Here is a 72,089-nt window from a genome sequence, read left to right on the forward strand (position 1 = left end):
TGGTGTACATACACCCACAGTGCTGTTAGGAAGGGAGTTCCAGGACTTTGATGTATCAACAGTGAAGAACAGCGATATAGTTCCAAGTCAGAATGGTACGTGGCTCGGAGGGGACCTTGCAGGTAGTGATGTTCCCATGCATCTGCTGCCCTTATCCTTTTAGGTGGTGGAGGCCAAGGGTTTGGAAGTGGCTGTCGAAGTAGCCTTGGTGTGTTGCTGCAGAGCTTCTTGTCTATGGGGCTCACTGATTTGCTCACACTGCTTGAACAGAAGGTGGGCCATCATCAAGATTGGGCTTTGAGGACCATCAGAAGCTCCCCCCGACTATCTTCGCACATCCTCAGCCGCCAATGCAGGTATCCAGATCGGTTCAGCAATTTACAATGGAGGCAAGGGACAAGGTCATAATGACTCATTTACCGCCATCTTGGTATCCATTCTCAGAGTGAAATAAAAGCCACATTGCGATGCCTTAACTCTGTTATGTCCTTTCCATTTGTGGTCCCTGGCAAGCAGCTGCAATACAACTCGTGACCAGAGTAGATCATATCTTAACGAGGGTTCTCATCACATTGGCATGTTAATGAGGGCTGTAGACATTTTGGTTCAGCGCTGAGTGGGGAGAGGTTGTTAACAGCTCACAATTAAACTTGCATGGCACATAACCTATTGACAAATAAGCCTAATGATTTGAGCTTTTAATCATTTAACGAAAATACATAAGCTTCACCCGTGAGACTGAAAGTGTGGCGATGTGCTCTTCATAATTCATTTACAGGTGCTGCTACACAGTGTGACCTCGCCAGCAGCAGCTGGAATGGAGGCATGTTGCTGATCAGGATGACCTTTGGCCTGTGATGACTTTGGGGAGCATCATCTGGCTTCCTGAGACCTGGAAAATTAAAAAAAGCCACACTCTGAAAAACCAGCAAGAAAATCACAAGGAAATCGCAAACAGAAGAAACGTCAGGAAAGTCGGTTTTTTACCAGTTTCCCCTCTCATCTAAAAAAGGTGACTTCAGAAATTAAGCTGCCTTCATTTATATCCGACAGTGCAAGAGAAAATTGCAAGAGAAGAGGTATTTCCAACGCCTGCTCCCGCACTCGGCATTTCCAGTCAGTGATCTCCTGTTTTGGACTTTGTAATAATTAAAAGGACTCTAGTTTTAATTGAAATCAATGTTAGCTTTTATTTCAGCTAAATTTCTATTTAGTAAATGGTCTGCCTTTTTATGCCTTTAACCTTTCCTTGTATGTGTGTGAGTATGTGTTGCGAAGTTAATCCCTCTTCCCGAGATTAAGAATGTGCGTTAATAAACCTTGCTTCTTCGTTTTAACTTCAACAACTGCGTTGTTGTTGAGGTTGTTTACTCATCAGGGTTTAAGGGAGGGAAAAAATCAAGCATAGTCTGTTTATGGACAGGTAAAATGCAGAAAAAGGTTTCAAAAAAGAAATCAATTAACTACCTGTCAGTTACACGTTGACGATTGAGATGAGGCAATTCTTATCTCAGAGGCTGTTAACCTTTGGAATTCACTTCCCCACATAGAAGTGAAGGCTGGATCATTGAATATATTCAAAGCTGGGTTGGACAGACATTTAGTCTACATGGGAGTCAAGCGTTATGAGGGCAGGCAGGAAAGTGGTTTTAAACCCACAATCAGATCAGCCATGATCTTATTGAATAGCGTAGCACTCTTGAGGTTCCAAATTGCGGACACCTGCTTCAATTTTTTTTATGATCCTTATGGAATATAAAATAAATATAATTTTGTGTTTTCCTCATGTCTGATATTTTTATGTAGCCTTGCCTGAATTATTGTTCACTTTCCATGCAATGTTAAGCTGTCCATTTAGTATTGGTTTGTAATTGTGTTGAATGAAAGGATTGGATCGGCTCATGGAAATCATTTGAAATCTGTAAATGAATCAGTTTCCACATTACATCATTCTTGTCAGACCGAACGATTTGTGACATCTGTTATTCCTAATGTTTGATAAAATTATCATTGTTTTGGTTTGTGGAGTTTCAATTTACATCTCTCCCATACCTGGTTGGAAGTAGATTGGTACATGAAGAGTATTCGAGAGTAAATGGTTAATGCTGCTGCTCAGTGACTGGAATTAATGTTACTCAGCCTGGAACCAAGATATCTCTGCTTCTTATTCATTACAGCAAGTTAAGAAAAACAGAATTACTAAATTCTCTCATTAGCATTTCTTAGATCACAGAACATGTTTTAACAAATCCCCAAACTAAAAGTCAGTTCAATTCAACAATTCAAACCTTATTAATTCAGTCATTATATTCCCTGACTGTAGGAAGGAAGAAATATAACCATGGCTGGGACTGTAACCTGTCTTGTTTAACACTGACATTCAGGCTCACTGTTACGGAATGGGTGGTGGGGGGCACTTCAAAGGGGTCGTGTTGGACAGAGTAAAAAAGAAGTATGAACCAGATTTTCAGAAATGTCGGCAAATCTTTCACAGAAATCTCCCTCCGCCTCCCACCTTAATAACCACCATGATGCATGATTTCTCCATTATTAGGAAACCGGGCAGTTGCACAATGATTCAGTATAGAAAGACGCTTAAAATTTGAATCCATGAAAGGTGCAACTTGCAATGGTGAAAATCTGTTATGCTACTTTGTCAGCACTAGAATTTAACTAGCAACGTTCCACCTCATAGTTTGCATTTCTAATCTAGCTCAGTGTAGCTGATTCCAACATATAACCTTCACTGGATGGCCTTTCCTGCTTCTATTTCTTATGTTCTTATGTGTGAGATGAAAATCTCATAGCTTTGTACAGAGTGTTCAATCATATAATGATGTGAATTGAATTATTGTCGTGAGCAGATACTTGCAAAATACTTAGAAGATATTCCATGACATTAAATATTGGAACGAATCGTGTGTGCATGGTGTTCTCAGCTGACTGGAACTAAGAACAAGCAGAAACAATTAGTTCTCAGAGAGAATGACATTCGTTGCAGTCATTTAATAACTGGAATTAACTCATTTTACTCTGGCCAGTTTTATATAAAATAGAAATATATGTACATATAAATTGTCAGATATTTCACGTCGCTGAATTGAACTCGCCAATGTAATGAATGTTATTTCACTAAATATTCAGAAAAGCAAATAATATAAGATCTGCAGCCTGATAGCACTGGTGGCAAAGGAGAACAGCTTTCAGCTGCAGGTTTCATATAATTGCAGTCGTAAATTGTTATTTCAGCAAATGTCAATGCAATTCGTGTTGGATCTGTTTACATTCAGATATTGTCCCTGAACTATGGAGCAGGTCAGTTCGACTTAAGAATTATGAGAAATAAACAACAATGTAGCAGGAGGAGACGATTTGGCCCTTAGAGCCCGCTCCGCAATTCAATAAGCTCACAAATTAAACTGTCTGGTAGTGCACAAACTAATGACCAATTTGGTACAGGAAAGTTGCAGTGTTCAGAGACTGATCTTTGGTAGAATTGAATTGTCCTAATTGTCATTCCCAAATATAGATATCTAAATAAACTGTGATGTGTAATAAATATGGGCAGGAATAAGGCCTGTATCTGCTGTGTGCAACTGTCTGGCACTAATAGGATGATGTAATTTGAGAGCTTTCCCTGCAACTGAAACAACAGAAGTCATCGCTTGTCGCAGAAAATGCAAAATTTGATCGTCATTTGGAAATGTCACTGACTTCACATCTGCAGTCAGGACAAATCCAGATATATCATCGAATTCATCTGTAATGTAACTGCTGATCCAGTTGTATCACTCACCTGGTTTGTATTGTAACTACTCACCGAGATATATTAATCACTTCATTTGTATTGCAACGACCCATCCAGACATATCACTAAATTCACCAGGACTCTAACTACACATCCCTAAGAATTTTTGAAAAATGCTACCACATTACAGCGATCAGTTCCAAATGTTAGCCACGCGACCAGCTTGACAATTTGCTCTTCATGTTCTTCAAAGGCCTTTCTGACCAAAAGCCCAGCTCTTCCAATGCAACCAGTGCACTTCTGCAAGCCATCTTTAAATGATGTGCCGTTGAAATTGGGGGCCAGGTCTCAAACATACCTGAGATGCTGAGGGTTCAATTGCAGTCAGTTCCTCACAAGTAGGTGACACTTTCAGTTCTGCAGAGTATCTCAATATTGCGCTCACACAGTCAGAAACGGTTGCGTCCTGTCTGCTCACTTATCCAGTCCCTTTGGGCAAGTATGTCACTGTTGTCTGGAGATACCTGGCCGAGGACACAGAATGTGCTGTGAGTGCAATGGGAGAGCTGCTGTACATTACCATTTGGGATCAAGGGAACCTGTCCCATCAAAGAGAACGTGACACAGGATTCAATTCTCAATCCTTGGCTACAATATGTGGGCTGCAGCAGCTGGCAAGTCACCCCAAGTCAGAAAAGGCTGTGACTACATTTTACCCACCGTGGGTTCGTGCCTTCCTCATTCATCTAAGCTCGAGGGTGAATATGTCTCTGCTCAATGGTTGGCCAATCAGAACAGTGAGAATTTACAGTTGCTGTTCAACCATCTGAAAGTTTCAGTGTGAGTGTAAACTGTGTAGATGCACAAAAGTAACAGCTCACTCAAACAAATAATGAAGCCACGCTTAATAACATGGTGGAAAGCGGAGAATGGGAACTGATGCTGGATATCTGCAGGTCCCACAAGGGGGTTTGTCCTGCTGGTCAGGACAATGGGAAAATGTGCTGGCCCTATTCTGACGGACATTGTTAAACAGCTGTCAGGGGCGGGGGGTTATACCATGCAAGAATGCCAGACAGTCACCGTGCCTTCCTTCTTTGGAGAGCTGCTAAAATCTCCACTGCTTTCACAGCTGCAGCTCACAGACACTCTGGCGAACACGTTGTTCAACTGTTTTCTCTCTGCCTCTCCAGTTGCCCAGTTTCTGTGTGTCAGAGGCATGTACAATGTTAAAATTGGAACACATCAAAATTTTGAAAGATGATGTCTCAGTTTGTTGGGGAATATGCAGGACCAGAATGAGGTGCTAATATTTGAGATACTGACGTGCCTACCTAAGCACTCAATACATCTGAGGGAAAACACCATCCAACTCTTAGTAGAGGAACTTCTGGTCAGCATTTAACCTCTCTCCAAGGCGGAATGTGATTCAGTGCAGCTGAGGCATTCAGCATGTTGGGGATCTTGACAAAATGTGGAATCGGAGGTTCCAGATCCACCTTACTCTGGCATATCCATTCCAACATGGTGAGTTTGTTGTTGTACCTGGATGGAAAGAGTGAGGAGGTCAGCAGGGTTTGCAGTTTAACACCACAGTGACTCTTCCTACTTACTGGATCTGACAATGCTGCTTTTTTGATTGAAAAATATCAGAAGGAGGCCACCAGGATCTACATAGAATTCCTCAATGACCTTTTCTGGAAATTGTTTCACGACTTCCCAAACGGATCAGCTCATGCAGCACAGATTGTGAGACTGACTGCAGATTAACCACACAGGACAGCAACTTTCTCCAGTCCCTCTCCCTCTTAACAGCAAACTCATCAATCATTGGAGCAACTGTGATGCTGAGTTGACATCTTTGCGGAACCAGAGTCACAGTATCTGCTCACGGACAGCTAGTCCTGAGCGAAGGAGTCTGGATGCCTACTCCCTGCCTCCTCCTCCTCCTCTCTCTCTTCATTCTGCTCCCTCTGTGAACAGCTTCCCCTCGCTACTGCCTCTGCAGCATTTTCAAAGCGTGCTACACCCCAGGAGGTGCTGCAGATGCAGCCCCCATTACTGAAGCAGTCTCGCTCCTGACAGGCCTTTCAACATCTCTCACATCTTCCTCAAGATCCAGCACTACTTCCATCAAAATCCAAAAACGTTAGTAAAACTCCTTCAACAACAATCAAAACAGAATTTCTACTAACTCGTGAGCAGAAAAATAAATCAAGAGGAACTCACCTGGAAGTTGGATGGTTTTCCCTTTAACTAACGCTGACTAGCTGGATGTTGGGTGGATCCCTCGAGCACATGAACGCAGGTTCAGTTAAAAGAGAAACGTTAGCTGGACGTGTGAGGACAAAAATGGCAAGTTGTGCATCAAAATCAGCTTTAGAGGCTGTTTGACCTCATGATGTGCCCGCTCTGCATGTTTCCCGCAAACCCACACCAGCACACCGTCATCCAGAATTTCTGTAACCCTGGAACCAGCAGTGCTTCAGAGCCTAGTTTCACAGCTCTCTGTGTTTATTCACACTTCTCTGTAATTGTGTCAACACTGTGTGCTGAATTATATGGGCCCCACTGAGATGGGTTCAAAGGCGGGTGTGGGAATCCGATGGAAATCAGGGGGCGGAGCACCTGTCGCTTCCTCTTCGCAATGTCATTTTCTGGGGCGGGATAGGCCGAGGAAGGCCAATAGAGGCCTTTAGGTGGCCTACTGTCAGGTGCTTATGGGCCTCTTCCGCGCCACTGGGGTTTAACCATCGGTGGCAGGGTGCTTCTGCCATGTGCTCAGGTTACCCAATAAAATGAGGCGCCCTCCCTGCAGGCATGGAGGCCCCTCCTCCCTTGGCAATCTGTCGCCCATTGCGGACGCTTACTGGAAAATCATGCACCTTGCTGAACACCCTTTTTCCTGCCCTAAACGTTCACCCTCCACCATGCAGCCACTGCTGGGAGTTTCTGGACAGATCCCGGTGATCCTGCCTCACTCACCTGAGGTCCGAGTGTCCAGCGTTGAGTCCAAGGCCCAAGCCTTTGCAGTACTAGCAGTGGCCATTGCTCCAAGTAATGCTGCAAAAACTACAGAGATGGCAGTCCTGTGATTGGCCGGAAACTCTTGGAAGCTTAATCCCCATCTTTAAAGTGACACATATCCTGACGCCAAGCTTTTAATTGGCTTGATACAATCACAACGGTGGCCTTCAAATGGCCAAGCGCCGATTCCTCTGTCTTTTAATCACTCCACCAGGTGTCCGGCCATCTGCATAAAATTCAGCACCGTGATGTTGCCCTGGTCTGTCAGCTGTCTATGTTTAGAAACACTTCAGTTTATATCACAGTGTCCAACACTGTGAGGCCTCCCTTAGTCTGTCAGCTTTCTGTGTATATAAAAACTTCAGTGTCTATCACTGTTTCCAACAGCTTGAGGTCTTTGTTTGTCTGTTTGTGAATGGTATCATAGGGTTATGATGCTGGATTAGTAATTTACTGATCTCGACTCAAGATCTGCAGATTTAGATTCAAATTCCATCGCAATAGTTGAGGACTTTAATTTCAGTTCATCAGATATATCTGGAATGAAATATTTATCTGACTAAAAGCGATAATGAAACTATTAGATTGTTGTCAAAAAAAAACCCTGCTGTTTCATAATGTCCTTTCAGGAAGGAAATCTGCTGTCCTTACCCGGTCTGGCCTAGATGTGACTCCAGACCAGGGCAAGTGTCCAGGTCAGTCTCTTAACTGCCCTCGGAAATGGCCGATCAAGCCACTCAGTTATATTCAAGAAGGTGGCTCCCCAAAACCTTCTCAGGGGTTATTAGGGCTGGACAATAAATACTGGTCTCGACAGCAACACTCACATCCAATGATTGTATTAAACAAAGCACAGTGGGCTGGAAGCTGGTCTGTCCGGCTTTCTGTTGGTCATTCCATCTGTAAGGTTGGATATTGCTCACCCGCCTCTTTTCTATGACAGTATCATGGCCCGGTGCTGATGCTGCATTACTTGCTGTAACTGCACACTGCAGAAGACTGACAGACATCCTGAACAAACCATATATTCCTAGCAGCAATAAATTGTAGGCTGCTGGATAATCACTGTGAAAGACTCAGTCTGAAGCGAGATGTCCCTGTTCACCAGGAACAGGGTTCAGTGACAAAGTCCTGCAGGCATTCGGGACACAACTGGAGAGCTGTGGAGGCTTCATGAATCTGATAGGAGTCGGGAATCCTTGAGGCCGAACCTTACAATGGAATGACAGAGAGTGACAAGGGCAGACAATGTCCAGAGTGTGGTTTTCAGACAATGGCAGCAGTGCCGGTAAAACCTTCCTGACCTCAGTTGGGTGGTCAAGGTAGGGAATTCATCTGCACATCACACGTCCGAGGCAGCAGAGCACCCAGCTCTCACACTGCTCAATGTACGGCACACCCATTACTCAGCCAACAGAATTCCCTGACACTCAGGACTCACCCCTAACTTCTTTATACTAAACGTCACGCACACACACACTCCAATACTGACAGCAGCACACGTACCTCTACACAACTCTGCAAACCTACAGCTATTCAACCAAGGCAGGCACGTTACCCAGCCACACCGACACGCAGTTACTGACATCCCTCTTTCAGGAGAAGGTTACCCAAACTAACGGGTAAACCAGATGACGGACGGGGACACTTGCATCCCATCAGCGTCCTGGAGTAGATGCGACAATGACGCATCAGTACAAATGCCACAGATCTCTTCATCTCTATCTTTTTGTATGCTGCTCCGTATCCCTCTCTTCATCTATCGTTTTGCACCCTGCTCCATCTCTCTCTCTCTCTCTTTCCACTGCTCATACTCTGTCTCTCTATCAACCTTTCTCAACGTCCCACTGTCCCTCGTTCTCTCTCTGCCACCCACGCTCTCTCTGATTCTCTCTGTCTCGTTCAATTTCCTCTCACTCTCTGTCACTCACCCTGTTCGTCTCTCTCTTTCAGTCATTCTGTTTCTCTCTCCTCCCGCTCTCACTCCCTCTGTCACACCCTTACTGCCTTTCTATGTCTTTCTGACTGTCTGCCACTTTCTGTATCTCTGGATCTGTCTCTCTCTTTGTCTCTCTCCGCGTCTCACATTCTCTCTGCCTGTCTGTCTGTTTGCCTCTCTCTCGCTCTCCATGTCTCTCTCTCCCTCTTTATCTCCCTCCATGTCTCTCTCTGTCTGTGTGTCACTCTTTATCTCTTTCTGTGTCTCTCTCCACGTATCTCTCCGTCTCTCCATGATGCATTCTGAGAAGTTAAACCAGGACAGGACATATACAGTGAATGGCAGGGCCCTGGGGAGTGTTCTTGAGCAGAGAGACCTTAGGGTGCAAGTACATAGTTTCCTGAAAGTGGCAACACAAGTAGACAGGATGGTGAGGACGGTGCATGGCATGCTTGCCTTCATCGGCCGAGGAAAAATCTAATTTAACAATTAACTGGAACATTTTACACTCTGCATCAGATATTGTGCCAAATTTAACAATTAACCAGAATATTATCCCCTGTGTATTATTAATGACATCCAACTTAACAACTAACTGGAACATTTAACACTCTATATTAGTTATCATGTCTAATTTAACAGTTAATCAGATTATTTCCTGTGCATTGGGGATGAAATCTAATTTAACAATTAACTGGAACATTTTACACTCTGCATTAGATATTATGCCAAATTGAACAATTAACCAGAATATTATCCCCTGTGTATTATTAATGACATCCAATTTAACAATTAACTGGAACGTTTTGCAGTCTGTATTAGATATGATGCCTAATGTAACACTTAACCAGAATATTATTCCCTGTGAATTATTGATGACATCCAATTTTACAATTAACTGGAACGTTTTACACTCTGTATTAGTTGTCTTGTCCAATTTAAAAATTAATCAGAATATTTTCTACGGTGTCTCAGGGATGACATCAAATTTAACAATTAACTGCAACGTTTTACACATTCTATTAGTTGTCATGTATAATTTAACAATTAACAAGAATATCATCACCTATGTATTTGGAATGACATTAAACTTGACAATATATTAGAATTTTAAGCACTCTACACTCGTCATCATGTGTAATTTAGCCATGAATCAGAATATTACAACTTGTGTGTTCGGGATGATATCTAATTTAACAGATAACTGGAACATTTTACGCTTTATATTTGTTAATCATGCCTAATTTAACAGTTGACCACAATATTACACCTTGTGTATTCGGGATGGCGTCCAATCTAACAATTAACTGGAACAATTCATTCTCTCTATCAGTTAACTTTCCTCATTTTGCAAGTGACAAGGATAGTCACCCTCTGTCTCAGGGATGACATCGAATGTAACCATCGAATTTAACAATTAGCTGCGACGTTTTGCGCTCTAAATTAGTTATCATGCATAATTTAACACTTATCCAGAATATCACCCCATGTGCATTTGGGATGCCATTGAATTCAACAACTAGCTGGAAGGTTTTACACTCCATTAGTTATCTTGGCCAATTTAACAATTTACTAGAATATTATATCCTGTGTATTAATGATGGCACCTATTCGAACAAATAACTGGAATATTTTACACTCTATATGAGTTATAATGCCTAATTTAACAATTAATCAGAATATTATCCCCTGTGTATTAATGATAGCATCTAATCCAACAACTAACTGGAATATTTTGCACTCCATATGAGATATCATGCCTAATTTAACAATTATTCCGAATATTATAGCCTGTGTATTAGTGATGGCATTTAATCTAACAAGTAACTGGAACAAGTTAGGCTCTATATTAGTTGTCTTGCCCATTTGAGAATTAACCAGATTATATGCTGTGTAATAGTGACTGCATGTTGTTTAACAATTTGCTGGCATGTTTTACACTCTATATTAAACATGTCTATGTTGGAGGCTGTAGAGGGAAGATTTCCAGCGGAGATGAGGTCAGTGACAGTCCTGTGGATAGCAGCTTGATATTCCGTGGTGGGGTCATGGTCCGGGGGAAGTAGGAAGAAGTGTCTGAAAGTTGGCGCTGAGTCTCTGCAAGGTAGAGGTCGGTACACTGGATAAGAACAGCTCCACACTTATCTGCAGGTTTGGTGACAATGTCGGGGTTAGACCTGAGTGAACGAAGAGCAGCAAATTCAGAGCAGGAGCAGGTTAGAATGAGTGAGGGAGGCAGAGAAATTAAGATTACGATGTCTCGCTGACAGTTTTCAATGAAATATAAAGAGCAGGTAAGAGGCCAGAGGGAAGGGTCCAGGTAGAAGGAGCATGCTGAAGGCGGGTAAATGGGTCTGCTCTTAGGAGGGAGGATTCCTGGTCAAAGAAGTGAGCACGGAGGTGAAGGCAGTGGAAGAAGAACTCAATGTCAAGTGAAGCATGGAATTCATTGAGGTGGGGGCGTAAGGTGATGAAACTGAGTCCTTTGCTGAGTGCTGAAAGTTCAGCAAAAGAGACGGGAAGGTCAGAGGGTATAGTGAATACATGGCAAGGGGTCAGATCAGAAGGAGTGGGGTCAGAGAGAAGTGAAAGGAAAGGAGGATCTGCAGGGACATTAGTCCCCATCAGCTGCTGTAACTTGCATTCCTTAGCACATGAAAGGAAGAAGAAATTATTTTTGTTAAGGCATTGGATAAGACGAAGGATGAAATGCAACTGTGGAGTAGAACAGCTTTGAGATAAGGTGAGGCGGTGCTTCTGGAGAGAGAGGTCCAGTGTGTCCATGTGATGGTGCACGGCAGTGAGTGTGGATCTCAGGTGGCGGCAAGGATAGCTGTCCGAGGAATGTTGTATTTCCCAGAGATGCTGGTGGATTCAGAAATCGAAGGATGAAACCTCAGTTGGAATCCACGTGGAAGAAGTCGGAGCCGGAGACAGGCACTGAGGAAGGAGATGTGGCTGTGAAACATGTTTTGGCAGACACTTTATCAACAGCAGGACGGAAATAGAAAGCAATGAAGGTGAACAAGGTAAAAGAGACAAACGAAAATCCCGTTGGAGAGAAGAGCAGAACTTCTTCAAGGTCGGCATTCCTGGAAGAGATGTGGCAGTGAATTAAACACTAAAATAAAAGCAAAATACTGCAGATGCTGGAAATCTTAAATAATAACAAGAAATGCTGCAAATACTCAGCAGGTCTGACAGCATCTGTGGAGAGAAAAGAAGAGTTTACGTTTCAGGACAGTGACACTTCTTCAGAACTGGCAGATATTAGAAATGTTAGAGGTTTCAAGCAAGTAAAGAGGGGGTAGGGCAAGAGATAACAAAGGAGAAGGTGCTGATATGACAGGGTCAGAGAATAACTAACGATATTGTCATGGAACAAAGGCAAACGCTATGTTAACGAAAGTCAAAGCATGAGGACAGAGAATTGACTGCAAAGCAGAAAGTACTGAAAGCACAGACATTTAAAAAGCTAAAAAGTAGGTAAGCACAGGAAAGAAACTGAAAAATCTAAAATAAATAACCAAATAAAGAAGGAAAAAAGAAAAATAAAGAAAAATTAACTAAACACAAAAAGTGTGGTGGGTGATGAGGGGTGGACATGCTCTTTTTTTTAGAATTAGAACATTACAGCGCAGTACAGGCCCTTCGGCCCTCGATGTTGCACCGACCTGTGAAACCATCTGACCTACACTATTCCATTTTCATCCATATGTCTATCCAATGACCACTTAAATGCCCTTAAAGTTGGCGAGTCAACGACTGTTGCAGGCAGGGCGTTGCATGCCCCTACTACTCTCTGAGTAAAGAAACTACCTCTAACATCTGTCCTATATCTATCACCCCTCAATTTAAAGCTATGTCCCCTCGTGTTTGCCATCACCATCGGAGGAAAAAGACTCTCACTATCCACCCTATCTAACCCTCTGATTATCTTATATGTCTCTATTAAGTCACCTCTCCTCCTCCTTCTCTCCAACGAAAACAACCTCAAGTCCCTCAGCCTTTCCTCGTAAGACATTCCCTCCATACCAGGCAACATCCTAGTAAATCTCCTCTGCACCCTTTCCAAAGCTTCCACATCCTTCCTATTATGCAGTGACCAGAACTGCACGCAATACTCCAGGTGCGGTCTCACCAGAGTTCTGTACAGCTGCAGCATGTCCTCGTGGCTCCGAAACTCGATCCCCCTACTAATAAAAGCTAACACACCATATGCCTTCTTGACAGCCCTATTAACCTGGGTAGCAACTTTCAGGGATTTATGTACCTGGACACCAAGATCTCTCTGCTCATCTACACTACCAAGAATCTTCCCATTAGCCCAGTACTCTGCATTCCTGTTACTCCTTCCAAAGTGAATCACCTCACACTTTTCCGCATTAAACTCCATTTGCCATCTCTTAGCCCAGCTCTCCAGCCTATCTATGTCCCTCTGTACCCTACAACATCCTTAGGCACTATCCACAGCTCCACCGACCTTCGTGTCATCCGCAAATTTACTAACCCACCCTTCTACACCCTCTTCCAGGTCATTTATAAAAATGACAAACAGCAGTGGCCCCAAAACAGATCCTTGCGGTACACCACTAGTAACTAAACTCCAGGATGAACCTTTGCCATCAACCACCACCCTCTGTCTTCTTTCAGCTAGCCAATTTCTGATCCAAAGCTCTAAATCACCTTCAACCCATACTTCCGTATTTTCTGTAATAGACTACCGTGGTGGGGAACCTTATCAAACGCCTTACTGAAATGCATATACACCACACCCACTGCTTTACCCTCATCCACCTGTTTGGTCACCTTCTCGAATAACTCAACAAGGTTGGTGTGGCACGACCTACCCTTCACAAAACCGTGCTGACTATCGCTAATGAACTTATTCTTTTCAAGATGATTATAAATCCTGTCTCTTCTAACCTTTTCCAACATGTTAACCGCAACCGAAGTAAGGCTCACAGGTCTATAAATACCAGGGCTGTCGCTACTCCCCTTCTTGAACAAGGGGACAACATTTGCTATCCTCCAGTCTTCCGGCACTATTCCTGTCGACAATGACGACATAAAGATCAAGGAGAAAGGCTCTGTAATCTCCTCCCTGGCTTTCCAGATAATCCTCGGATAAATCCCATCTGGCCCCGGGGACTTATCTATTTTCACACTTTCCAAAATTGCTAACACCTCCTCCTTGTGACCCTCAATCCCATCTAGCCTAGCAGTCTGAATGTCAGTATGCTCCTCGACAACATTTTCTTTCTCTACTGTAAATGCTGATGAAAAATATTCATTTAACGCTTCCCCTATCTACTCTGATTCCACACACAACTTCCCACGACTATCCTTGATTGGACCTAATCTAACTCTGGACATTCTTTTATTCCTAATATACCTATAGAAAGCCTTAGGGTTTTCCCTGATCCTATCCACCAATGACTTCTCGTGTCCTCTCCTTGCTCTTCTTAGCTCTCCCTTTTGATCTTTCCTGGCGAGCTTGTAACTCTCAAGCGCCCTAACTGAGCCTTCACGTCTCATCCTAACATAAGCCTTCTTCTTCCTCTTGACAAGTGCTTCAACCTCTTTAGTAAACCACGGCTCCCTCGCTCGACAACTTCCTCCCTGCCTGACAGGTACATACTTATCAAGAACACGCAGTAGCTGCTCCTTGAATAAGCTCCACATTTCGATTGTGCCCATCTCTTGCAGTATCCTTCCCCATCCTACGCATCCTAAATCTTGCCTAATCGCACCATAATTTCCTTTCCCGCAGCTATAATTCTTGCCCTGCGGTATATACCTGTCCCTGCCCATCGCTAAGGTAAACCTAACCGAATTGTGATCACTATCACCAAAGTGCTCACCTACATCTAAATCTAACACCTGGCCGGGTTCATTACCCAGTACCAAATCCAATGTGGCTTCGCCCCTGGTTAGCCTGTCTACATACTGTGTCAGAAAACCCTCCAGCACACACTGGACAAAAACTGACCCATCTAAAGTACTCGAAATATTTCCAGTCAATATTTGGAAAGTTAAAGTCCCCCATAACAACTACCCTGTTACTCTCGCCCCTGTCGAGAATCATCTTCGCTATCCTTTCCTCTACATCTCTGGAACTATTCGGAGGTCTATAGAAGACTCCCAACAGGGTGACCTCTCCTCTCCTGTTTCTAACCTCAGCCCATACAACCTCAGTAGACGAGTCCTCAAACGTCCTTTCTGCCGCTGTAATACTCTCCTTTATTAACAATGCCACACCCCCCCCCCCCCCCACCCTCTTTAACCATCTTCTCTGTTCTTACTGAAACATCTAAATCCCGGAACCTGCACCATCCATTCCTGCCCCTGCTCGACCATGTCTCCGAAATGGCCACTACATGGAGATCCCAGGTACCAACCCATGCTGCAAGCTCACCCACCTTATTCTGGATGCTCCTGGCGTTGAAGTAGACACACTTTAAACCAAGTTCTTGCTTGCCAGTGCCCTCTTGCGTCCTTGTAACCTTATCCCTGACCTCACTACTCTCAACATCCTGTACACTGGAACTACAATTTAGGTTCCCATTCCCCTGCTGAATTTGTTTAAAGCCCCCCGAAGAGCACTAGCAAATCTCCCCCACAGGATATTGGTACCCTTCTGGTTCAGTCCAGAAATGATTGCACTCAATTTTCAGTCCCGCAGACTGTTGTGTGCTTACTCACTAAATGAGATGTTGTTCCATGAGCTTGTGTTGATGTTCGCTGGAACACTGCAGCCATCCCAGGACAGAGGTGTGAGCATGAAAGCAGGGGGTGGTGTGTTGAAATGGTCAGAAACCGGCAGCTCGGCGTCATGCTTACGGACAGAGCGGAGGTGATCACCATGTCGAGCTGGTCGTGTGAATGTGGGTCAACCAGCCTGGAATGCTGATCACCAGGCCGTGAAAGAAAAGTTTGAAAATGTGCCAACCAGCCCAGGATGTTGATTGGCATGCCGAGCTGGTACAGTGTGAATATGGGTCAACCAGCCCCGGATACTGATCAGCATGCCGAGCTGGTACAGTGTGAATATGGGTCAACCAGCCCCGGATACTGATCACCATGCCCAGCTGGTACAGTGTGAATATGGGTCAACCAGCCCCGGATACTGATCACCATGCCGAGCTGGTACAGTGTGAACATGGGTCAACCAGCCCAGGATACTGATCTCCATGCTGAGCTGGTGGATTATGAATTTGGCTCAACCAGCCCAGGGTACTGATCAACATGCCGAGGTGGTACAGTGTGATTATGGTTCAAGCAGCCCAGGATACTGATCACCATGCTGAGCTGGTACAGTGTGAATACGGGTAAAGCAGCCGAGCATCCTGATCACCATGCCGAGCTGGTACAGTGTGCATATAGGTCAACAATCCCAGGATACTGATCGCCATGACGAACTGCTACAGTGAGAACATGGGTCTCCCAGCCCAGGACACGAATCACCATGCCGAGCTGGTACTTTGTGAACAGGGGACACCCAGCCCAGGATACTGATTTCCATGTCCAGCCAGTTCCGTCCGAAATAGGTCAACCAACCCAGTTTACAGATCGCCATGCCGAGCTGGTACAGTGTGTACATGGGTCAACCAGCCCAGGATACTGATCACTATGCCGAGCTGGTACAGTGTGAATATGGGTTACCAGCCCAGGATACTGATCGCCATGCGGAGCTGGTATAGTGCGAATAAGCATCAATCAGCCCAACACATCGCATTGATTTATGAACAAAGTTACCTCACCACCTTTCCCTTTTGCCTTTTCGTTCCAGAATATCAGATGCCTTGAGTTTCGTGTTCCCAGTCTTGGTCATTCTGCAACCTTGTCTCTGTAGTTGCTATCAAATCATATTCATTTATTTCTATTTGTGCGGTCAAATCAGCTATCTTGTTATAAATGCTGCGTCCATTCAGATAAAGAACTTATCTTAGACTTTTTACCATTGTTACTCATTTTGGTTCTAATTTCTGCTGCAGTATTCTGCTTATATTTTCTGCCCCTTCCTGTCACACTTTGATTACTGTTCGCCTCTTCACTACCCTGCATCTCTGATCTCGCGTTTCCTTTTGATTTTTTATAAACTTCCCTTCAATTGTACCCTCCCCCCTCTAATTAGTTCAAAGTCCTATCTACAACCCTAGTTATACGATTCGGCCGGTCACTGGTCCCAGCTTGGTTCAAATGAGGGTCGTCCCAAAGGAACACCTCTCTCCTTCCTCAGCACTGATGCCAGTGCCCCATGAATCGGAATCCATTTCTCCCACACCAATCTTTGAGCCACGCATTTACCTCCCTAAGTGTTAAGTGTTGCAGATCACAGGGACATAGATCAGAGAGAGTAAAGGGGGCAGGTTTCATTTAATCACACCTGCTTCCATATTAACATAAAACTTAACTCTTTTACTCTCTCCAATCCTCATTTTCCCTGGTTGTGTATTTGTTAAAAGTAGTTAATCTCTATCATTAAATATTTAACGTCTTACATCGGTAGTGGCAAATTATTGGAGAGGATTCCGAGAGACAGGATTTATGATTATTTGGAAAAGCATAGTTAGATTAGTGACAGTCAGCTTGGCTTTGTGAGGGGCAGGTCATTGCTCACAAGCCTTATTGAATTCTTTGAAGATGTGACAAAACACGTTGATGAAGGAAGAGCAGTGGATGTGGTGTATATGGATTTTAGTAAGGCGTTTGATAAGGCTCCCCATGGTAGGCTCATTCAGAAAGTAAGGAGGCATGGGATTCGGGGAAAGTTGGCTGTCTGGATACAGAATTGGCTGGCCCATAGAAGACAGAGGGTGGTAGAAGATGGAAAGTATTCAGCCTGGAGCTCGGTGACCAGTGGTGTTCCGCAGAGATTTGCTCTGGGACCTCTGCTCTTTGTGATTTTTATAAATGACTTGGATGAGGAAGTGGAAGGCTGGGTTAGCAAGTTTGCCGATGATACGAAGATTACTGGAGTTTTGGATAGTGTAAAATGCTGTTGTAGGTTGCAACGGGACATTCACCAGGATGCAGAGCTGGGCTGAGAAGTGCAGATGGAGTTCAACCTGAAAAAGTGTGAAGTGATTCATTTTGGAAGGTCGAATTTGAATGCAGGCTTAAAGACAGGATTCTTGGTAGTGTGGAGGAACAGAGGGATCTTGGGGTCCATGTCCATAGATCAGTCAACGTTGCCACCCAAGTTGATAGGGTTGTTAAGAAAGAGTATGGTGTGTTGACTTTCATTAACAGGGGGATTGAGTTTAAGACCTGAGAGGTTATGCTGCAGCTCTATAAAGCCCTTGTTAGACCACACTTGGAATATTGTGTTCAGTTCTGGTCGCCTCATTATAGGAAGGATGTGGAAGCTTTAGACAGGGTGCAGAGGAGATTTAGCAGGATGCTGCCTGGACTGGAGGGCATGTTTAACGAAGAAAGGTTGAGCGAGCTAGGGTTTTTCTCATTGGAGCGAAGAAGGATGAGAGGTGACTTGATAGAGTGTTACAAGATGATGAGAGGCATAGATAGAGTGGATAGCCAGAGACTTATTTCCAGGGCGGAAAGGGCAATCACCAGGGGGCATAATTTTAAGGTGATTGGAGGAAGGTTTCGGGGAGATTTCAGAGGTAGGTTCCTTACACAGAGAATGATGGGTGCGTGGAATGCATAGCCAGCGGTGGTAGTAGAATCAGATACGTTAGAGGCATTTAAGCGACTCTTAGATAGGTACGTGGATGATCGTAGTATGAAGGGTATGTAGGCAGTTTGATCCTGGAGTAGGTTAAAGGTTCGGCACAACATCGTGGGCCGAAGGGCCTGTACCGTGCTGTACTGTTCTATGTTCTATGTTCAATGTTCTATTTCTGAAGAAATCGCATGAACATGCAAACCTAGTTCTGTGTCTCTCTCCACAGATGATACCTGACCTGTGAAGTGTTTCCAAGCATTATATGTTTTCAATTCTAATAATGTCGCCCTCTGCTGGTGGATACGGGTGTTTCGGTAAGCCTCCCAATCAGAAAACTCACAATCTGCTGGAGAGTAGTGCATGGTGTAGTCTTCCCCTGACTGAGTAACAATTGCACTCCAGTGATGACTAACTGAAATATTAATCATTAAAGTGCAAAAACACATTAATTTCTGATCAGATTCTCCGACTGACCCGCCATACGCTCGGGGAGTGTAGCACATGAAAACCACATTGTATTGTATCTCGGAATTGGTGCATATTTAGCACTTGAACCATAATATAGGAATTAATATTGACAAAGGCACACATTCCAATTAAAACATGAAACAAATGTTTTTTAATTTTATGTTATTTCCATTGCACATCAACACTTACACGATAAACTGCAGTAATTTGTCCACATCGAGTATATCGCGGTGCAGGAAACAGTTACAATAAATGCAGATAAAAGAGACAGACCATTTATTTGTGGCCTGACGTGTTCTAAACCTTCTTTAATAAGATATGAATATAAGAAGCAGTTACAGAACGAACTTCGTATAAACTCTTTTTGAATAAGCAATGATTTTAATCTCTGTGGCAATGTTGGCAATTACATGCGGAGTATTATATCTCAGTATTTGTACAGACAGAGAAATGATCCGAAATCAATTCTCTTTTGTATTTTAATTAAACGGAACACACACACTTTCAGACAAAATGTGGAGAAAAGCCAAATCTAGTTATTTCAACACCAAGTAATCTGGTGATTGATGAAGATAAAGTGATGTTTCAATCGTGAAGTGAAGCACATCCAGCATGTTCACACTGTTGGAAAAGTTCATGCCATTCTCTCAGAATATTTACACAGAATATTTTCCACCAGTCTGTGGTCCACCTTCAGACATCATTTGTAGGATTTGAGGCTGACTTTTAGCTGAAAGGACAACAGACACGACTTGAGAGGGTTACAACAATGCAAACCATCAAACAAACACATCAAATACAGTATATGATCTCCTAGGAATATTCCTGTTTCTTTAAGCCTCCTATTTCAAGATTAAGTACACAGAATGTTCTCTCTGATACTTTAGAATCACTGACTGTTGAAAACACCACTGATTATCACATTACTATCAGAACCAGCCGGGACTGTACACATGGAACAAATCATACAGCATTGCTCTTACTGGGTTGATGTCGACATAAAATGCTTAACCAGACAGTCACTGCCCATCGTTGGTGGAATGTCTGCTATTGTGTACCTATCACAGTGAACATCCTCATTGTCTTCAAGATTGGAGGGAACCAGTAAAGCTGGTTCAGTGCGGGTCTGAGAGCTGAAAACTGTGGGGAGAAGGATTATGTATTAATGATGGAACTGAAATCGAGTTCAGTTCGGGTCGTCTATCTAAGTGTCAATGAGGTGATGGGGACTGGAATTTGAATGTTTTTCAGCTCCATTCACCGTGTTGTTATTTTCCCGCTGGATGATAGCAGCTGAAGTGGATCTTCTGAGCCTGAATCAGGGTGTTCAGATTGAGCACTTGAAGGATTTCCAGTGGGAGTATTAATAAGAGAGATATTACAAAAGGAATAACATCAGGAAGTATTTTTTAAATTAAGTCAAGCATTAATTAGATAAATTTCATTTCATCACAACATGAATTTAAATCAACCAGCGGTCTATGAAAACACCGATTGGAATGAAAGTCAAAGTAGTGACAGAGAGCTGGTGACTGTGGGAGTTTAACTCACCGAGAGTGGAGAGATCACCGCTGGCACTTGTCAGTGTGAAGAGATCATCAGGACCACTGTCCAGCAACAAGTGACCATCCTGAGTGTCAATGGCTCCAGTCTGAACATCATCATAATCACCCGGAAGCAGTCCTGAGAGGAAATAATGATTTTCACAAAAATCACATGGTAAAACTGAATATTTAGAATGATATCATTAGACGTCAATCTACCCGGGCCTGCCAAGTTTGACTGTGATGTTCAGTTGTAGTGAGATTAGAGGCTGGAGAATGGTAGGACCATGTCGTGTCACGGTAGTTGAGTCTCCATAGACCCATGCTATTCTAATCGCAGCCATTAATCGATTGAAAGACAGGAGCACTGTAGGACATTGGATGGGAGGACTGACAACTGGTGTGTTTGTTAGATGGCAGCACTCAGAGCAAGGGTGGCGCTCAGGTTTTCTCATGCCACCCTGGAAGTGATCCTCCAGGCTGCAAGGTCAAGGAGGGAAGTGCTTTTCCCATTGGGATGGCTGAAGGAGGCCGGCTAGGCAGGCAGAGAGGGCCTGGCAGGAGACTGATGTGGAGGTGAGCAGACGTGAGGTGGTCCCATGTAGGAGGCTTCAGTGCAGGAACAGGATCAATGCCCGGATGTAGTATGGCAAGGTGAGTGCAGTGCCTAACATTAAGCTCACAGTCTTAAATGTCACAAAAGATGAAAATGTAATTGCAGGATGGGTGCCCCCACTCATTGGTTCAGATCCTCCTCCATCATAGTGCACAGCTCAGTGACCGCCTCCCTGGAGAGGCACAATCTTCAGTGACACTGCTGCTCTGTCATTTGCAGGAATCAGAGCCTCTGATGGTAAACCCTTTCTGGTGGGTAGCATCTTCTTCACTCAAGAAGCTGCTTGCGTGCGACTGTGCGCCCTATTCATCCACACTCTCTTCCAGCCTCATGATTCTTGTCACTCTCAAAGAGACCTCAAAACAGGAGTGGCTGACACCAATTGTAAATTGCTGCACTCACTGCTCAAGGTCTCCATTCTTTTTACTTTGTATAAGTATGTTGCCATTCGGAGTGGATGCTCATCCTGAATACCTCTGTTGTGATCGCCAAGATTGGTCAGCCTCCAGATTGCCAATATCGCGAGTCAGTATCGCTCTCCAGTACCACATGCTTTTCACAGCCAAAACTGACCTTCCCCTTGCTTACAGATGGTGAATCTGTGAAAACTGTTGTTTATTTAGATATACAGCACTGAAACAGGCCCTTCTGCCTATCAACCTGCAAGTCTTTTGGCTGTGGGAAGAAACCGGAGCACCCGGAGGAAATCCACGCAGACACAGGGAGAACTAGCAAACTCCACACAGGCAGTACCCAGAATTGAACCCGGAGTGCTGGAGTGTGAGGGTGCGGTGCTAACCACTGCGCCCCTGTGCCGCCCTTTTGACGCATCTTCACTAAATTGTTAATAGCGTGGTAAATTGCCATGCATTTCCTGTTTAAGAGGCTCAGTTACCTGCCCAGAGCCTTAAACTGCAGCCTCCACCCACCAGCTCTGCCGACTCAGGGAACATCACCGAACAGTGTAAAGACGTCGAGCTTCCTTTGCACCGCTATCCAGCAGCATTTTCCCTTGCAGTCTGTGGTCACTGTGTGAGAAAATTCTGGCCTCCCTTTTAAAGTCACATGTATCCCATTGAATCACCTATCCAACATGCACACAAATTTCGCATTTCACCGCCCAGACAACAGTGTCAGAAAACATCATGAACTGAAAGTTTCATTCCATTATACGACTGGGTTAAATCGACATGATTTTGAGAAATCCAAATTATTTCTCAATTTTTAAAACTAAAATCAGTCAGCAAATCTCCATGTCTTCAGCAGCATCATTTTACAGCGAGTGAGTTCTGATATATTTCATTGTTAATTTTAGATAGCAGATTGCGTTATGGATTAAAAAACGTGATGGCAACAAGTAAAACTGCACCCACCCTCAATACTGGAGGAGTTCCCTTCAGGAATTTCTGATCCAGGATCCGTGTAACCCAAACTGTGACTGGTGTAATATTCAATCTGATTGAGGGACTCAATGGAATCAGCAACTGTTAAACACAAACATGGATGGTTATTGGAGAGATTAATTGTGACGTTCGAGTAAATAACATAATACCGTCATCATCTGGAGACAATGTCCTGGGCTTTGTATCTGACACGATTGTGGAACATTCATCACAAAGACTGCAGTGGTTCAAGAGCAACTAGGGATGGAGCATAAATGTTGGCTCATACAGACAGCAGTTAAAACAATAAACAGTACAGCTGGTGGGTTAGATTTCAGACATCAGAGCAGAGACAATAGTGTAAAACATAGTCGGTCAGCACAGTTTCTACATCTAGATCCTGTCCACCCTGCCCCGTCTCTTTCCCTTTCAGAGTCTCAAACGGCCGGTGGTGGCTCCAAAACCGAACCCCACCCCAGATAATGGGGCAGGAAAGAGAGCAAGGAGGCTAATAACGGATTTGTTCTAAGAGTCATAGAGTCAAAAAGCACAGAAATAGGCCCTTTGGCCCACCGCATCCATGCCGACCATAATGCCAATCTATACTAATCCCACCTGCTTGCATTAATTCCATATCCCTTTATGCCTTGATCATTCAAGTGCCTGTCCAGATGCCTCTTAAATGTTGCTACTGTTACACCCTCCACCACCTCCGCAGGCAGTTCATTCCAGAAAGCCACTATTCTTTGAGTGAAAAATTTACCCATTTTATCTCCTTTCAACCTCCTCCCTCTCACCTTAAATCCATGCCCTCTGGTTTTTGTCACCATTAACATGGGAAACAGACTCTGGCTATCTACCTTATCTATGCCTCTCATAATTTTATATACCTCTGTCATGCCCCGTCACAGCCTCCTTCGCTCCAGGGAAAGCAGACCCAGCCTATCCAATCTCTCTTTATACCTCAAGCCCTCCAAACCAGGTAACATCCTTCTGAATATTTTCTGCACCCTCTCGAGCTTAATCACATCTTTCCTGTCGTGCAGCGAACAGAACTGCACACAGTACAAACCAATGATATGTACAACTGTAAAATTACATCGCAACTCTTGTACTCAATGCCTCGGTTAATGTCGGCAAGCATGCCATACGCCTTCTTCACCAGCCTGCCTACCAGTGTTGCCACTTTCAGGGAACTATGTACATGCACACCAAGGTCTCTCTGCTCAACAACACTCCCCAGGGCACTGCCATTACCTATATATGGCCTGCCCTGGTTTAACTTCCCAAAATGCACCTCTTTGCAATTGTCTGCATTAATTTCCATTTGCCAATCTTTTCCTTGCCCACTTCTCCAGTTGATCTATATCCTGCTGTAACCTTAGACAACCTTCTTCACTGTCCACTATACCACCAATTTTTGTGTCATCTGCAAACTTACTAATCTTCCCCCGGACATTCTCATCCAAGTCATGAATATATATAACGAACAACAGAGGGTCCAGCACCGATCCTTGCGGCACACCCCTGGTCACCAGCCTCCAATCTGATAAACAAATCACTGCCACTACCCTCTGCCTCCAATCACCAAGCCAATTTTGTATTCAATTGGCTACCTCACCCTGGACCCCATGTGTTTGAACCTTCCCGATCAACCTACCATGCAGGACCTTGTCAAAGGCCTTGCTAAAGTCCATGCAGACAACGTCCATCGCCCTGCCCTCGTCAATCTCTTGGTCACCTCCTCAAAAACCTCAATCAAATTCATGAGACATGATTTCCCACGCGCAAAGCCATTCTGACTGGCCCGAATGAGACCATGCCTTTCCAGATGCATATAAATCCTGTCTCTCAGAATCCCTTCCAATAACTTTCCCACCACTGATGTAAGGCTCACCAGCCTGCAGTTCGCTGGCATATTCCTGCTTCCGCTCTTAAATAAATGCACACATTAGCGATCCTCCTGTCTTCTGGTACCTCACCTGTGGCTAACGATGATACTAAAATTTCTGCCAGGGCCCCAGCAACATCCTGCCTTGCTTCCTATAGCATCCTAGGATACACCTGGTCAGACCCTGGAGATTTATCCACCTGAATGAGCTTTGAAACCTCCAAAACCTTCTCCTTTTTAATGTTGATGCGCTTCAGGATATCGGTGTTTCCTCTCTTGAACTCACTACCTTCCATGACCTTCTGCACGGTAAACACAGACGAAACGTATTCATTTAAGACCTTGTCCATTTTCCGTAGCTCCATACATCAATTGCCACATTGATCCTTAAGGGGACCCACTCTCTCCCGAGTTACCATTTTATTCTCAATATACTTGTCGAATCTTTTACGATTCTCCTTTATCTAATCAGCCAGGGAAATCATCTTTGTGTGTTTTGTTGTAACCTGAGTGATTTATATCAATGGTCAAATTGCCCTCCAAATATATCTCAGGACAGAACTTATATAGGTTTGGCAGTGTTGCTGCCCCAGTATCAAGGTGCAGAGTTTGCAGATTTCATGTTAAACTTCAGAATACAAATTGTTAGAATAAGTATTTTCTAGAAACCACCAAGTTCAGGTCAGGAGTTCCTGATGAGAACGTGTTTCTGACCCAGAAATCCAGTCACATAGAGAAATAAAATTTGAGTCAATGTGACTGTCTCCTCCTGAGAGCAGTGACTATTTATGGTCTAGTTTAAATGGAATAAAAACTTTGCATACGAATATATTGTGTGATTGGTGGATGGTATTGTGCACTGGAACTCCTGTCTCCTCATCCCCAAAGAAACTGAATCCTGGTCAGGTACCAGAATCCAGTTGAGTGAAATGTAATAACTGAGGCCCACAGGAATGCTCTAGGCCTGGGTCATGGCCTGGACTACTTAAAAAGATAAATTGCAGCCCAAATTACAAACAAACAAAAATCACGTTATTTAAGCAGTAACGACGAGTGGGAATCTTCCCAAACCCATTGCTCTTCTTAGTTTACACACAGATATAGGCACACTCGCACTGTGATAGGACTCCTTCACATGGGGATAGCGAGCGGATTTCTGACAGTGTTCAGTCAGTAAACTGACCATTAAAATGCGATGTTTAAGTGGAAGTGACATTTGTCTCGTGAAAATTCGGTATGAAATGAAAAGCACAGACCTGAACGTTGGACCTGATAGGAATCCTTGCCAGGTGGAACATTCCCAATCTCTTCATAAATTGCTTGGTACAAACCAGCCGGTGAGCCCTTGCCGCTAGTGACAGAACCTGCCAGATGGAGGGTCGGGAGATTAAAGTTTAGTTGCAACCCACGAGCGTTTAACAGTAAATTATCTGCGAACACATCCAAATCGCAGATATAGTGACAGTAAAGAGACAATGCCAGGTATTGTGAATGTGGAGTAGTTTTGTTGTGCGTATTTTTGTTTATGTCTATGTGTCTATTTTTCTACATACTCATATGTTCACCTGCAGCAGACTGGGGAGAAACGTGTTCACTGAGGAAAAGTTCAATCAAGTTTGTTAGAAACGATCTCCCTCTGACAAAGCCATGCTGACTATCCCTGATTAATGCCTGCCTCTCCATGTAGAGATTAATCCTGTTCCTCCGGATTTTTTCCAATAGTTTCCCTACTGCTGACGTTAGATTCACTGGCCAGCAATTACCTGGTATATCCCTGCTACTCCTCTTGAATAATGGTACCACATTCACTGTCCTTCAGTCCTCTGGTACATCTCCTGTGACCAGATAGGATTTGAAAATGTGTGCCAAATCCCCTGTTATCTCATCCCTTGTCTCACAAAGCTGCCGTTTCACATCTCAACTGGGTCTGGAGATTTATCCAGTTTGAGCCCACTAAAATAGCTAATACTTCCTACCTTTCAATGCTAATTTGTTCAAGGACATCAGAATCACCCTCCCTGATCTTCTCACCGACATCGTCCCTCTTCATGGAGAACACAGATGAAAAGTAATCTTTTAAAACCTAATCTACGTCCTCTGGCTCCACACACAGATGGCCACTTTGGTCCCTAATCGGCCCGACTCCTCCTATTTCCCTTAATATACTTAAAACACGCCTTTCGGTGTCCATTATCTTGCTTGGCAGTGTTTTGCATGTCCCCTATTCGCTCTCCTAATTCATTTTGTAAGTATCCCCTACACTTTCTATACTCCTGTTGGGCCTCCAGCGTTTTCAGCGCTCTGAATCTGCCATCAGCCTCCTTATCCGAATATCTATATCCCTTGACATCCACTATATCCCTGGACTTGTTGGTCCGACCCTTCAACTTTATGGGAACATTTTGGCCCAGAGCTCTCACTACTTCCTTTTTGAAGGTAACAGACCATGGGATCCAGGGCAATTTGGTAAAGTGGATCAAAAATTGGCTTAGTGGCAGGAGGCAGAGGGTGATGGTCGAAGGTTGCTATTGCGAGTGGAAGCCAGTGACCAGTGGTGTACTACTGGAATCGATGCTGGGACCCTTGCTAATACACTGTATCTCAATGATTTAGATGTAAATATAGGAGGTATGATCAGTAAGTTCTCAGATAACAGAAAAATTGGTGGTGTCGTTAACAGTGAGGAGGAACGCCTTATATTTCAGGACGAAATAGATGGGCTGGTAAGATGGGTGGGATAGTAGCATATAGAATTTAATCCTGAGTACTGTGAGATGATGCATTTTGGGAGGACGTACAAGGCAAGGGAATATACAATGGATGGTAGGACCCGAGGGAGTTCAGAGTGTCTCAGGGACCTTGGTGGACTTGTTGTTAAATCACAGAAGGCACAGGGAGATACGGTGGTTCGGAAGGACATATGGGATACTTGCCTTTATTAGCCGAGGCATAGCATATATGAGCAGGAAGGTTATGATCAAGCTGTATAAAACGCTAGTTAGGCCACAGCTGGAGTACTGTTTACAGTTCCGGGCAACACACTATAGGAAGGATGTGATTGCACGGGAGAGGGTGCAGAGGAGATTCACCAGGATGTTGTAAGGGCTGATGAAGGATCGTTCCCTCCGCGACACCCTGGTCCACTCCTCCATTACCCCCACCACCTCGTCCCCGTCCCAGGGCACCTTCCCTTGCAATCGCAGGAGGTGTAACACCTGCCCATTTACCTCCTCTCTCCTCACTATCCCAGGCCCCAAACACTCCTTTCAGGTGAAGCAGCGATTTACTTGTACTTCTTTCAATGTAGTATACTGTATTCGCTGCTCACAGTGTGGTCTCCTCTACATTGGGGAGACCAAGCGCAGACTGGGTGACCGCTTTGCGGAACATCTCCGCTCAGTCCGCAAGCAGGACCCTGAGCTTCCGGTTGCATGCCATTTCAACACTCCCCCCTGCTCTCATGCTCACATCTCTGTCCTGGGATTGCTGCAGTGTTCCAGTGAACATCAACGCAAGCTCGAGGAACAGCATCTCATCTACCGATTAGGCACACTACAGCCTGCCGGACTGAACATTGAGTTCAATAATTTCAGAGCATGACAGCCCCCCACTTTACTTTCATTTTTAGTCATTTTTAGTTATTTTTTCTTCCTTTTTTTTGCATTCCTTTTTACATTTTTTGCATTTATTTCATTTCATCTTAGTTTGTTCAGTTTGCTTACCCACTGTTTTTTTCAGGTTGTTTTTCTTCAGGTTTGCACTTGCTGATGTTCTATATTCAGTATATTCACACCTAATCTGTACTAATGCTTTGTCTTTCAAAACACCATTAACATATTGTTTGCCTTTGCTCCGTGACCTTTTGGTCAGCTATGTGGCCTGGTCCAATCTGCACCTTCTCCTTTGTTATCTCTTGCCCAACCCCCACCTCACTTGTTTATAATCTGTGACTTTTCTAATATTTGTCAGTTCCGAAGAAGGGTCACTGACCCGAAACGTTAACTCTGCTTCTCTTTCCACAGATGCTGCCAGACCTGCTGAGTGAATCCAGCATTTCTTGTTTTTGTTGTAAGGGCTGGATTATTTCAGCTATGTCGAGAGGCTGGATAGGCTAGGGTTGTTTTCTTCAGAGCAGAAAAGGCTGAGGGGGTCCTGACTGAGGGATACAAAATTATGAAGGGCATTGATAGGACAGATAGGAAGAAACGGTTTCCATTAGCGGAGGGTTCCGTTACCGGGGGGCATGGATTTAACATTAGGGGCAGAAAGTTTAGAGGGGATTTGAGGAAAAAAAATATTCACCCAGAGGATGGTTGGAGTCTGGAACACACTGCCTGAACAGATGGTTGAGGCAGGAACCCTCACAACATTTAAGGTGTTTAGATGAGCACGCAAAACACCATAGCGTAGAAGGCTAAGAGCCAAGTGCTGGAAAATGAGATCAGCATAGATAGGTGCTTGATTGTTGGCACAGACACCATGGGCTAGAGGGCCTGTTTATGTGCTGTATAACTCTATTACTCGATGACTCTATGACCTGATCTCATGCTTTTTATCATTTGTAAACTACTGCAAGTCTAGTGAGGTTACAAATCTTGATCTTATCCGCTTTAGGACTGTCTTGTTTCAGAACCTGTTCTGGTTCGGTCCTTGGCAGAGATACCAGGCCTATGCTGTCCTAGCTACAGAATCTTTCTTCATAAGAGAGAGAGAGTGCTATTTCTATAAAAACTCTATATTATTATGAATCATCATGAAAAAACATGAATAGGATGGGAATAGAGGAGTATGGTCCTCGTAAGCGCAGAAGGTTGTAATTTAGACAGGCATCAAGATCGGCCCAGGCTTGCAGGGCTGAATGACCTGTTCCTGTGCTTTACTGTTCTTTGTTCTTTGTTGTTCCAAAAGTGTTTTTTATTAAGAGTCCCATTACTTATAATAAATCAGGCGTGAGTAGGATGGGTGAAATATGACTGGAAGCGTTGTTTTGGATGCAGAAGGTCCTATACAAGTATCACCTGTCAAAATAACAGACAGACCCGGTTAGACAGCTCGTGATTGGATGCCCACAGCCAGAATCTGAAGGGATGGAAGTGCTGCCCAATGGATGAAGGAAGATTAACAGTCAATTAAATAGCTTGAATGCACAGCCCTAGAATGTCAATTAAACTTCCTGATCCATTGTTACAAGAAGTAAACTCTTCCAAAGTTTCATGTATTATGTGCTCTACTCTTCAGTGAATGTAGACACTTCAAATCACTCTCCCTTTTAAATGTCAGATTTTACTAATTCCGCAGCACATTGAATGGAGAAAGTCAGCAAAAAACAGAAAGAAATACAATGTATTTCCAAGAAGGCCACTTACAGTCCACAGAAAGCTGCAGTGGACATAGAGTTTAGCAAGTATATGTCACAATATCTGGGATTTTGTGTTGGATCCGCGGTAAGATATAAGCCTCACCTCTTCTGATTGACGTTTTCTGTATAATCACCATCAGTGAGATCAACACACAGATTAGCAGAACTCCGAAGAAGACCGCAACGAGGATGGAAGTAGTTTTATATCCCTGTTCTTAATGACAACAATACAGAAAGGTTTAACACAGACACAGTCTGGCTTGCATGATACAGTATTTACAGTACGTATTTAATAATTATATCCATTGCGTCTGGGCAATGAGTCGGGCTGAAGATTCCCCAGTATGTGTGTTGTACATTGCACAAGAGGAAAGTGTGAGCCAACCTAAATTACAGAGACAGTGCCCCCATGTTTCTGATGAGTACAGGGCAGTTCAGGTACAGCCAGAGACTGGGATTAGCGGAATTTCAAACAGACCATTTGAAATATGCGGTGAGGAAAAAAAATGTTCCGGTCAGTGAGAACGTGCTCATTGTATCTTCAGACAGTGACAACAATAGCAATTCAACGAATGCAAACCCTAACACTAGCTGGAATAGTAATAATGGTAAGTACCTGCAGATGTGGATGGGAAAGCATTTGGAGGCACATCGAGCCCTGTGGAATATATTGTACAAAACGTTCAGGAAGATGAAATTTCAGCACTTTCCATTTAAACGATAAATACTGTTCTTAATTTCCCGAATTAATGAGTCAATTTAGCCATACAAGGAACCCTAACCCCACTCTCCAAACCCTGCCACCCTCACCAGAACAAATCACACTGGCATCTTCCTTATGATCACAGTCAGATTGAGCCGGAGATGAGGAAGGACAGTCGGCCAGAGAAGATTCGCTTCCAGTGCACTTCACCTCATCCAGCCAGATAACACCATCACCCTGGGAAAAAGTAGCCCCTATTGGCGCCAATAGAGCGTGACCACAATCCAGCTGTCTGCAGACAACATTGGCATCGGCCATGTTCCAGGAGTCATCACACACCGTGCCCCAGCTGTTATTGCACAATATCTCCACTCTCCCGGAGCAGTTGGTGTTACCTCCAAACAGGCGCAACCATTGTCCCGAATCTGTCAAAGAGAATCAATTATTATTATTGATGTAGTATAAGACAGGAGTACAAGTCAGATAGTTGGTATAATAAAGAGGAAGTAGCACCTGGTGAAAGCCCACGTTTACAATCATATTCTCGAATGCAGTCCTTTGCTCTGTGGGGCTGCTCCTTAGTTATTTTTGCTTCTGTTGAGAAGAGAAACATGCTGACTGTATCAGACACAAATGTTTTAAATGACACTGGCACATTGAGAGGTTTGTTGTGTTACCTGAACAAACAATGCCAGCATCCTCCCTGTGTTCACAGTTGTGTTTACCCCACGGTTTTGTTTGACAGTGCCAAAGGAACGATTCGTGTGAAATACACTCGATTCGATCGAGCCAAATGGGTCCGGATCCTGCTCCGAATGACTGAGCGGAATAATCGATAGAACTGAGGGGACCACACTCTAGCTGTTTACAGATCACTTCTGCATCAGCTCTATCAAGTGTATCCGAGCACACTGTTCCCCAGGTGCCATTGTAGAACACTTCCACTCTCCCCTCACAGCGATGCTTCCCATTCACCAGCCGCAGCTCTTTGTGCTCTGTCAATGACACAAGAAATATCCCGTTGTTTAGATTGATAACTCGTTGTTTGTTTATACTGCACAACTCAACACATGCTGCACCGGTTGTGTTCACTGATTGCCGGTACGTATTTCAGAAAAGTGACAGAAATACACCGACAGCCCATAATGTAATAAAGAATAATCAACATAGATTTCGCAACAGAAGGACAAACAAGGTTATTGAATGCTTTGAAGTAATTACAGAAAGATAATGGTGATAATTCAGTCGACGCAATATGCATGTTCTTTTTTTTTCCAAAAGGCCTCTGACAAGGTAGCATATAGTCAGATCATGACTGGAGACAGAGCATTTGGAGTCAAGAGATCAGTGGAAGAATGGTAGAAAACTCGCTGCAAAGCACACTGTCATTGTTAAAGCTGGGAACCCAGAATGGCGGAAGGTGGGAAGTGGTGTTACACAGGGCTGGGATTATTGCTGCTTAATATTTACATGAAAGATTTGGATTTAGACAAGGGAGACATCATTTCAAAATTTAAGATGACAGCAATTTGGGGATTTAGTTAACACTAAGTAAGACAGACAAAATATGGGAATACGTTAATAAGCAGGTCGAATGGGCATACAATTGCCAAATGAGTTGAATACAGATAAGTCTAAGGTGGTCAGTGTTGATAGGAAGAATAAAGAGGCCACGTACGTCTTGTAAAATAAGAGTGAAAATTATGTAGAGCAGCAAAGAGATCTCGGGATAAGAGACACTAATCACTAGTTAACTGACAGAGATCGAAGCTAGTGATCATACATATAGGATAATCATGAATACATCTAATAAGAAATTCAGGAGAACTTTTTTATTTTTACCCAGGGAGTGGTTTGAATTTTGAATTCCGAACACATGCAATTGTTGAGGTGATTAGCAGTGATGCCTTTCAGGTAAAGCTGTATCGGTACATGACGGAAAAAGAAGTATGTGGATATGCAAAGAGGGTTAGATGCAGTAATGTGAGAACAAAGAGAACAAAGATAATTACAGCACAGGAACAGGCCCTTCGGCCCTCCAAGCCTGCGCCGATCCAGATCCTCTCTCTAAACATGTCGCCTATTTTCTAAGGTTCTGTATCTCTTTTCTTCCTGCCCATTCATGTATCTGTCTAGATACATCTTAAAAGACTCCATCGTGCCCGCATCTACCACCTCCGCTGGCAATGCGTTCCAGGTGCCCACCACCCTCTGCGTAAAGAACTTTCCACGCATATCCCCCCTAAACTTTTCCCCTTTCACTTTGAACTCGTGTCCTCTAGTAATTGAAACCCCCACTCTGGGAAAAAGCCTCTTGCTATCCACCCTGTCTATACCTCTCATGATTTTGTACACCTCAATCAGGTCCCCCCTCAACCTCCGTCTTTCTAATGAAAATAATCCTAATCTGCTCAACCTCTCTTCATAGCTAGCGCCCTTCATACCAGGCAACATCCTGGTGAACCTCCTCTGCACCCTCTCCAAAGCATCCACATCCTTTTGATAATGTGGCGACCAGAACTGTACGCAGTATTCCAAATGTGGCCGAACCAAAGTCCTATACAACTGTAACATGACCTGCCAACTCTTGTACTCAATGCCCCGTCCGATGAAGGAAAGCATGCCGTATGCCTTCTTGACCACTCTATTTACCTGCGTTGCCACCTTCAGGGAACAGTGGACCTGAACACCCAAATCTCTCTGGACATCAATTTTCCCCAGGACTTTTCCATTTACTGTATAAGTATACTGTATAATGTGGGGTGATACTCGTGGGCAACATAAACACCACATTGACCAGTTATGCCGAATGGCCAGATTCTGTGCTGTCCATTGCATGTCTTTCGATGTAATATCTTCCCTGTGAAGCCACGTGCACAACACTACGGAAAATGGGCACATGGAAGCACCGTTACCTGAACACATGATCCTCACATCTTCTTTATGAGAACAGTCGTGGTTACCCCACGATGCTGAGGGACATTCCCAGAGAAATGATTCGTTACCGGAACACTTCAGTTCTTCCAACCAAACTGGCCCTGAGCCTGGTCCACAAGATGTAGGAAGTGCCATGTCCAATGCCTTTCCACAACCCAGCTGTTTGCAAACCACGTCAGCGTCCGCCAGATCCCAGGAATCATCGCAAACTGAGCCCCATGTCCCATTGTAATAAATCTCCACTCGGCCAGTACATGGGCTTCCACCGTCAGACAGCCTTAACTGCGCGTGTTCTGTTGGACAATAGCACAGGAGGATTATACTTTCAATACACATTCACCTCATCACTCAATACAACTCATTGTACCATCACCAGCTGAAAAAAAGAACTCGTTAAATGTGCCGTTGACAGGTAAATAAAACTTTTCAACTGAATTGTTTACACTACTTCTTACATTGATTGTAAAGAACAGAAATGGTTCAGTTAACCTTCTACATCTGACTTTGACAAGTTATGGTCTCCAGTTCCCCTTTTATGTTTTAAACATTATGTGCGTTGTTGTACAGGCATTCACTCACATAATTAACAGTCAATTTATACTCATGTACTATAACTGTATCTGTTCCTGGTCCATGTATGTTGCCCTTATTTGGTACCTTGGACGGACATTTACTGCCATCTCCTATTTCCTTGATTTCGAATAACAAGTGAATTGCATTTATCTAGCGCCGTTAATGTGATAAAACATCTCAAGGCACGATACAGGAGTGATGTCAAAGACATTTTAACATGGAACACCTAAGAATATATTTAATATATATAAGATAACCAAAAGCTAAGTCAAAGAGTTAGTTTTTATGGGGCGTCTTAACGCAGGAAAGAGTGGTTGCCAGGCAGAGAGATTTAAGGAATTAATTCTACAGCGTATGACCTCCGCAGCTAGAGACACGGCCGAAGATGCTGTGCTATTAAACTCAGGAATGCTCAAGAAGCCAGAACTAAGAGCTGTCAGACTGGAACCGATGGCAAAGACAGGAGCTGTGAGGTCAAGAAGGGAATTGAAAATAGGGATGAGAATTTTAAAATCGCGCATTGCAGAACAATGTAGGTCAGTCAGCACAGGGCAGATGGCTAAGTGGCACTTGGTCGAGACAGCAGATTTTGCAGAGGTTGTAACTAGGGAAGCCAGCCAGGAGTGCATTAGAATCATCGAGCTGAGAGGGAACAAAGCAATCGACAATACTAGATAAGGGCAAAGTAGGGTGATGTTATGGAGGTGAAAATAGACAGTGTTAATCATTGTTTGGATATGTGATAGAGAACTCACCTCGGGGTCAAATATAATACAAAGGTCACAAGCAGTCTGGCTGAGTAGCACACTGTTGGTATGGAAAGGAATGGAGTTTGTGGCAAGGGAAGAGATGCGATGGGGACTGATGGCTTGTATCTTTTTAATACTGAGTTTGAGGAATTTTTTGCTAATGCAGTACTGAAAGCCAGACAGGAATTCTGACAGTGTACAGGCTGTGGAGGGATCACGAGAGTTGGATGTGAGGTCGAGTTGGATACTGTGAGCTACATGTGGAAACTGAGGCTGTGTTTGCGGATGTCACTGAAAGGCAGCATGTAAATGAGAAATGAGTTGTCGAAGGATAGATCCTTTGGTGACACGATAGGCGACTTTGCAGGAGCGGGAAGAGAAGCCATTGCAGATAAATTTCTGACTATGACCGTATAGATAAGACTGGAACCAGCTGGGTGTTAATGGAAAGGGCTTGGAGCAGAATTCCATGATCACTCATATCAAAAGCTGTATGCAAGTCAAGAATGATCAGAAGGCACCGGTTACATTTGTTACAATCACTTAGGAGGTCATTTGAGAAATTAAAACATGCAACTCCATAAAAGATGAGCATGGATTTGGGTGGCGTCAACACATTCAAAGACTTTGGCGAGGTATGAACAGTTGGAGCCGGGGCAGTAATTTGCATGGACAGGTGGTCAATGGCTCCTTTTTGAGGAGAGGTTGATGACTGCTGATTTGAAGGACATGGGGCTGAGCATGAAGAGAGAGAAAGAGAGAGAGAGAGAGCGAGAGAGCGAGAGAGAGAGAGAGAGAATCGTTAATATTGTCAGCTAACATGGGGACCAGGAAGTGAATGTGTGTGTTCGGCAGTTTAGTAGAAATAAGGTGCAGGCAGCAATATGTGGATTTCATCAACAGCACAGGTACAGAGAGAGCGTGGGGAATTCTTGGAGAGAAACAAGAAATGCCAAATCAGGGTGATGGTACGGGGTGGGGGTGGGGAATTGATAGGAAGTTAGGCCTGGTGGGTTGGGGAAGAAAGGGAAGCAGTGGAAGGCGACTGAACTGACATTTTTGAACTTTGTAACAAAAAATCCACGAGCTCCTCTCACTTACTTTTGGATTTGAGGGTGGACGAGGCAGGGGAGTGGTTCAGGAGGAAGATTTGTGATGGAGAAGATATGCTTTGCATTTTCTTTGCCTTCCTGGATGATATTTGACTAACGCGTGGTTTTAGTGAAGAACAGTTGGACCCGATGATGCTTTATGCAATTGATCCATTCAGTATTATATTACCAGATAGTTCACCAGATGTCACCGTGCCTTTCTGGTTTTTTATTTGATTCTTTCAGGGGATGTGGGTGCCACTGGCAAGGCCAGAATTTGTTTAATCCACCCTACATATTTCTTTCACTTCATACTGGAGAATGTAATGTCTACAAGTTCTACCCTTGAACATCAGCCTTACAATATGCAGTATCTTCGTGTAGAACTATGTTCTAGGGTTGCGTTGATTATAAAATTATCATAAATCAATTTAATATTAATTGCATAAAAGAATCACTTACTTTTGCAAGGATGGGAATCTGCCTTTGACAATGAAGGTATTTGTGTAATTTGAGAAACGTAAACCGCATGTCTGAACAGAGAATATGCAGACCTCTCTGTCCAGACAGGCTGGTGCTATTATTTTCAATGAGCAAACAAAACTTGTGAGGCACATTAGCAATTGCTATTGTCTGTAAAAGATCAATGTACTAAACTACTAATTATGTCAATATATGACTGTTGGACCGGACCAAAGAGGATAGAAAACAAGATCTCTCTGCAAAATACTGGACAGGATCAGGAAATGTCCTCTGGACAATTGAAATCCAGATGTGTAGACCTTCTGGTTGAGCAGCAAACCAGTATTTAAACTGGCGTGGAGAAAAATGATTGGACTAATTGCGTCAGGCACTTTGGAGAATAAAAATCAGCGATGTGACCCATCAGATAGAGAAGTAGAAGACAAGGAGAAGACACATGGCTTCTGTAGGTGGACATAAATGCTGGGTGGAGCTGAACATCTACCTAACTGAAGAACAAGATGAAATACTCCACTGTGTCCAGTGACTGAGTGTGTAATAACCATTCAGCACTGTAAACCTCTGACGTGAAACGCTGGAATACATTGATTTCCGCTGTGTCCGAAGCAAATACTTACTGTAAACAAACGGTATCAAATCTGAATCATTAACTGTCTCATATATTGTAAGTTCCACTCTGTCATTGGTAAATAAATGTTCGTTGGAACCACCCCAAAGCATATGTCCATACTTACATTCAGCATAATGCAACATCCCTGGAACATATGCCCGCATTGACATGCTGCACAATGGAACTTTCAAGCATCGAGTCTGAAACATCTGTCTACTTTTATACACAGCCTAATGAAACTTACACCAGCTCAAATCCCACACAGCTACCTCCACTTATATACTGTACAATGGAACTGATTGCAAGCTCGGCGCCGGATTTGATACCAGAGCTGAGATTCCAATTCCATATTCTATTTATCACAAGGGCGTTATCTTTCACCTCTATCATCCTTCAGCTCCATTCCTGCCTCAGCCCATCTGCTGCTGAAATGCTCACCCATGCTTTGTTGCCTGCAGAACCGACTATTTTAATGTTCTCCTGGGCCATCACCCGTCCTGCACCCTCCATAAACATCAGCTCATCCGAAGCATTGTTGCCTGTCCTACATGAAGCCTCTCTCAGGAGCGCCACTGTACTCACTGATGTAGACTGGTTTCCCTGCCACCAATGCCTCGAGTTTTCAATTATGATCTTCATGTTTAGACCCTTCATGCTCTCCCCCTGCCATCAGTATAACCTCCTCCAGCCTGAATCATTTCAAGAGCTCTGCTTTTCTCCAAATCCAGCTTCTTGTCCATCACCCACTTCCATCTCCACAACTTTCAGTCTTGCCTTTAACCATCTAACCCACCAGGTCAGAATTTCCACCCGACATATCTCTGTGTCTCCGGCTCTTCAAATCCAACCTTCTGCCAAAGAATTTAGTCACTCACTCCAACATCTCTTTGTTTGGCTCTGTGTCAGTTTTCTGTCCGATTACACTCCTGATAAACTCTTTGTAATGTAGGTGTTTACTGAAAGTTCTGTCATAAAAAGTTCTTGTTGCTTAATTGTGCCCGTGTCCTCTCTCTCTCTGCACACCACCCCCATCCAGCCCCAGATCCCCCAGCGCCCACCATCCTCACCCCCACTACCTGAATGAAATTACTGGTTTGAGACACCCAGGAACAAATGACCTATATTACGAATTTTCTGAGCAGATTAGACATTTCACTTTTATGTTTTTGTAAAAACGGTGAAGAATTTGTTCACCTGCACACAGGACCCCGACATCCATACTGTCAGTCAGAGACGAATTCAATGTGAATAAGCTGCAGTTCTGGAGCTGCAATTCGTTTCCTTCACATTGGACATCATTCACCCAGACGGGTCCTTCACTCTTTCCATCCTTTGAATAGTTATAACTGGCTGTCGCTTCACCGCAGCCCAGCTGTGTACAGACCACGTTGGCATCATTCAGGGTCCAGTGTCTATCCTGCAATCTCCCCCAGCTGCCGGTGTAGTAAATCTCCACTCGCCCATCACAATGGCTTGCCCCGTTAGTCAGCCTCAGTGACCAATTTTCATCTACGATATGAAACACATTGAGAATGATGAAACTGAAGCAAAACATCTCATAACTTACTGCCACCAGAAACGTTATTAATTTGAATGGTTACTGTTTCTGTCATCATTGTTCAGACGGCTTGTCAGAAGATCTTCTTCACCATTACGTTTTCTCAGTAAATACATTTTAATGACATATCTTGCACTGACTAAATTGAGCAAAAAAGGTAAAATGAACTGTGGTTGAGCGTGGCAAATACCGCCTATTGATAAGTGATGAGACCGAAGGGAGGAGCAGGGGCTCTAAATGGCTCCTGACAGATGACAGTTCCTTTTCTTCCATATGGAGAGAAACAGACAAGTTTAAGTTGACATAATGCATCCGATGAAGTCTCAAATTACCTCACAAGCAATGAAACACTTTTGATTTGTAGTCACTAATGCTGACAGGTGACTGACACGAGGGACTGAAGGTCGTTCCCCTCTCCACATGTACTGATATTTCCTGCTCTCGCCTGGACCTGAAAATATCATCAACGATTCTTCCAATTTCGCCTCCTTATCTTCACATGGTTCATCTTCAACTCTTCCATTCCCTTCCTCAACATCACTGTCTCTGATTTTGGGGATAGGCTATTAACCAGTATAAAGAGTTACTCCAGTGACTCTCACAGTTACCTTGTCTATGATTCCACACACCCCGATTCCTCTAATGACTCTATCACATTCTTCCACTTTCTCCATCTGCATTGTATCTGTCTGGTGATGCAACTGATCATACCAGTGCTTCCAGATATGTCTTCCTTTTTCCTCAAACAAGGACTCTCCTCACCTCATCATCCACCCACCATGGTTGATTGGGCCCTCAAGCACGTCCATTCCATTTTCCATACTTCTGCTTTCACCCTTTCCCCCCTCCCAGAACCATGATAGGATTCTGCTTCTCCTCACCTTCCATTCCACCAGCTTCCATACTCAATAGATGATCTTCCACCATTTCCACCACCTTGAATGTGATGCCACGAGCAAGCACATCTTCCCCTTCCCTCCACTTTTAACATTCTGAAGGGACCATTCGCTCTGTGGTACCCTGATGCACTCTTCAATCATTCTCAACACCCTTTCCCACAGGAACATTCCATGAAAGCGCAGGAGATGCTGCCACTGCCCTGTTACCTCTACCTTTCTTACCATCCAAGCCTCCAAGCACCTCTTCCAAGTGAAACAGCGATTACTTGTACTTTCACTGCATTTACTGTATTGACAGATCATAATGCTGTCTCCTGTACATCGGGAGACCAAACACAGTTGAGTGATTACTTTGCAAAACACCTTTGTTCAGTCTGCAATCTTTACCTTCAGCTTCTGGTTGCCTGTCATTTTCATTCTTTATTCCACTCCCACTCTGAACTCTCCCTCCGCTTTCTCCTACACAATTCCAATGAAGGTTAACATAAGTTTGAGAAACAGCCCTTCATCTTCCCACGAGCTTCTTTACAGCGTTTGGATTCAACACTGTGTTCAGCAATTTCAGGTCTGATTCCCTCCCCCTTTTCCTTCTTTTGGGACGATATTTTGCCTTCCAATGTAGACCACCTCTATAAATGTGCTTTATACTTGACCCATTCCATATCTTTTTGCCTTGCATTGTCCCTTTTGCCATTTAATCTCTCCTGTCTTATTCCATATCACAGATGGTTCCTTTCGTTCTTTCCTTGTTTTCCCCTTTCATTATAAACATGTTAAATCTCTATGTTCCGATGGAAGATCCGCAAACTGAAAGATCGATACTGTTTATCTCAACATACATGCTGCCAGATCTGCTGAATATTTCCAGCACTTACTGTTTTTATTACCTATGTTTTAAATTGTGAAACGTGGGAGAACGTTTGTGTTGAGCAATGTCCCACGTACAGTGATCTAATAACTGAACAGATAATCTGTTATATGAGGAAGCTGATTGATGGATAAATGTAATCCTGGAAACTGGGAGAATTGTAATTTACATCAAGTTTGTTAAATAATCAAAGAAATAACACATTAGTGAAATAACGAGTTACTTCACTCACTATCATTTTATTGCACTTGGTGTAATAGAAATTCAAATTTATCTCACTACTTATCTGGAAACAAGTTCACAGTGTTTTCTATTGTACAGCTGATCTTTGCAGAGAATTCCATGATAATTCATATTTTAACTGCCAACATTAATAACAGTTTCAATGCTCGAGCAACATCTCCATTCTATGGCAGTGGTGCTGAGAGCAAATTGCTGATTCTATAGCCCTTGAATAATGCCCCAGATTTACCCGGAAAGAGATATTATATGACGAGAATTACTAAGAACAGGACATTGTATGTATTCAATGTTTATTGGACTGAAACTCTTGGATTCATTTGTAATTTCTAATAAACCCACAAACACGTCTTTGGATCTTAGTGTCAAAGGAAGCATGCGATCAGAAAAACTAGTGAATCAGCGACCTGTGGAAATAGTCAATGATGCTTGACAGTAGAACAGTTGGTGTATTTCAGTTCAATTGACTGAGATGACTCACCAGTACAGATGACACTGGCATCATTTTCATGTGAGCAGCTAAACTGCTCCCAGGATGAAACAGGACAATCCCACAATCGTGTCTCGTTCCCCCGACACCTGTAATTTTCCTTCCACACTGGACCGGTTCCCTTTCCAAAGTGAGCTCCTCTCGGGATTGAGTTTACTGCCCCACACTGAAGGTGCTCACAGACCACGTTGGCGTCTTCCACATCAAAGTAAAGGTCACACAGCGTCCACCACTGGTCTCCATGTAGCACCTCCACCCGGCCAGAGCATCTGTTCATCCCATCAACCAATCGAGGTCCATATTTCCCTGTATTGGAAACAAATCCAGATCCAAGTAATTTATAAATCATTCTCCGCATAGAAACAGCAAAATAGAGAATGGGTAAAAAAGTTGAATCTTATCTACCACGATCATCTATCCATACTTTACACAAATTATCTATTCAAAACAATTAAAATTACCACAGCAGATCAAAAGCAAAATACTACGGATGTTGGAAATCTGAAATAAAACAGAAAATGCTGGAAATACTGAGCAGGGCTAGCAGTATCTGTGGAGAGAGCAAGAGAGTTATGTTTCAGGTTTGTGTCCTTTCATCGCAATACTTACTACAGGGCCTCGTGAAGAAGTTGGCTGAACACTCAACAATTAACAGGTCTTCTTGCAAACGCTAATCGATTGTTGGTCTCTATCTCTTTTGTCTTGGAATATAAAACTCAGAAGGATGTGATGTTTCTGTTGTATCTGTTGTCGCTTTTGGGCACCGCACTTCACAAAACCATTGGCTTTGGAGGTGGTGCAGGACAGAGTCACTAGAATGACAACAATGCTTAAAGTGTTACATTCTGAAGGCAAGTTGCATAAACTTTGTTTGTCGCAGATTGAGTTTAGAAGAAGTACAGCTTATCTAGTTGATGTGTTTAGAATGTTTAAGGGGTTTGATAGATGAGCTGTAGAAGACTAGAAGAACGAATATCAAACAAGGCCATTTAGGAGCTGCTTTTCTTTATGAGGGATGTGGGCATCTCTGGCAGATGTGGCAGTTATTGCTCAACGCTATTTGCCCTTGAAACCGTTGTCAGGCCCTTCATTTTGAAATGCACTTGTCCGCATACGGAATGTTCTTCTGCAACGCTGTAAGGTAGTTAGAGTTAAGGCAAAGTGTGCAAGCATAATTTGTACCTTTAGCTGCATCTGTTGTAAACAGAGTGGAACTTTAGAATGTGGCAATTTTTGGGTAAGACTGAACTTTAGCCTTGACATTTAGAATTTAACTTGAAATTCAAAAAAAGTTGCAAGGCAGTTCACTATTAGCAGTTAACAGTGCAAGTCAGGTTGGTAGTAAGTAATCAATCAGCAGTGATTGTCCGAATGGAGATAATTACTGTGAGCTGGAAACTGTCTCTACCGTTGCAACTTGAATGTTCCTGAAAAGACCGATGAGATTAAACTTCTGGTAAGGCACAGAGAGTAACCATTGTTCACAATGTTGATTGAATTCATTAGGAACAACGTTTGGAAATTGGAATTTGCTAAGAGTAAGAATTAGGTGCAGAGGGGGAATTTTTTTTTAATTCTTTCACAGGGGATAGGGTGTTGGCTAGGCTGGCATTTACCATCCATCCCTAATTGTCGTGGCAACGATGGTGGTAAGCCGTCTTCTTCTACCTCTGCTGTCCAAGTGCTCTCGCTCCACCCACAGAAGGGAGTTCCATGATTTTGACCCAGCGACAGGGAAGGAATGGCGATATAGTTCCAAGTCAGGATGGTTTTTGCCTTGGAGGGAAACTTGCAGGTGGTGGTGTTCCCATCCACCTGCGGTCCATGTCCTCCTAGATAGTAGAGGGCCTGGGGTTGGATGGAGGTGCTTTGATTTGTCTGTTAAGCTTGAGTAAGTGAGTGGAGTCACCGATTTAAAACAGCACCACAGCCAGAAGCATGAAAGCCTATTGAAAGAGGCAGACACCAGACAAATAGAGGGGAAAACTCATTCAGTGAAGCAATTGTTCTGTCAGAGTATGACAGGGTGTGGGTAAGTTGCAAATATGTATTAAGTTAATTGGTGAGTGCTTAGTGTTTTGGCGTTAGCTAACCAGTAAAGTAGCTTTCAAGCTAAAAAGCAACTGCACATAATTTTACCTCTAAAATAAAGACAGACTAAGTTCTGGCACAGCAGTTTTTTCTCTGGATATAGGAATTTGTGGGTAACTGAACTGTCCCGAGAGAACATGTCTGTAGTAGATGTCTCCACCTAGAAACTCTCTGGCTCAGGGTCATAGAGCTGATGTGGCAATTGGAGAAAATCCAACGGGAGTAAGAGGAGTATTGGACATAAAAACAAGAAATGCTGGAATCACTCAGCAAGTCTGGCAGCATCTGTGGAAAGAGAAGCAGAGTTAACGTTTCGGGTCAGTGACCCTTCTTCGGAACTGACAAATATTAGAAAAGTCACAGATTATAAGCAAGTGAGGTGGGGGTGGGGCAAGAGATAACAAAGGAGAAGGTGTAGATTGGACCAGGCCACATAGCTGACCAAAAGGTCACGGAGCAAAGGCAAACAATATGTTAATGGTGTGTTGAAAGACAAAGTATTAGTACAGATTGTCTTTCAACACTCCATTAACATGTTGTTTGCCTTTGCTCCGTGACCTTTTGGTCAGCTATGTGGCCTGGTCCAATCTACACCTTCTCCTTTGTTATCTCTTGCCCCACCCCCACCTCACTTGCTTATAATCTGTGACTTTTCTATTATTTGTCAGTTCCGAAGAAGGGTCACTGACCCGAAACGTTAACTCTGCTTCTCTTTCCACAGATGCTGCCAGACCTGCCGAGTGATTCCAGCATTTCTTGTTTTTATTTCAGATTTCCAGCATCCGCATTATTTTGCTTTTATTATAGGAGTATTGGACAGTTTGCTGCAGATTTCAGTCACACCTTGTGGAGAGCAGTAGGATCAGAATGAGTTTGTTGCAGCTTATAGTGCACAGTAATTGAACTCCAGATGTAATGGAGAACGAGGATATGCAGAAAGTGAATCTATCCAACAGGAACAATGTACTGGCTATTTGTGAGGATAAGGATGAAGACTGTCAGAAGAACAGCCAGAATGTTGAGCATGATATATTGGGATAGGAAGCTGTTCAAAAGGAGGAGGAGTGGAGCATAATGTGATACTTTTAAGTGATTCAATAATTAGGGCATTAAGAGACCCACACAATATTTGCCCAACTTGTGCGAAGTGAGGGATATCTCAGATCAGATTGCAAGAATACAGTGGAAATATCTAGTCGTTGTGGTCCATGTAGGGGCCACCAGCATAGGAAAGAGTAGGCAAGAGGTTATTTTCAGAGAGTACCAGGAGCTGAAATATAAAAGAATATCTCAAGGATTATAATCTCTAGATTATTTTGCAAGCCGCTTGCACATTGGCATCGGAAAAGAAACGATTCGGGAGATGAACACGTAGTTGAAGGTTATGTTGTTGGAAAGAGGTGTTACATTTCATGGGACCCTGGCACCTGTACTGGGATATTAAAGAACTGTTGTGTTGGAATGCGATTCACCTGAATCCGGTTGGGATCAGGGTCCTAGAATAAAGGATAAATAGGGTTGTTACAGGAACCTTAATCTAGTAACTGGGTGAGGGGAGGCTGGTGGGTGGCGGGGTGAGGGGGTAGAGCACAGTTGTAATTGTAGCATATCTAGGCACTACAGGGGAAGGGAATACTGAAGATGCAACATTTGAGTAAAACCAATTTACGGTTTTACGTTACGTGCATTTGCGCTGAAAACAGTTGTTGCTTTCTTGAAAAAAGAGTTGTTAGAAATACTGTCAGAAATACTGGAGAAATAATTGGAACTAGTGGAAGCTGTCGGTTTATATGTAGTGCAGAACGGAAATGTGGGCAGAATCATACCAGTGATAGGTCATTGCATGTTCCTGTTCTGGCTGTAATGGTCATTTAATTATATTCCATGATAAGACAGTGCACGCCATTGTTCTTGTCACTGATTGGTCAGCTATTGTGCATCATGGCAAGTCAATCCATACTGCTGTTCTGGTCGTGGTATGTTGGCTGCACAGTAGGTGATGGTGCGTTTCTTGAGTAGAGAAAGCCAGATATTCACTGAGGAGCAGGTCACTGTTAGAGGGACAATATGGTATTTATCGCTCTCCATAGCGTCCCTGACACAGTGAATGGGACAAGCTTGCCATCAAGCAAGCTCAACTTAAAGACCACCGCATTGAATGGTCCAATTCCAAACTCAACCTCATCTGTTATGGACTGGCATGCAAGACACAGTAACATCATAATATAAAAGAGACCACAAACATGCAAAAATGCAAAAAATAAATGCACAGATCTTCGTGAATGGCAAAGATACAAAGAATAGCAAAGGATGACAAAACAGACCGCAAGAGCTACAAAACTTTTACAATAACTTCAGAAATATATTGTCATTAAAAGCAATGTGGTCTCATTACAATGACAGTTGTGATATTATAAATGAAAATAAGGAAATGGCAGGAATTATACATAATTACTTTGCATCAGTATTTGCATGGACACAACTTTTATTCAGGTTTTTTGTTGCCGCAGTCGGCCAAATGCTGCCCTGACATTCAGGGCAGTCACTCTCAGCTGGAATACAGCTGTATCATACATGTTTGTACAAAGGGTGTGATGAGGTCTGAAGCTGAGTGGTCTGAACAAACACAAACTGAGCGTCAGTGAGTAGTTTATTGGTAAGTACTGCTTGATAGCGCTGTAAACAACACCTTCCATCACTTTGTTAATGATAGAGAGCAAACTGCTGGGTCAGCAATTAGAAAATTGCAATTGTCACACTGCTATTTAAAGAAGGTTATCGAGTGAACCGAGGGAATTACAGATTGTTTCGCCTAACAGCTGTTGTCAGGAAATTGCTAGAGTGTACATTTAAAGATGGAGTATCTGATCACCTTGAAAAGTTACAGCTAATCAGAGAGAGCCAGCGTGGATTTGTAAAAGGTAGATCATGCCTGATGAACCTGATCAAATATTTTGTGGAGGTAACTAAAGTAGAGGACAGGGGAACTTCAATGGATGTTATTCAGATGAACTTCCAGAAAGCACTCAACAAAATCCCTCGTAACTGATTGTTGGCTAAAGTTGAAGCTCATAGAATTTATGGAAAATTATTGACCTACTTAGGACGTTAGTTTCGTGACAGGAGATAAGACAGCAGGGATAATGGGCAGCTCCTCCAACTGGCAGGATGTGATGGCGCCGTCCCACAGGAACCTCAACTATTCACCATATTTATTAATGATTTAGATGACTGAATATAAATCCACACATAATTGACATACTCAGTATTGCCATTGAAAGAAACCATCAGCCATTTTGTAATCATGTATATTTTAAGCATAACTTAACAAAAAAAAAAAGATTCCATGACTATTTCAATATTGGTGAGTGTGAGGTGTCCAATTTGGACTGAAAAAGATTACAGTACTTTCTAAATGGTGAAAAGCCGGACGCAGCACAGGGAAAAGAGACTTCAGGGTCATGGGCAACTACAGGAACGGAAAGCAAAACAGCCAATGGAATGCTGTGCTTTATATCTAGTGGAATGGAATACAAGGGGCGAGAAATGATGCTACAGCTAAAAAAAACTGGTGCAATGTTAAGCTATGGGCAATATGCGTTGGGAAGGATATGTTGACCAGGGAGAGTGTGCAGCATAAAAGATGCTAGAATGATTCTTTGGATTCAAATGTTTCTGTTTTTTATTCATTCATTTGATGTAGGTGTCGCCGGCAAGGCCAGCATTCATTGTTCATGTCTCGTTACCTTTCACAACTGGGCTATGTAAGAGGACAGTCAAGAGTCAACAGCATTGCTGTAGGTCTCTGGTCACATGTCGGCCAGACCAGGTAACAATGGCAGATTTCATCCCCTAAGGATATGACTAAACAAGATTTTTTTTAATAACAATCGACAATGGTTTTATGGTTACCATTACTGAGACTAGTTTTTAATTCCAGATTTATTAACTGAATTTAAATTCCACGAGCTGCGATGGTGGGAATTGAACCAGCGTCCCCAGAATTAGCCTGGGACTCTGGATTGCTAGTCCAGTGACATTAGCACCACACCATTGCCTCCCCTCATTATGAAGAAGGATTACACAAACTGTGGCTGGGTTCCCTGAAATTTATAAGAGTCATGTCCTTTCACATTCCCAGCCTATGTCTTCCAGCTGCTGGAAAGTCTTTGGGAATTCTGCAGGTGAGCTACTTGCCACAGAATGCCGATCATCTGACCTGCTCCACTCGCCACTACATTATTGTGAATGGTCTAGTTCAGTTTCTTGTCAATGACAACACCCAGTAGGATTTGATGGTGGTAGTGAATTCACTGATTATAATAGCTAGGGGAGATGATATTGTCTCTCTTGTTGGAAATAGTCATTAACTGACACGGAGGTGGTGAGTGTGTTACTTTCTACCTATCAGCCCAAGTCTAAATAATGTCCTGATCTTGATGGAAGTGGGCATGAACTGTTTCTTAATCCGAGGAATTGTGAATGGAACTAAAGACCATGCAATCATCAGCAAAAAGCCGAACTTCGGACATTTTGATGGTGGGAAGGTAACTGACGAAGCACCAGAAGTTACTTGGGCCTCAGAGAACAATTAGAAAACACATTTTTCTATTAAAACCGTGGAAATCTGGAACATTCCCGAAAGTAAAGAGCGGTGGATGTTACATTTAATCTAAATTTTCAGGACTAATATTGATACATTTTTGTTAGCTCGGTGTATCAAAGAATCCGGTTCAAAGCGAGGTAAAGAGACTTGAAGAAAATATCATCTATGATATAACTGAATGATCGAACAGGCTAGTGCAACTGAAAGCTGTGTACTGATAATGTGGACATGTGTCTGATCCTGTCATATTTAGCGGGTAAAATGCACACATTCTATAAAATAACTTTGTAATCTTTCACTTCTGGCCTGATTGCACTGAGCAGTGCTGGAGTACAGCCGTTCTTTTATGCCCTGCCGTTCAGTAAGTGTTAACGTGGGCACAGTGGAACAGTGGTTAGCATCACAGCTCCAGTGACCTGGGTTCAGTTCTGGGTGCTGTCTGTGCGGAGTTTGCACGTTCTCCCTGTGAATGCGTGGGATTCTGCCGCGTGCTCTCGTTTCATTCCACAGCGAAAGACTTGCAGGTCGATAGTAAGTTGACCATTGTAAATTAACCCTACTGTGGGTAGGTGCTACGAGAATGGTAGGTAATGTAGGATTAGTATAAATTGGTGGTTGTTGGTCGACATAGACTCGGTGGGCCGAAGGACCTGTTTCAATGTTGTATGATAAGAAGAATAACGTGGGCAGGGAGGGTCAGAAGGCTATTGTAATGTCGGATCATTCGTGGTGTTCAAATTAAAGTATCGAAATAGGCCAGTGCATATTCATTTAGTCAACTCCCAACTGTTGCAGCCAATATTCAATTCTAAATATACATTCGGTGCAGTGGTAAACAAACTTGCGAAAATTCTGCTTCTTGCAGAATAAATGTTAAGAATTATAACCATCTTGTTTACCAGTAATTGTGGGTATTTTGTACCACATTACACCAGACCTTCAGCAGTAATAGTAAACTATAATGACTAGTTTAGATATGAACCTTTCAGACAGCAACATGGGAATGCCACCTTCCTTTGTTTTCCCAATATTAAGCAGGAAGTTGTCTGCTTTTAGGTAAGTCTGTACTCACCGGAACAGATCACACTGGCATCGTTCCTGTGGCTGCACTCCTGCTGAGTTCCTTGAAAAAGACGGCAGTCCAATAAACTGGACTCGTTTCCAGTGCATTCAAAGATATCAGTCCGTAAGAGGCCAGTACCCTCTCCAAAATGGGCATATCTTGGCACAGACACGGCGACTCCACACTGAAGCTGACTACAGACCACATTGGCGTCTTTCAAATCCCAGTCAAGGTCACACACTGTTCCCCAGTTTTCACCGTACTGGATCTCCAGTCTGCCTGAGCATGGAGAGTCTCCGGATGTTAGTCTAGGATATCTGTGATCTTAATAAGCATATTGTATCATAATTAGCATAATACTTTAATAATCACAATAATACAAATATTTACATTTCTATTCGCATCTGATTAATCACAGATCTGGCAACATTCGTTCTCAGATTCTGTTCAAAACTGATTATGCTGGATTTCCTGCATCACTACTGCTGATAATGTGACAGAACTATAATGTTTAAAATGTTCCTTTATTTATTTATAACTTCCCCAGTCGCCGTCACTGTCACTGAGAAACATGCTCTGTATCAGCAGTTAGAACTGGGCAAGAAGTATTGTGTGACAAGAACTGGTGCTAGGAGTACTGTTGTTCATATTTAACATAAATGATTTCGACTCAGAAAAGGGACGTACAATTGTAATATTCACTAATGACATCTACTTGGAGCAATAGTTAATACAAAGGCAGATTGTGAGCAAAATACTTTACGTTAACGAAATTGTAAGTGAATTTTAATGCAGATAAATGTACACTTACACATTTGGGTAGGAAGACTGAGAAGCCATATTCCTTGGACAATGATAATCTAAATTGCATCGAGGAGCAATGGGACTTCGGGGCACAGATACAAAAATCAATAAAATATCAATACATGTTAACAAAGCTCTTGGAAATGCAAAAAAAGATAGAGGTTTGTTTATGAGAGATACGTATGAGAGATCTTTGAATGCACTGGAAACGAGTCCAGTTTATTGGACTGCCGTCTTTTTCAAGGAACTCAGCAGGGGTGCAGCCACAGGAACGATGCCAGTGTGATCTGTTCCGGGAGTCACACCCAGCACAAGGAAATATTTGGTGTTGATTGGGAGTAGGTTGATTGGGTGCAAACTAGTCAGTGTTTCCCTGCTTTTCCAGGCAGTGTGTAACTGAGCAACTTTACACCATATCAGTTGAATCCTCGTGCTGTAACTGCTGTAACTGTACTGGATCAGCTTGGCCAGAGTTGTCGCCAGTTTCAGAGCACTGATCTTCAGCACTGCAGCTGCAGTATTATCGGGCCCTTAACGTTTGCTTTGTGCTGTGTGCTCAGCCGCTTCTTAATGTTGTGTGCCGTAATCTTCGGAATGGAGCAAACAATAGAACGCATTTGCACAGCGCTAACCCATTGACATGAATTATCACATAATACGTCTCACCTTTTGTCAGTCTGAATAACTACCTTTAACCACACTTTGTTGATTGTTTTGTACCCAGTTTTCTACTGTCTGTCATGATCACCCTTCAAAGCCCTTCATATGAAATTAATTATCTTGAAACCACATTCACAGTTTTAAGTTTAAAAACTGGACAGACAGTTTATGACCAGCAAGATGCAGCAGTCAGCATATAATCATAGAATGTTCACAGCACAGAAGGAGGCCATTCAGCCCGTTGTGTCCATGCTGGTTCTCAGTAAGAGTACCTCAGCTAGTCCTATGCTTCTGCCCTTTCTCCATAGTCATGCAAAGATTTTCTCTTCAGGTGCTTGTCCAATTCCATATTGAAAGCCACAATTGAATCTGTCTCCATCAGACTTGCAGGCAGCACATTCCAGATCCTAACCACTCGCTGTATAAATAACTTATTCCTCATGTCACGTTTGGTTCTTTGCCATCCACCTTATAACAGTGTCCTCTGGTTATTGACCTTTCAGCCAAGAGGAACTCTTCTTCTCTATCGACTCTGTCTTGACCACTCATGATTTTGAACACCTCTATCAAATTTACTCGTAACGTTCTCTGTTCTAAGGAGAGCAACCACAGCTTCTCCAACCTATCAATGTAACTGAAGTCTTTCATCTCTTGAACCTTCCTTGTAAATCCCTTCTACACCCATTCTAAAGCATTCACATTCTTCTGAAGTGTCGTGCCCAGACTTGTACACAATACGCCAGTTGAGGTGAACCCAGTGTTTCACAAATGTTGAAAATAGCTTCCTTACTTTTGTACTCGATGCCTCTATTTAAAAAGGTCAACATTCCATTGCCCGATTAACCACTTTCTCAACCTGCCATGCTGCCTTCAACGATTTGATTAGAAACACTCCCAGGTCACTCTTGGCTGCAGTCACTTTATAATTGTACCCTTGAAAAGAGACCGGCAGCTAGCATTAAAAGAAATCCCAAAGTTTTCTCTCGACAGAGAAATAGTAAAAGGGTGGTAAAAGGAGGAGTGGGGCCGATTAGGGATCAGAAAGTGGATTTACATATGGAGATAGTGGGTATAGTTGAGGTATTAACTGGATTCTTTGCGTCTGTCTTTACTAAGGAAGAAGATGCAACACAGGCAATGGTTAAAGAGGAGGTAATTCAGATACTAGAGGGGTTTAAAATTAATAAAGAGGATGTATTAGATATAACCTGTTATATATGAACTTACACTTTGAACATCCAAATTAGGACCAGGAGTAGGCGACTCAACCCCTCGAGCCTGCTCCACCATTCAATGAGTTCACGTTTGAACTGATGACTCCGCATTTCCACCTGCTCCCGATAACCTTCCACCCCCTTGGTTATCAAGAATCTACCTACCTCTGCCTTAAAAAAATCAAAGACTCTGCTTCAACTGCTTTTTGAGGATGAGAATTCCAAAGACTCACGACCCTCTGAGAGAAAGAAATTCTCCACATCTCTGTCTTAAATGGGCGACCCCTTATTTTTAAACAGTGACCCCTAGTTCGAGATTCTCACACAAGGGAAAACATCTTTTCCACAACAACACTGTCAAGTCCCCTCAGGATTTTATGTTTCAATCATGTCGCCTCTTACTCTTCTAAATTCCAGAGGATGCAAGCCCAGCCTGTCAAATCCTTCCTCGGATAACAGGTCACCCATTCAAGATATTAGACCAGTAAACCTTCTCTGTACTGCCTCCAACGCATTTACATCATTCCTTAAATAAGGAGACTAGTACTGGACACAATATTCCAGATGTGGTCTCACCAATGCCCTGTGTCGCTGAAGCATAGCCTCTCTACATTTGTATTCAATTCCACTCACGATAAATTATAACATTCTCCTTGCTTTCTTAATTCCGTGCTGTACTTGCAGACCAGCGTTTTGCGTTTCATACTCTGGGACACCCATATCCCTCTGTATCTCAGAGCTCTGCAATCTCTCAGCATTTAGATAATATGCTTCCCTTCTATTCTTGCTGCCAAAGTGGGCAATTTCACACTTCCACACATTATACTCCATTTGCCAGGTCTTTGCCCACTCAATTAACCTAATTATAGCTGTTTGCAGACTCCTTATGTCCTCTTCACAAGTTACATTCTTACCTAACATTGTGTCATTAGCAAATTTAGCAAGCATACCGTCGGTCCCTGCATCTAAGTCATTTCGATGAATTGTGAAACGTTGGGGCCCCAGCACAGATCCCTATGGCACACCACTCGTTACATCTTGTCAACCAACAAAATGACCCATTTATGCCTACTCTCTGTTTCCTGTGAGCTAACCCATCTTCCATCCATGTTAATATGTTACCCCCTCCACCATGAGCTTTTATTTTCTGCAATAGCCTTTGATGTGGCAACTTATCAAATGCCTTCTGGAAATCTAAGTACAATACATCTCCCAGTTGCCCTTCATCCACAGTACATGTAATTCCCTCAAAGAACTCCAATCAATTGGTGAAACATGATTTCCCTTTCACAAAGCCATGTTGACTATACCTGATTACCTTGAATGTTTCTAACTGCCCTGCTATAACATCTTTAACAAAAGCTTGTAACATTTTCCCTAAGGCAGGTGTTAAACTAATTGACCTGTAGTTTCCTGCTTGCTGTTTCCCTCCTTTTCTGACTAAAGGAGTTGCATTCGCTATTTTCCAATCCAAATGAACCTTCCCCGAATCTGGGGAATGTTGGTAAATTAAAATTAACGCATCAACTACCTCACTTGCCACTTCTTTTAACACCCGAGGATGAAGTCCATCAGGTCCCGGGGACTTGTCAGCCTGCAGCTGCAACAATTTGCTCAGTACCTTTTCCCTGGTGTTTGCAATTTTCTTGAGTTCCTCCGTCCCTTCCATTTCCCGACTTACAGCTAAAACTGGGATGTTACTTTTATACTCAATAGTGAAGATCGCTGCCAAATATCTGTTCAATTCATCTGTCATCTCCTTATTTTCCATTATTAACTCCCCAGACTCACATTTTATAAGTTCAACGCTCACTTTATTACCTCTTTTCTTTATTTTTACAAATATATGTATATATGTAAACTCTTACTATCTGTCCTTATATATCTATCTAGCCGTATCTCGTCCTCTAATGTTACTTGCCTTATCAATCTTTTAGTCATCCTTTGTTTTTAAAAAAATATTCTGTCCAATCTTTTGACCTGCCTCCCATCTTTGCGCAATTACAGGCTTTTTCTTTAAGTTTGATACGACCTTTGGCTGTTTTCCTTAACCACGGATGGTGGGACCCACTCTTGGAATGTTTCTTTCTCGTTCAAATGTGAGAAATTGTGTATTCTGAAATATTCCCTGAAATGTCTGCCACTGAAACTCTATTGACCTATCCCTTCACCTGATTTGCCAATTTACTTTAGCTAGCTCTGCATTCGTGTCCTCATAATTGCCCTTATTTAAGTTTAAAATATGAGTCTTGGACCCACTCTGCTCTCCCTCAAACTGAATGTAAAATTCAATCATATCATGATCGCTGCTACCTAGGGGCGCCTTCACTGTGAGGTCATTAATTATTCCTACCTCTTTGCACAATACCAGGTCTAGTATATCCTACTTTCTGGTTGGCTCCACAAGGTATTGTTCCAATAAATTATCCCGAGAATATTCTATGCAGTCCTCATCTAGGCTATCTCTGCCCATCTGACTTTTCCAGTCTAAATTTCGGCGAAAATCCGCCCCTAATTATCACTGTACCTTTCTGACAGGCTGCCATTTTTTATTCATTTATAACCTGCCCCACAGTGTGGTTAATGTCAGGTGGTCTGTACACCACTTCTGACAAGCAAATTCTTGCCTTAATGATTTTTCATCTCTACCCGACAGCTTCGACATCCTGGTCTCCTGAACTTAGTCATCCCTCACCATTGCGCTAATACCATCATTAATTAACAGAGCTACCCCTCCACCTATTCCTAGCTTCTTGCCCTTCCTAAATTCCATGTATCCTTCAATCTTCAGGTCCCTGTCTATATATATAAATGAACTAAACTTTGGTGTACAGGGCACAATTTCAAAGTTTGCAGATGATACAAAACTTGGAAGTATTGTGAACTGTGAGGAGGATAGTGCAGATCTTCAAACGGACATTGGCAAGTTGGTGGACTGGGCAGGCAGTTGGCAGATGAAGTTCAATGCAGGGAAATGTGAAGTGATTCATTTTGGTCGGACTGACATGAAGATAAAATATAAAATGAACAGTTCAATTCTCAAGGGGATACAGGAGCAGAGGGACCTTGGTTTAATAGTGCATAATTCATTGACGGTGGCAGGCTAGGTTGAGAGAGCGTTAAATACAGCATACACGGCCCTGGGCTTTATTAATCTGTGCATAGAGTGCAAGAGCAAGGAAGTTATGTTGAGCTTGTATGAGACACTAGTTCGTCCTCAGCTGGAGCATTGCATCCAGTTCTGGGCGCCGCACGTGAGGAAAGATGTGAGGGCATTGGTGAGAATACAGAGACGTTTCATGAGAATGGTTCCAGGGATGAGGAATTTCAGTTATGAAGATAAATTGGAGAAGTTTGTATTGTTTTCCTTGGAGAAGAGAAGGCTGAGAGGTGAATAGACAGCGATATTCAAAATAATGAGGATTCTGCACAGAGTAGGGAGAGAGAAATTGTTTCCACTGGTGAAAGGATCGAGAAGGAAATGGCACCGATTTAATGCATTTGGTAAAATAAGCTAAAGTGACATGCGGAAAAAGTTTTTCATGCAGCGAGTGTTAAAGATCTGGAATGTTTGTCTGAGAACGTGGTGCAAACTGGTTCCATTGCAGCATTCAAAATGGAACTAGACAGTTATATGAAAAGGAAGAATGTGCAGAGTTATGGAGTGAAGGCAGGGAAATGGAACTGAGTGAATTTCTCTTTCAGAGAGCCCATGCAGTCATGATGGGCCGAATAGTCTCCTTCTGCACTTTAACAGTTCAGTGATTCTGTGATATTGCCTCTCCTCCGTGTTCCAACCAGAATGTATCAGTTCACACTTCTCTGCATCAAATTACATCTGCAACCTGTCCGCCCATTTCACCAGCCTCGCTTTATCCTCCTGAAGTCTACTGCTATCCACCTTCCTGGCCATGTTTTCAGGCAAACTCGCTTCCTTTCTTCCAATAGTTCAACGGTGTTGAGTTTAATCGTTGCAGCTAATTCCGGAACTATCTTAGCTCCTTTGTTTAATATTCTGTGCATTTTACTTTCTCAATATTTCCTAAAATTTAAAAGGCAATGCGCAGGCAGCGGTGGGATCTTAACGCGCACTTTCCTCTTGTGATACCCACAATAACTGCGGACCCATTACTTCAGCTCCCCGAGGCTGTGAAACCTACCCCTCTCCCTCCCCTGCTCCCCAGTCTCAGCTTCACAATCTGTGTAATACATCAAATCTGAGGCAAAGCGATCATTGCAGGCGGACAGCCGGTCTGACAGTGCATGCCGGGTAGCGGCTGCTGGGTTGATGAATGGCGAGTTCGATTCAGATTGTGACATTTCCATCGGTTCAGATCATTTTCTGCGGCTTTTGGGAAAATCTCAATGGAAACTGCACTGTCTGTATTGTAAATGTGCTGAGTATCAGGTATTTGCTGCTGCCGGTGGAGAATCTTTATTAAATATGGTGCTAATGATATAATTTTAAACAGTGATCCGAATATTAACATTAATTCTAACCGGAGATTACTGGAATTATTAACATCTGATATTTCAGGTCCGGACCGTCCCGGATTGTTTTACTTTTGCTTCTTCCCAGATTCTATCAGCCGCGGCAGGAGATGAGAGACTGAGAAAGATTTTTACCTGAACAGATGACGCCGGCATCATGGAAGTGTGAGTAGGGATAGTGATCCCATTGCGCTGACTGACAGTCCTGCAGAGTGGCCTCAGTCCCGCTGCACTCTACATCACTCGTCACAACGGGTCCGGACCCTTCCCCAAAGTGAGCCCAGCCCAGTGCAGAGACCGCGGTCCCGCAGCCCAGCTCCCGACACACAACAGCGGCGTCCGGCAGGTCCCAGTACGAGCCAAACACAGTCCCCCACTGTCCCCTGTAGTGAATCTCCACTCTCCCAGCGCACCGACTGCCCCCATTCACCAGTCTCAGCTTCACCATCTCTGTAAAATATCAGAAATATCGTCAAGCGGTTATAGTGTTTTAAACCCAAAGGATCCCAATGCACGGACGCTCCGAATTCACCAGGCATGAATGGATAGGAACATCAGTCTGCACTCAGAACCCTAATAAAACCCGGAGTAAATATTACACATGTAAAAAAGAGATGGAAATACTAATAAACGGTGCAAACGAGCAGGGAACCGGGAGACAGCCGGATATTCCCATCAATGGGCACCGTGTGGCGAAAAGGTCAGAATAGATTTAACCTGCAGAGGTGGGGAGATGGGCGTGGCTGTAATGATCACATCTTTACGTGCTCAATACTGATTGGAGGAACACAGTGAGATCCCAGCACCAGGAAAGAGCAGAGGAAATTGCACCCTCACCCAGCACAACCAATAAAGATGAGGCTGGATGGTCATGTGATCTCGATGTCAGCGCAGATTTGTGAGGTGAACCTTTGGACCAGCAACAGTGTCAGTGGAGCTGATCGTTCACTCTCTGCTCATTAGAGACCCTCAGTTATTGTCCCTCCACATGAAGACAGCAGTCATCGCTCAGCTAGGAAAAAGTGTGAGTGGAGCTGATCCTTCATATTCTGCGCTTCAGAGACCCTCAGTTATTGTCCCTCCGCATGAAGGCTGCAGCCATCTCTCAGCTAGGTAACAGTGTTAATGGAGCTGATCCTTCACACTCTGCTCTTTGGAGACCCACAGTTATTGTCCCTCCACATGAAGACAGCAGCCATCTCTCAGCTGGGTAACAGTGTCAGTGGAGCTGATCATTCACACTCTGCTCTTCAGGGACCCTCAGTTATTGTCCCTCCACATGAAGGCAGCAGTTAACTTCCAGCTAGGTAACAGTGTGAGTGGAGCTGATCATTCACACTCTGCTCTTCAGGGACCCTCAGTTATTATCCCTTCACATGAAGGCAACAGTCGTCTTTCAGCTAGAATTAAAGATCTTTTGCAACACTGTGAGGGACACATTCACTTTCTGACTGGCAACCGGGCAGCAGGTTAATCCGCTGGTACTGAGATTGTCGCTCAAGCTTAATATTTAATGGGATGGATTAGAGCAGAGAGATAGCAGGTAGTGTGAAAGTAAAGGGCGATTACCTAAAGGGTCAGCATGACTGTTCCCAGGTCTGCCTGAAATGAGAAGTTAACAATTAGAGTTCACTGGGACAATAAATGAATGAAAATGTTAGAAAGAAAAGACACAAATACAACTAAATGCAGGGTCATTATTCCCATCGCTTTGCAGATGAAGTAATACCGGGATGTGTGATTTCCTTCCGTAAAAGCGAAAATACAATTTCTGCAACAAATTAATATTGGTAATGGGCTGAAATGTATCCAGAATTGTTTTCATATATACACACACTGAAACCCGGATACACTCTCTCCATGTGCTGACGGTGCGTCGGCCCCATGTATTACCAGTGTGAAGGTGCCTGAGAATGCGGTGGTGATGGTTCTCTCCCTTATAGAATCTTACAATGAAACAGCAAAGAGGGACGCCATTCGGCCAATGGTGCCTATGCTGTCTCTTTGTAAGAGCTGTCTAATTAGTCCCACTGCCTTTCCACATCACCCTGTAAATTTGTGCTGATGGTGCTCTGACCTTTGATGACCCATGTGTCGATGCCCTGAGAAGAATGTGGTGATGGACCTGCTTTCAAACACTGGTGGTGGTACTCTCAGAGTATTCAGCTTTCTGATCTAAATTTCGGGAAGGAATGGGAACATTTAAATTAAATTAAAGAATTTCCGATCCTGTGGCAGATTTCGATGCCTTTTAATTTATTGCAAATCTTCCACCTGCAGCTGTCAAAGTCTCTATAAAGGTGTAATTGGGCATTTCTGCTGTTCAATAAAATATATAGCTTCCTCAAACAAAACAAAACAAGATCAACGGTCTGTCAGCCTCCTAGCTCGGTGCTGACTGTTTCTTGCAAAGTTCCTGCTGTTCTGATTCTCTTCTAACCTGTCCTCGCCGACGTGCCCTATTTTTTTCCCCGTTGATGATGTTCCAACAATGGTCCTCCCGTTTACTGGCTAAGCGCTTCAGCTTTTTAAAAATGCAGTCAGTCGTTTGACCGGTACCCAATCCCACTGAAAACAATGTGTCTCACAGGTCTCCAGGTATTTTTACTATTCACAACATTATATACTAGGGACGGTGTGTTGACCTGCTCCCAATATCCCTGATGATCATGTGCCTCACAGATCTCCAGGTGTTTTTACTATTGTCTGCATTATATACTAGAGACGGTGTCTTGACCTGCTCCCAATCCACCTGATGACAATGTGTTTCACAGATCTCCATGTGTTTTTACTGTTCACAGCATTATATTCTACAGATGGTGTGATGACCTGTACCCAATCTCCCTGATCACAATGTGTGTCACAGATCTCCAGGTGTTTTTCCTATTCTCTACATTATATACTATGGACGGTGTGTTAACCTGCTCCCAATCTCCCTGCTGATAATGTGTGTCACAGATCTCCAGGTGTTTTTCCTATTCTCGACATTTTATACTATGGACGGTGTGTTGTCCTGATCCCAATCTCCTGATCACAATGTGTCTCACAGATCTCCAGGTGTTTTTCCATTCTCAACATTATATAATATAGATGTTGTGTTGACATGCTCCCAATCTCCCTAATGACAATGTGTCTCATAGATCTCCAGCTTTTTTTCTATTCGCATTATGCACTATAGACGGTGTGTTGACCTGATCTCAATCTCCCTGGTGATAATACATCTCCCATGTATTGGTGTCTCTCTGTATACTCTGCTGATATATGAAAGACAACGGGATACCGATTCCTGTCCTCAGCTGTGCTTACCGAGTAATCTTGAATGAGTTACAGTTGCCCAACAATAATCTCACTGGTCCCTTGATGCTCCTAGTTATGCAATGTAAATATTGCGTGACTTCTTCCCAGTCCTGGAGCCTCAGCATTCCTACCAACTCTGCCTGATAATAGTCAACTCCCTCAAATTCCCCTTTTCCAGTGACCAACCTTAGTGCTTCATAGAACATAGAACATTACAGCGCAGTACAGGCCCTTCAGCCCTCGATGTTGCGCCGACCTGTGAAACCATCTGACCTACACTATTCCATTTTCATCCATATGTCTATCCAATGACCACTTAAATGCCCTTAAAGTTGGCGAGTCTACTACTGTTGCAGGCAGGGCGTTCCACGCCTTCTGTGTAAAGAAACTACCTCTGACATCTGTCCTATATCTATCACCCCTCAACTTAAAGCTATGTCCCCTCGTGTTTGCCATCACCATCCGAGGAAAAAGACTCTCACTATCCACCCTGTCCAGCCCTCTGATTATCTTATATGTCTCTATTAAGTCACCTCTTCTCCTCCTACTCTCCAACGAAAACAACCTCAAGTCCCTCAGCCATTCCTCGTAAGACCTTCCCTCGATCCAAGGCAACATCCTAGTAAATCTCCTCTGCACTCTTTCCAAAGCTTCCACATCCTTCCTATAATGCGGTGACCAGAACTGCACGCAATACTCCAGGTGCGGCCGCACCAGAGTTCTGTACAGCTGCAGCATGACCTCGTGGCTCCTAAACTCGATCCCCCTACTAATAAAAGCTAACACACCATTTGCCTTCTTAACAGCTCTATTAACCTGGGTGGCAACCTTCAGGGATTTATGTACCTGGACACCAAGATCTCTCTGCTCATCTACACTACCAAGAATCTTCCCATTAGCCCAGTATGCTGCAATCCTGTTACTCCTTCCGAAGTGAATCACCTCACACTTTTCCGCATTAAACTCCGTTTGCCATCTCTCAGCCCAGCTCCGCAGCCTATCTATGTCCCTCTGTAACCTACAACATCCTTCGGCACTATGCACAACTCCACCGACCTTCGTGTCATCCGCAAATTAACTAACCCACCCTTCTACACCCTCATCCAGGTCATTTATAAAAATGACAAACAGCAGTGGCCCCAAAACAGATCCTTGCGGTACACCACTAGAAACTATACTCCAGGATGAACATTTACCATCAACCACCACACTCTGTCTTCTTTCAGCTAGCCAATTTCTGATCCAAAGCACTAATTCACCTTCTATCCCATACTTCTGTATTTTCTGCAATAGCCTACCATGGGGAACTTTATCAAACGCCTTACTGAAATCCATATAGACCGCATCCACGGCTTTACCCTCATCCACCTGTTTGGTCACCTTGTCAAAAAGCTCAATAAGTTTTGTGAGGCACGACCTACCCTTCACAAAACCGTGCTGACTATCTCTAATGAACTTATTCTTTTCAAGATGATTATAAATCCTATCTCTTATTACCTTTTCCAACATTTTAGCCACAACCCACAATAGGGTCCGTGAATCCTCTTCAATCCACTCAGTTATTTATTGTACACTTCGGGGATTTACCACCTCAGCCTGTAACCACCGATGACACGCCGGATTTTTTTTTTTTGCCAGATAATCCAGTGGTTCAAGGAGTAAGCCGATGCACACCTTCTTCGTGAAACTGGGGATGGACAGTAAATGAGTGCGTGAAAAATCCCCAAAATGACGACGGTGTTTCAAGGAACTACCCCGCCATCCCCTCTGCCTAAGCAGGGGTTGTTCAGTCAACTCCACCTGGTCAGCGAACACATATCCCGAAAATGTATCTAAGCAATCTGTAACCGAGACTCCCATGCTTCCCTATTCGTCAAGTATATCTCTTACTGTCTCAGAGAAATTCTCAGTCTGTCCTCTTTCTCAATTAATACTACTTTTCTATTTATCTACACTACTTATCAAATCTGCTAATCCCTCCATTTTGCTCTCGTCTGCGTCTGCAGTTTCTAAGTGCTCTCATTGTTTTTCTTGTAAACGTTTGAATGCATTTCTTTGTGTACCGTTATCCATATCACCTATATATACAGAGAATATACCCAATATACTCACACACTCCTGTTTGGCCTCCTACCATAGGTAAACTTCAAGTGATCTAAAATTCTGCTGCTGCTCTGATATTGGAACGGACAGTCCCGTTCACCCATTTCCCCTGCTCTCACTGACCACCGTTAACTCCCGCTTCCCAACGCCTTAGATTTCAGTCGTCACATGGATACCTTCTGATGTTTAGGCTAATGGATTTGGTGCCAAACTGTTAAGTTATTTTAACATTTAATACTTATGTTAACTTGCTACTGCACCGTAGTACCACAACGAGTAATAGAGAAATATTAATTAGAAATATCAATAAACTCAACGGAGGTGAAATCAAACGGGACAAACGTGGGATATATAAAGCCCAGAAGTTAACCTCTTGAATGAGTTACATGCTTCTCACGGCAAATTATTAGGTGCGTCAAGAATCAATATAATGAGATTAAAACAAACTATTTTAGGTCCAATTTGCACAACTTTGGCAATTAAGTGTGCTCTGATAGAGTTAAGAAGTAAATTAATTGATAAAATTACAGTAAGTGTAGCTTACAAGCACAAGCAAAGCACCAGACAGAAGCAACTCACATCAAAAATCCGGATTCTGTGCATCAATAGCATTATCATTAACTTTCAAAAATATGTATCTACAACACATGAGCTAGCGTCTGAAGAAACGTTACCACGGTCAGAAATAACCAAACATGCATCGGTCCTTTACAGTACCGAGACAAATTGCTCTGGGCACTGTCTGTTGAATTTAAATACGGAAACGAATTCAGGATTTGTTCCACAAGGTGACCAGAGTATGGGACTTGTGGAAGGACATTAAAGAATTTAGTAGGAGTAGGATTAGGCCATACTGCCTACCCAGCCTACCCTGTCGTTCAATAAGATCATGGCTGATCTACTGCCCCAGATCCACTTTCCCAACTTTCCCCAGAGATTGGGAAACAACTCCAGATCTTTCATTAAGCACTGCATCGCAACATATAAAAAAGGATGGGACATGCAGAAAGAGATTCAGAAACGTGTCTGGATATTAAATACTGCATCAAATGTATGAATCATGTAGAATGAGACTGAGGAACACTAATTATTACCCAACACCGTGCACATAAATGTATGAAACAGAAAGCATGATTTAATATAAAAAGGCATAGTTTTGAAGGTTGTCGGTGACTAAATAAAACTGTTCATACAGAGAATCCCCATGAAATCAATAGCATCATTTCTGGAGAGTGTAATTGATAACTCTATTAATAATCAGTCCAATTGGAGCAATATAGATTCCACCTCCAGTTAATATATTATACAAAATTTATTGTCGTTTCTGAACGTTCAAAATGCTGTACAAACTATTTAATCTAATTCTCTCTATCACACGGCACTTTACTGAGAAATTCCGGGGACAGAAATCTCAATGTGGGATGAGTCGACTGGATCCAGATCCCAGTATTCTGCAGTTCTGACTCCCATACACTCGATTGTAACACTGAGCACTTTCTACTTCCAGGAGTGACCATTTTCAACCCCTGATTAGAATTTTAACTCCAGTCTGGTGTTTCTGTTCGAGAGCCAAAGGAAACAGCATAACACAAACTCCTGTGGCATTTTTGTTCAATTCCGGGAATAAAACTAAATGTAAATCAAATTTCCTCTGTAAGTGCAGTTAAATGTCAATCAGATTACAAATATCAGATCCGTTCTTGCTGTCAGCGACAAAAATGGATAACAGTTCTCTATTTGAATTTGATGAACTTAAAATCAAAAACAGCAAAATGTATTAAATGATAAATTTATAAATTAAGGGAACTGTTTCAATATTCACTTTATATGTTCGCAATAAATGACAAATTCAAATAAATATGCACATTTCCTATGAATTGATTTTGAGCAGCGGCCGATTGCTAAAAAAAAAAAGATTCAGGGATCAGCTGCATTTCATGCTTTCTCTCCGTTCTATGGTTTGCAGAACATATTCTTAAACTACCTTTAAAATCAGGATTTTAGAATAAAATCCCTTTTACAAAAACAAAAAAGAAAATTCATCATGGAAGTATGTAATAACATTTAGGGAGCGTTTCCCTATCGTGAAGCAGCATTTGCTGTCGATTGACATTAACAAATGTAACCAAACCCGCACAGGAAACAGTGAGAAACTGAATCGAATCATCGACCGAAAAACTCTGCAAAAATATCGAGCAGGTGGAAGGAGACTATTCATGATATCTCATTAAACACTTCACGATGCTTTACACAAAAGGAGCATGTGGAAGGAGACTTTGTCACATTAATTATTACTTGATGCTGCACATATGAATATTTGAAATAAGGTGATTAAGTTACAATACAATGTTCTAAAGTTTCTTAGTCATCATTAAGTAAACCATAATAAATGGAAAATCCTCCTGAGGATTTGGAATATTCAGTAACATTATCTTTTGGAGAGACACTTCACAATTACACTAATAACTAATGCGAATTGAAATAATATTTGTTCTGCCTCCAGTTAACACATTATACAATATTTATAGATCATGTACAACACTCTAATGTGGAACAAACTATTCAAATTATTTCATTTCCACTCAGTATATCACACAGGATCAGACATCACTTCTACTGTGAAATACCTGGGACAGAAATGCCCGTGTGTGTTCAGTCAGCAGTAGATTTAGCTTTGACTGCTGTTCTCTAATCCCTGCGTTACTGTGGACCCCAGACCCCAAACCCTGAGACCTTCTATTCACACTGTGATCACGTTCTACTGCTAGATTACTGTGTTTAAATAATCTGCTTAGAATTTCAACTCCAGTCAGTTGTGTCAGTACAAGAACCGCAGAGGGCCAAATAAAACAAATTGCCACGGTATTTGTTTTCAATTTTGGATTTAAGTCAAACTTTGCACATGTCCCACCTGGGAATTTAGAAGACGTGTTAATCAGATGCAAGATATTCTAAAAATATTGTTTTCAGAGAGCGAAAGAATGGATAATTATTCCCTGTTTAATATTGATGGAATGTAAAATCAAACCAAATCCGTTTTCAATGTGAATTCTACAAATGAGATAAACTATTTCAAGATTCACTTCATATGAAGGAAATTAATCACATTGCTTTTTGTCAGAAAGCATGCCTGCTTTTTAAAAATGATTCTGAGCAACTAGCGATTGGACAAAAAGGATACAGGGAGGCATGTGCACTTCATTAATCCACAAACCAGGACTTTACTTTCCAACAAGTTAATTTTCATGGAAATGTAATTCGTCAAATACTTAAAGCATCTGATAACACTGGGACTAAGCTGTCCTGTCAGTAAACCAATAAAGTTTTTAATAGACAGAGATTAATAAATGTAAGCAAACACACACGGGAAATAATGAGAAACAGAATGGAATCATCAATGGAATAAAACAACAAATATCGAGCCGTTGGAACAATAATAAAGGACAATATCACTAACTCATTGCACACTACATGACACTGTGTAAAAGTATGTGATTGGGAAAACGTAACTATCTTTAGGCACTGTACATACAAATGGAGGAAATAGAATAATGAATGTAATGTAAAAGATAATAAATTTGAAGATCATCACTAACTGATCAATAATACAGAGCAAATTCCCCAACGATTTAGGAACATTTAGTCGCATCATTTTTTCCAGTGTGCACTTGATAATTATACTAATCATGACAATGAATTGAAAAATATTGGATTTACCTCCAGTTGAGTGGTTATCATAGATTCAATATAACACTTCAACACTGAACAAATTATTCTAAAATATTTAGCTTCATGAACTGTATCTCTAGGAGAGCAGACAGCACTTGTATTGAGAAATATCTGTGACAGAAATGTTTGTGGCGGTCCATGTCAGCAGTAGATGTAATTTGGACTGGTGTTCTACACTCAGTGAGATAACTTACACCCAGACTCTGACGCACTCTATTCAAACAAAGTCGGCGCTCTACTTCTAACAGACTCGCTTTAAGTAATCAGATTAGAATTTCAATTCCAGCTGGCTGTGTCAGGATAAGAAATACAGGGGGCAAATAAAACAATCTGCCACAGTCTTTGTGTTCAACAAAACTTCAACTGGGAATTTATAATACCCGTTAATTAGATGCAGAATATTCTGAACTCGTTTACTGTCACCAAAGCAATCTTGCTGTCAGCAATAGCTCAATTGCTAGCACTCTCGCCTCTGAGTCAGGAGATGGTGGGTTCAAGTCTAATTCCAGAGACTTGAACACAAAATCTGGACTGCCACTCCAGTGCAGTACTGCGGGTGTGCTGCACTGTCCAAGGTGCATTCCAGCGGAGGAGATGTTAAACCGATGCCCCGTCGGCCCTTTCAGGTGCTGCATTTGGAGAAAGGGCAGGGGAATTATCCCTAGTGCTCTGGTGAATATTCATCCCTCAATCAACATCACACACACAAAAAAAGTATTCTGGTCATTATCACATTGCTGTTTGCAGGAACTTGCTGTGTGCAACTTGCCTGCCACGTTTCCTACATTACAGTATGGACAACACTACAAACCCGCACCGAATTGACAGTAAACCTCTTTGGGATGTCCTGAGTCGTGAAATGCGCTATATAAACGCAAGGCATTTTTATATAAATGGAGGTTTATTCCTATTTGCAGTTGAAAGAACTTAAAATGGAATCAACAATCCAAAACTTGTATCAAATGAAACTTCTGCAAATTATATAAACATTTCAGTATCCATTTCAAACCATTCCAATGAATGACAACTGTAAATAAAATGGATGCATTTTCTGTAAATTGATCCCAGACACTGACAGATTCTATTCTAAGAGCGAACTGCCTCTTTTTCTAACAGACCCTGCTTAAATAGACCCATTAGATTTTCAACTCCAGTCTGCTCTGTCTGCACGAGCGGCAGGTAGAAGGCCATAAACAAGTTCCGATATTTCATTGCACTCGACACAAGAATATAAAAATGTATAAAGCATTATTTACTTTCTACATCTCCTGAATGGGTTCTGTATTAAATATGATAATTAGATTAATAATACATATCTTGTAATAATAATCAGTGTATCAGTAAATAACATAATGCATTCAATAATCTTTAACTCACAGTTGAAAAGCTGCAGTAGAGACAGGGTGAGGAAGGACAGCAGCATCGTTCTGGTGCCGGGTACAGCGATGTGAACAGAACATTAACCGAACGCTATTCTCAAAGACGAAGAGCTCCTTCCAGCAACTTCTGAAACTCTGACTGTTGTGGAAATTAATTCTTTGACAGAAGTTTCTACAGAAACCGATTTTTCCTTCCAAATACCCAATCGATTTTGACTTGTGTGAACCGTGAATTACAGTCTGGTAAAATACACCAATGAGATGAAATGTGACCATTAATGGATAAAATGAACCCAGGTTCCAACTACCAGCCTATCCTGCGAGGATAATGTCATGTGACAGTGTGAAAAGTAAATGAATCACTGATCTGGCGCCCAGATCTTCGAATCAAAGATGCACAGGAAAAGCCATTCGGCGACTTTAGTCAGAGTCGTTTAGAAAGAGCTGTCTAATTTATTCTCACATATGTAGCATTTTCTTGTAACCCTGCAAATTATTCCACTGCAAGCACTTGTTTAACTGTCTTTAAAAATTCCACAGGAATCTGATTTCATCACTCTTTCAGGTCGTGCTTTCCAGATCTTAACAAGCCTCTGTGTAAAATACTGTCTCTTCATTCCCCCTCTAGTTATTCTGCCGGTTCAATAGAAGGCCTCGGCCCCCAGGCGCAGCGCTGGAAGCCCAGAGAAGAGGTAGGTGAGGCGGGATCACCAGAGCCAGTCCGTAAGGCCCCGGTGAAAGAGTAAGGCAGTGTTCTGGTGGTGCAGGAGGAGGGAGGACCCGGGTAATGAACTGGTTCTTGGTGGAGGTGCTCTGTGGGCCACAAAATACCCACGAACGCGGCAGCACCCCACCCGCAAGGCCACAAGGTGAGTGCTTCGTTTTACAAGGTGTACTTTCCATGTGGTGGAGGACCTCGCTGCTGGTAAGATCCCAGCGGCGGTGGAATGGTCCCATAATTATCCCATAATAGGCCACTTAAGATCCTCAGTGTGCCACTGGGCGAGAAGGCTGTTGTCGATCTATCCTGCCCCCGGGATCACTGGACGAGGGGGATGCGCTGGGATCTCCATCGTGCCATATCCCCAGCCAGCCACCGCTTTTCTCCTTGTCCCTTCCCCACCCCTCCTGGCTTCCAATCACGCCTCTGGGGGCCAGTAAAATCCTGGCCATGATCTCTGATGACAAACATATTCATGAGAGGAAATAATTTCCGCATGCTTAATCCATCATAACCCCTCATTATTTTGAACTCTGTTAAATTTGGGATGGCGGGACTGACGTATGAGGAGAGATTGAGTCGGTTAGGATTATATTTTCTTGAGTTCGGAAGAGTGAGGTGGGGCGTGGGGGTGGTGTCTCATAGAAGCCAACAAAATTCAAACAGAACTTGACAGGGTAGATGCAGGAAGGATGTTCCCGATGGTGGGGGAGTCCAGAACCAGGGGTCATTGTCTAAGGATACAGAATAAACCTTTCTGGACAGAGATAAGGAGAAATATCTTCAATCAGAGAGTGGGGTGCCTGTGGAATTTGCTCCCACAGAAAGCAGTTGAGGCCAAAACATTGTATGTTTTCAAGAAGGAGTGAGATACAGCTCTTGTGTCTGAAGGGTTAAAAGGGTATGGGGTGAAAGCGGGAATAGGTTACTGAGTTGAATGATCAGCCATGGTCAGAATGAATGGCACATCAGGTTCGAAGGGCCGAATGGCCTACTCCTGCTCCTATTTTCTATGTTTCCATCCCACTGAACTTTCTCTGCGCCAGTAAGAAAAATCCAAACTCCTGCATTCTATCCATGTAAATGAATTCCCTCACCAGTGGTGAGTTCTTGCTAATCCTCCTCTGTACCCTTTCCTGGGCCTTGAAATTCTTCCAAGGTATTCGTGCCCGGAATTGCACACAAGACGTCAGCTAAGTCATAACAATTGATTAGTAAAGGATCAGCTTGATGTCCTTTATGTATGAATTCAATAAGCCCATTTTCAAATCAAGTATCCCATACACTTTCTCAATCAGCTTCTCCACTTGCCCTGCAATCCTCAAAGATGTATGGACTTGCATTTTCCGGGTCGTGTCCCTCTGGTCTGGCATCACCTGAAAATGGTACCATTTATACTATACTGACATGATATTTTCCCAATGAACTTAATTTCTGACTTGACCACAATAAGTTGCAGCTACCGTTGATTTGCCCATTTCAGCAGACTGTCTACCCTGAAGTGTGCTATTATAATATTCACGATTTACTGCAGAGCCATGTTTTTCACTATCCACAAATGTCAAAATTATACATTCTAAACCCAAGTCTATGTAATTTGCATGAAGAAAGAAAAAACAGTAGTCTTAAAACCAACCCCCGGGCAACCGCCACCCTCGCCTGTCAGAAGAGCATCCATTCACCACTGTTCTCTGCCTCCTATCTCTTAGCCAATCAACTGTTCGAGCTGACATTGTCCCTTTAATAATATGCATTCCTATTTTCTGAATAAGTCTGTTATGAGATACTTCGTCAACATTGAATGCCCACATACACAAGGCCCACTTCAGTCTCGTATTTGAAAGAACAACTCAATCAGGTTAGTTACACGGAATTGGCCTTCAAGAAATCCGAGACGGTTTTCTCATCTTACCCAATTCTTCTGCAAGTGAGAATGAATTTTGTCCTTGATGTGGGCCTCTAGTAGATCTCTCAACCTTCACTATCGTTAGACAGATAAGCTTGTAGTCACAAGGCTTACCCTCTCCTCTCGTTTTGAAAAGGAGTCTAGCATTTACCAAATTCAAGTCTTCTGGCCCCAGTGCGATAAATAAGGAGGATTGAAACATTGTGGTCAGAGCTGATCTTATCTCCAACCCAGCTTCCTTTATCCACCTAGGATGCTTCCCATCTGGAACAGGGGTGCTGTCGACATTTAGTGATCAACTGTTTGGCAACGCCTTCCCATCTATTTTATCCTATGCAAGATCTCTGATTCCCTCGACTCGATTGCGACAATAATTTCAGACTTTTCTTTTGTGAAGGCAGTTGCAAATTACTCATTCAGTACCTCAGTCATGCCCTCTGCCTCGACAGGGATATTTACTTGTTTCTCCATAATCGGATCCACCGTTCCTTTGATTATCCCTTTTACTTTTATATGTTTTACAAGATTTGTAGCTGCTAATCTTTTCTATGTTTTCCCTTTGTCCTTCTTGTATTCTTTTTCTATTTCTCCCTGTACACTATGCTATCTATCTGGTTTTAGATTATATTCTGGAATTGGAATTTGTAATGAATTTCTTCTTTCTCTTTTCCATTAACTGACAATTCATTTTTCATCCAGAGAGTGCAGCATTTAATTCCACACCTTCACCTCTCGACTTGACTATTCCAATGTGCGTCATGGCCAGCCTCCATCTTTGCATCCTCAGTTAACCTGAGGACGTCCAAACCTCTGCAGCCAACGGACTCCAGGTCCCGTTCACCCATCACCGCTGCACTGCCATTAGCTTCTGGTTATTCACCTGAACAATATTGAAATTCTCACGCTTATTTTCGAATCTCGCCATTACCTCTTCCCACCCTATCTCTGTAATCTCTTTCAGCCCTATGAGATATTTGTGCTCCTTCAATTCCGGAATCTTGAGCATTCCCAAATTTAAACGCTCCACCGCTGGTGGTCTTGTTTTCATCTGCCAAGATCCTAAATTCTGGAATTCCCTCCATTAACCTCTGCCTCACTATATCTTTTTCCTCCTTTCTGATGCTGCTTAAAACTTACCACCTTGACCAGGCATTTGGTCATCTGCCATAATATCTGTTAACGCTGCTCGCTATCAAATTGTCTTTGATATTGTGACTTGGATATTTAACTATGTAAGGGCACTACATAAATAAGAAATTGCTGATCTTGTTTTGCACCTTCTCCCTTACTATGGTATGTCCCAGGCTATATTATTGTATATAATAGGTAGGCGGTGGCGTAGTGGTATTATCACTGGACGAGTAACCCAGAGACCCAGGGTATTTCTCTGGGGACATGTGTTCAAATCCCACCACAGCAGAAGGTGGAATTTGAAATTAATAAAAATAAATCTGGAATTAAAAACTAGTCTAGGATGTTGTAGGGTACAGAGGGACATAGGTAGGCTGCAGAGCTGGGCTGAGAGATGGCAAATGGAGTTTAATGCGAAAAAGTGCGAGGTGATTCACTTTGGAAGGAGTAACAGGAATGCAGAGTACTGGGCTAATGGGAAGATTCTTGGTAGTGTAGATGAACAGAGAGATCTTGGTGTCCAGGTGCATAAATCCCTGAAGGTTGCTACCCAGGTTAATAGGGCTGTTAAGAAGGCATATGGTGTGTTAGCTTTTATTAGTAGGGGGATCGAGTTTCGGAGCCACGAGGTCATGCTGCAGCTGTACAAAACTCTGGTGAGAATGCACCTGGAGTATTGCGTGCAGTTCTGGTCACCGCATTATAGGAAGGATGTGGAAGCTATAGAAAGGGTGCAGAGGAGATTTACTGGGATGTTGCCTGGTATGGAGGGAAGGTCTTACGAGGAAAGGCTGAGGGACTTGAGGTTGTTCTCGTTGGAGAGAAGGAAGAGGAGAGGTGACTTAATAGGGACATATAAGATAATCAGAGGGTTAGATAGGGTGGATAGTGAGATTCTTTATCCTCGGATGGCGATGGCAAACACGAGGGTCATAGCTTTAATTTGAGGGGTGATAGGTATAGGACAGATGTCAGAGGTAGTTTCTTTACTCAGAGAGTAGTAGGGACGTGGAATGCCCTGCCTGCAACAGTAGTAGAGTCGCCAACTTTAAGGGCATTTAAGTGGTCATTGGATAGACATAGGGATGAAAATGGAATAGTGCAGTTCAGATGGTTTCACAGGTCGGCGCTACATCGAGGGCCGAAGGGCCTGTACTGCGCTGTAATGTTCTAATTCTAAAAAAAAAAGTCTAATGATGGCCATGAAACCATTGTCGATTGTTGTAAAAACCCATCTGGTTCACTCATGTCCTTTAGGGAAGGAAATCTGCTGTCCATACCTGGTCTGGCCTGCATGTGACTCCAGACCCACAGCAATGTGGTTAACTCTTACATGCCCTCTGAAACTTCCTGGCAAGCCACTCAGTTGCACCTAACCGCTACGAGGTCTATAAAAAGGAATGAAACCGGACGGACCACCCGGCATCGACCTCGGCACCGGAAACGACAACGGCAAACACAGCCCTGTCGACCCTGCAAAGTCCTCCTTACTAACATTTGGGGGCTTGTGCCAAAGTTGGGAGAGCTGTCCCACAGACTAGTCAAGCAACAGCCTGACATAGTCATACGCACGGAATCATACCTAACAGACAATGTCCCAGACACTGCCATCACCATTCCCGGGTATGTCCTGTTCCACCGGCAAGACAGAAACAGCAGAGGTGGTGGCACAGTGGTATACAGTCGGGAGGGAGTTGCCCTGGGAGTCCTCAACATCGATTCCGGACCTCATGAAGTCTCATGGCAAAAGGTTAAATATGGGCAAGGTAACCTCCTACTGATTACCACCTACTGCCCTCCCTCAGCTGATGACTCAGTACTCCTCCATGTTGAACACCACTTGCAGGAAGCACTGAGGGTGGCAATGGCACAAAATGTACTCTGGGTGGGGGACTTTAAAGTCCATCACCATGAGGGGCTCGGTAGCAACACTACTGACAGAGCTGGCCGATTCCTAAAGGACATGGCTGCTCGACTGGGTCTGCGGCAGGTGGTGGGGGAACCAACACGAGGGAAGAACATATTCGA

At 43.0% G+C, this 72,089-nt stretch overlaps 1 protein-coding gene across 1 annotated transcript; it reads right to left on the reverse strand.

Moving 5' to 3' along the window:
- Positions 1–33,168: 33,168 nt before the first annotated feature.
- Positions 33,169–55,217, reverse strand: LOC137358870 (scavenger receptor cysteine-rich type 1 protein M130-like). Its single transcript, XM_068025088.1, has 6 exons — positions 55,141–55,217; positions 48,636–48,820; positions 40,858–41,172; positions 38,006–38,320; positions 33,397–33,598; positions 33,169–33,250 (listed from the first exon to the last, which is right to left on the reverse strand). Exons 1-6 carry the CDS (start codon positions 55,215–55,217, stop codon positions 33,169–33,171), a joined length of 1,176 nt encoding a protein of 391 aa, XP_067881189.1.
- Positions 55,218–72,089: the final 16,872 nt, after the last annotated feature.

This window comes from Heterodontus francisci, unplaced genomic scaffold (assembly GCF_036365525.1).
Source record: "Heterodontus francisci isolate sHetFra1 unplaced genomic scaffold, sHetFra1.hap1 HAP1_SCAFFOLD_157, whole genome shotgun sequence".
Lineage (NCBI taxonomy): Eukaryota > Metazoa > Chordata > Chondrichthyes > Heterodontiformes > Heterodontidae > Heterodontus > Heterodontus francisci.

Bases quoted from the DNA above. Each gene is read 5' to 3' on its own strand.
- LOC137358870 (XM_068025088.1), bottom strand. From the start codon at position 55,217: ATGGCCAGGAAGGTGGATAGCAGTAGACTTCAGGAGGATAAAGCGAGG. The intron at 48,821-55,140 runs GTAATTTGATGC...TGTGGTCTGTAG, and splicing joins TGGGCGGACAGGTTGCAGAT to TCAGCTTCAGTGTGGAGTCG. The intron at 41,173-48,635 runs GTGAGTACAGAC...TTTCCAATACAG, and splicing joins TGCCAGTGTGATCTGTTCCG to GGAAATATGGACCTCGATTG.